The sequence below is a fragment of the Rutidosis leptorrhynchoides genome, unplaced genomic scaffold, assembly GCF_046630445.1.
Source record: "Rutidosis leptorrhynchoides isolate AG116_Rl617_1_P2 unplaced genomic scaffold, CSIRO_AGI_Rlap_v1 contig407, whole genome shotgun sequence".
NCBI classification, from domain to species: Eukaryota; Viridiplantae; Streptophyta; class Magnoliopsida; order Asterales; family Asteraceae; genus Rutidosis; species Rutidosis leptorrhynchoides.
This window is the reverse complement of record NW_027266639.1, coordinates 1-70,587: the sequence shown is the minus strand read 5'-3', so window position 1 is coordinate 70,587 and position 70,587 is coordinate 1. Positions and strand designations below refer to the sequence as shown.

General features: G+C 34.2%; 9 protein-coding genes and 3 pseudogenes across 12 annotated transcripts; 6 read left to right on the top strand and 6 right to left on the bottom strand.

Annotated features, from left to right (window-relative positions):
* Positions 1-4,252: 4,252 nt before the first annotated feature.
* On the top strand, positions 4,253-5,200 carry LOC139883482 (large ribosomal subunit protein eL31z-like). Of its 2 annotated transcripts, XM_071867659.1 has the most exons (3): positions 4,253-4,335; positions 4,921-5,008; positions 5,111-5,200. In XM_071867659.1, the coding sequence occupies exons 1-3, from the start codon at positions 4,253-4,255 to the stop codon at positions 5,198-5,200; spliced, it is 261 nt and encodes an 86-aa protein (XP_071723760.1). The 2 variants fall into 2 exon arrangements, with proteins under 2 accessions (XP_071723760.1, XP_071723759.1); XM_071867658.1 differs by having other exon boundaries at positions 4,921-5,200.
* Positions 5,201-5,935: 735 nt separating this feature from the next.
* On the bottom strand, positions 5,936-7,502 carry LOC139883479 (uncharacterized). Its single transcript, XM_071867654.1, has 7 exons — positions 7,409-7,502; positions 7,265-7,326; positions 7,074-7,157; positions 6,922-6,976; positions 6,329-6,458; positions 6,141-6,191; positions 5,936-6,035 (listed from the first exon to the last, which is right to left on the bottom strand). The coding sequence occupies exons 1-7, from the start codon at positions 7,500-7,502 to the stop codon at positions 5,936-5,938; spliced, it is 576 nt and encodes a 191-aa protein (XP_071723755.1).
* A 474-nt stretch (positions 7,503-7,976) lies between these two features.
* LOC139883477 (small ribosomal subunit protein eS30z/eS30y/eS30x) lies at positions 7,977-8,421 on the top strand. The gene is made up of 3 exons (XM_071867653.1): positions 7,977-7,980; positions 8,076-8,213; positions 8,375-8,421. The coding sequence occupies exons 1-3, from the start codon at positions 7,977-7,979 to the stop codon at positions 8,419-8,421; spliced, it is 189 nt and encodes a 62-aa protein (XP_071723754.1).
* A 1,180-nt stretch (positions 8,422-9,601) lies between these two features.
* On the top strand, positions 9,602-11,020 carry LOC139883480 (vacuolar protein sorting-associated protein 32 homolog 2-like). The gene is made up of 6 exons (XM_071867655.1): positions 9,602-9,673; positions 9,798-9,897; positions 10,009-10,094; positions 10,184-10,275; positions 10,608-10,722; positions 10,832-11,020. Exons 1-6 carry the CDS (start codon positions 9,602-9,604, stop codon positions 11,018-11,020), a joined length of 654 nt encoding a protein of 217 aa, XP_071723756.1.
* A 3,304-nt stretch (positions 11,021-14,324) lies between these two features.
* On the bottom strand, positions 14,325-15,387 carry LOC139883483 (meiotic nuclear division protein 1 homolog). Its single transcript, XM_071867660.1, has 6 exons — positions 15,313-15,387; positions 14,959-15,075; positions 14,807-14,845; positions 14,626-14,733; positions 14,467-14,529; positions 14,325-14,381 (listed from the first exon to the last, which is right to left on the bottom strand). The coding sequence occupies exons 1-6, from the start codon at positions 15,349-15,351 to the stop codon at positions 14,325-14,327; spliced, it is 423 nt and encodes a 140-aa protein (XP_071723761.1). The 5' UTR covers positions 15,352-15,387.
* Positions 15,388-17,314: 1,927 nt separating this feature from the next.
* Positions 17,315-18,208, bottom strand: LOC139883476 (transcription factor MYB36-like). Its single transcript, XM_071867652.1, has 3 exons — positions 18,073-18,208; positions 17,861-17,990; positions 17,315-17,747 (listed from the first exon to the last, which is right to left on the bottom strand). Exons 1-3 carry the CDS (start codon positions 18,206-18,208, stop codon positions 17,315-17,317), a joined length of 699 nt encoding a protein of 232 aa, XP_071723753.1.
* Positions 18,209-23,552: 5,344 nt separating this feature from the next.
* LOC139883481 (zinc finger CCCH domain-containing protein 20-like) lies at positions 23,553-24,755 on the bottom strand. Its single transcript, XM_071867656.1, has one exon. It carries the CDS (start codon positions 24,753-24,755, stop codon positions 23,553-23,555), a length of 1,203 nt encoding a protein of 400 aa, XP_071723757.1.
* Positions 24,756-32,897: 8,142 nt separating this feature from the next.
* LOC139883475 (inositol oxygenase 1-like) lies at positions 32,898-37,011 on the bottom strand (annotated as a pseudogene).
* Positions 37,012-40,986: 3,975 nt separating this feature from the next.
* Positions 40,987-43,232, top strand: LOC139883473 (inositol oxygenase 2-like). Of its 3 annotated transcripts, none has more exons than XM_071867649.1 (11): positions 40,987-41,012; positions 41,091-41,175; positions 41,233-41,258; positions 41,350-41,431; positions 41,544-41,748; positions 42,181-42,293; positions 42,444-42,566; positions 42,685-42,754; positions 42,871-42,949; positions 43,048-43,129; positions 43,206-43,232. In XM_071867649.1, exons 1-11 carry the CDS (start codon positions 40,987-40,989, stop codon positions 43,230-43,232), a joined length of 918 nt encoding a protein of 305 aa, XP_071723750.1. The 3 variants fall into 3 exon arrangements, with proteins under 3 accessions (XP_071723750.1, XP_071723751.1, XP_071723749.1); XM_071867650.1 differs by having other exon boundaries at positions 40,987-41,017; positions 41,099-41,124; positions 41,194-41,258; XM_071867648.1 differs by having other exon boundaries at positions 40,987-41,017; positions 41,099-41,258.
* A 4,603-nt stretch (positions 43,233-47,835) lies between these two features.
* Positions 47,836-55,264, top strand: LOC139883474 (uncharacterized; annotated as a pseudogene).
* Positions 55,265-65,494: 10,230 nt separating this feature from the next.
* On the top strand, positions 65,495-68,274 carry LOC139883471 (glutathione hydrolase 3-like). The gene is given in 7 exon segments (XM_071867647.1): positions 65,495-65,600; positions 66,220-67,067; positions 67,137-67,372; positions 67,455-67,719; positions 67,787-67,924; positions 68,013-68,240; positions 68,242-68,274. Coding segments are annotated over 7 exon segments (1,854 nt in total).
* A 462-nt stretch (positions 68,275-68,736) lies between these two features.
* LOC139883484 (AP-4 complex subunit sigma-like) lies at positions 68,737-69,462 on the bottom strand (annotated as a pseudogene).
* Positions 69,463-70,587: the final 1,125 nt, after the last annotated feature.

Sequence of the window (70,587 nt, the reverse complement as noted above, 5' to 3'; positions counted from 1 at the left end):
ACAACAGTTTTAATGACCAATAGAACTTAATTTCTCAATTATCAAAACAGACTGATAGATAGTAAAATTAGCACAAAGCACGGAGAGGGATTTGGTTCTAGAGAGAGATGCTGCGCATTGAGGGGAGAGAGAGATCGAGCAAACGGCGATCACGCCTTTTGCCTATCATAAGTTTAAGCTGTGAATAGTATGATATTGAAGGGTAGTATGAACTTTATTTTTAAATGGACGAGGACAGTTATGTCCATCCATATGCTTTTCAATTAATCCAGCGTCCCAACACAAAAAAACTAGCTTCTCAAAGTAACTTGAAAAACCCACTTTATCCCGATGAACATTTTCGCGAAAGAATGCCAAACGTATGTTTTGCTTTACATAAAAGCAGAAGTACCAATCAAAAGTAAAAGCAAACGAGACCTAACTATTAATAAGGCCCAAACGGTACGAAACTACTACTGTAGCTATTAAGAAAGCCCAACTACAGTTGTTAGAGGAGCGCGTGACTTCTAAATACTCCATGTGTGTATCTAATCTTCGGTCAACTTAACAGTCTGCTAACTAAACTTTCAAACATTGCATGTGGGTACCTAAATTTTGTAATCGTAACGCCTAGGTTAGGTACCTACCTGATGTTAAAAAAATAGTATAACATGGATCGGCGCGTATGAGATGGGGATTTACTAGCCAAGTTAGGATTTAAACTTGAAAGTCAAGTTAGGATTGAACCAACGATTTTCAATGTTCACATTCCCTATTGCCGCAAAGTTTGAACATTTTGGGGAAAACTGCCAAGTTGTTCAAAGTTCAGGTACTTTATCCTATACAAATCAGAAAAAAGGGAGAAAATCGTCTCGACAGAGTGGTCGGGTTCGTTTTCTTTGTAACTGCGAATGAATTCGATGATCGGACAGTAAAACTTTCACCGATCTTCTTGAAACTTACATCGGATTACTCTTCACTAGTAGTTCTTGAATGTGAACGGTGGAGATCTAATTTCAACGTACGGTTGGTCGAGGAAGCTATATTTTAGATGGTGGTGATCGTCATTGGAAGCTCCTAAAGTGATCAGCAACACAACATCTTCTTTAGATCAAAACTCAGGTGACCATCTTAGTACCCTATATTAGTTTACTATGGAGGATTTCGTGTATCCCATTACTAGCTGTATTGGAAGTTTGATCAGACTCTGGGTTGCTTTAGCTTACTTGTAAGTGTATTGCTGATTTCCTGTTGTTGCATTGTTTAGCTAAATTTTGATTTCTCATTTGTGCTTGCTGTTCAGGCATTGATTAGACTCGATTTATCGCAATTAAGGACATAATTGGATTGTCTTGATTGAAATGGAGGCCAATACAAGCAATATGATAGATCTAGATGGTTCAAACTATCACACCTGGAAAGGGAGAATGATGGATTTTCTGTATGTGAAAGAATGGCATCTGCCTGTTCTAAGTTCGACAAAGCCTAATGAAAAGAGTGATGATGAGTGGATATTACTAAATAGGCAGGTGTGTGCCATAATCCGACAATGGGTAGATGATAACGTCTATAATCACATTAGTGACGAGACTGATGCACATGTCTTGTGGAAAAAGCTAGAGCAGCTATATGCAAGCAAGACTATTGATAACAAAGTGTTACTGATAAAGAAGTTGAAGGATTGCAAACACGAAGACGGCACACGAGTGGAAGATCACCTGAATACTTTTGCGGGAACAACAAATCAGTTGAGTTTTATGGGACTCAAGCTTGATGATGAAGTTCAAAGGCTATTACTTTTGATATCTTTACCAGATTCATGGCAGAGTTTCGTAACGTCTCATTGTGATTCAGCTCCTGATGGAAATGTCACGGTGACTACGTTGAAGGGTGCAATTTTGAATGAAGATTCCATTAGAAGGTCGCTTAAACCTTCTACAAATTCTGATATCGTCGATGGCGGGAGTAATCAGAGCCACTGCCAACGAAAGCGAGATAAGTGCATTGGGAGGTCTCAACGAAAGTTTGCTAATGTCCAATGCTTGGCAACAGGCATATAATGAAACACTGCACTTCTTAGTAGAAACAAAACTAGAAGGTTTGTTTACTGTGTCTTTGTGTGTGATGGTAATTCCATGAACCTGTTTTATGAAGACAATAATTGATCATTTCCTGGTCTATGCTACATTTCGGTATGACTTCTATTGCAGTTCTACATTCTTACACAGTTGTGGAGGTAGTGTAATTGTCGATGATGGTTAGGCTTAAGTAATTGGTGTATGTGATGAATCTTTTGAAATTAGTAATGGTTTGAGACTTGTTTTGAAGGATTGAGACATTCCAAATTTTCTAGCTCATATTGCCTCCGTGTATGAGTATGTTACATGTATGAGTATGTTACCATTGAAAAAGTAAAATAAAAATACATGTATGAGTATGTTACATAGAACTCTTTCTTCCTTTATCTACTCGCTTTCTGGATTTCTATTGCTTTTTGTAAAGTCAAAGGAACTTACTTTCTTTTGTGAAAGGGTTAGCCCGCATAGAAACTCCAACTTAGTAAAGTGATTCCGTAACTATCTCATTTTCTTTTACTCATATCATATAAAGAGATAAGCGTCCATTGTCTCATGGGTCAAGCAACCTTAGTGAAAAAAATGGTTTAAGTACTTATTACTAATGTAAATAAAAAGAGTGCGCTACAACGGAATGGTAAACAGATATAGTGAAATCGAACACACTGTGTCCGGTTTTGGTTTAGAGGTAATTAACTCTCGCTAATTAGGGTCGGACACATAGTGTCCGGTTTTGTGAAGAAAAAAAAAATAAAAATAAAACATAATCGGACACTATGTGTCCGGTGTTTTCATGCTATTATGTTTTTTTTTTTTCACAAAACCGGACACTATGTGTCCGATTATTCTATATTTTTTTCCGTGCACAACCGAACACATAGTGTTCGTTTTTGGTCTTCCACTTAATTAATCATACATGCACACTAATTAATCATTTGACTGTATTCGGTTTTATTTCTATCAACATGCTAATTAATCACTCATGTGCATGTACATGTATATACTAATTAATCATTTGTGTGCATGTATATGTTAATTAATCACTTAGATCATGCATGATATCATGCATTTTAAAGAAAACAAATGCACCAACCATACTCCTCAAGTGATTAATTAGCATACTTGTATGATTAATTAAAGAAACAAGACCAAAAACGAACACGGTGTGTTCGAGTGATTAATTAGCAAACTCCTCAAGTGATTAATTAGCATACTTGTATGATTAATTAAAGAAACAAATGCACCAACCATACTCCTCAAGTGATTAATTAGCATACTTGTAGCATACTTGTATGATTAATTAAAGAAACAAATGCACCAACCATACTCCTCAAGTGATTAATTAGCATACTTGTATGATTAATTAAAGAAACAAGACCACGGTGTGTTCGATTTAGATCGAACATGGTGAATCCGCTTTTCGGATAGTGGAAAAACACTGAATTCGATTAAGTTTTTTGTTAATCATAATCGAATACGTTGTAATCGTTTATGTGTGGATAGGACAAATTTTGCACAAATTTTGTTGCACACAAAATCGAACACTGTGAGTCCGATTTTGCTTCACCACAAAACCGAACACACCATGTCCGACTATGGTCTTTCAAAATTAATGCAATGGTTTAATTAAGCTAATCCCTATTATAGGAAGAAGATCGAACACACCATGTTCGATCTTCTTATTTTTCTCCACCTCCGCCACAAGACCAGGTATTACGATAATTACATATATATGTAATTAACTCTAAATAAAAATAAAAGTAAAAATAAAAACATGTATGAGTATGAGTATGACAATTGACACATTGAAGTGTTGTAGTTACTGACTATACTAGAAGTGAAGAAGACATTGAAAAAATTGAAGTGTCGTTTGTTGTTACTGACTAGAAAAGGAAAAGGTCCGAATCGAGCCCATTACGAAATTGCTTGACCCAAATTGAGCCCATTATCAAATTGCTAGGCCACTGAAGCAACGGTCCAAAGCTTCGCTAAGCATCTAGACGACTAGGGTTTTATTAACTCACGTTTCCTTCTTCCGCACCTCAGTTTCGCAGCTCTCTCCCCGATATCAGAGGTCTGCATTCTCTCTATCTTTTATATAATAGATCGATCAGAAATCTTTTGATGAAACTTTATAGACTTAAGTGAAAAGTTGTTTGATTACAGGTAAGTAGGTGGTGTCGTTGAAGACTGTGAAAATGGTGGAAAAAACTAAAGGAAGGAAGGAAGAGGTTGTTACCAGAGAGTACACCATCAACCTTCACAAGCGTCTTCATGGATGGTAATTTAACATCTATTACTTTTTCTTTTTTTGATTCGTCGTTATACAGCTTCACTCGATCATTTATTGGATCTTATACAGCTTTTAAGCTTTTATTTGATGTAATTTGAGGTCTTTTATCCTGCCCTTCAATAATCTGACCATGTCCCGTGTTGATATTCTACTTCCCTTTACTCTGTTGCAAATGTTGTATTCTTTAGTGTCATAAGCATTGGAATTTGACGTTATCGTGATAAAATATTTATTTTGATGGTTTAACAAGTAGAAGTGATGTGAATTTAGGTGCTCATGAACATGAATAGTTTGTGGTTCTGTGGCTGCTGTATAAGTTGAATGTTTTGAGATTTTGATTCCAAGAGATGTGAATAATTTGTGTTCCTTTGGTACTTTATCTGATTTTCTAGAACACGAAGCTTTGTACGATTTGATTCCAGTTGTATACTTGTATTTTCATTCCAATAGATTGCCATCAGCTAGCAGCCACTGCCCTACACTCTTTCATAATATAGAGTAACTTGCCAGTATTTTTGTGACATTGGACAGTTTGAGTAAACTAAACTGTTCGTTTTGCCTTTGTTTGAACAGTACCTTCAAGAAGAAGGCACCCAATGCTATTAAGGAGATCCGCAAGTTTGCAGTGAAAGCCATGGGAACCAAAGACGTGAGAGTTGACGTGAAACTGAACAAGCACATCTGGAGCAGGGGTATCAGGAGTGTTCCAAGGAGAATCAGGGTCCGCATTGCTCGCAAGAGAAATGACGATGAAGACGCAAAGGAGGAATTCTTCTCCCTTGTTACTGTTGCTGATGTTCCACCAGAGGGATTCAGTGGGCTCGAAACTAAACTCATCGAAGAAGAAGATTAATTAATGAAAACTATTTTTCTGTTCTGTTCTGGCCTCCTCAAGACTTTTTTGTATCAGTTTTAGCAAGTTTTGAATGCAATATGACTTGTTTTATTTGCTCCCAGATGATGATAACACTTGGTTTTTCAGTTGTTTTAAATTTATGAATTTGCTTCTGGTAAATGAAGATCCTTTTTGTGGTTTATTGTTCTGCGACTTGCTGAAAATTCGCTTCGAATACTGAGTTTAAGTGCGTGCATTCATCGCAGTTGGTTATACTTGGCGGCTTGGATCAATTAGGAATTTGTTAAGCCAAATCAAATGCTACGACTCCTGCCGTATTAAAATACATGAAACCTTAAACCTGTCGGAGTGTTTTATTCATAAGGTATGAGTTCGTAATGTCTTAGATCTTATTGTTTCACACATGGTCGATTATGTGACAAAAATAAGACTCATATGAGAGATCAATGCAATGGAAATGCTTTTATATAGAGACCCACGAACCATACAGTACATATATAGACTTGGTCTTCACAAGACTGGTTGAAGAGTAGGAATGGATTAGGCAAAGTAGCAGGGACTGATGAACACAACACAGACATACTTGTCAACTACAAAGACCTAACTGATTTTGATATGCCCTGAACTCACTTCCATATGCATTGGAGATCCATCCTTTCAACCACACGTCCCACCTCACACCGCTTTAACTTTCTCCAGTGAAAAGTAGAAAATGGAGCAAGCTATGGAACTTTAGCTCGCTTTATAAGCATACATGTAGCTCTGGAGTTTTCGAATTTCTTCGGATGACTGGGTAAGCAGGTGCTCAACATAAAGAGATAATCCAGCTCCACTGGATAAATTCAGAGTGTAAATATTCATCGACAAAGGAGCTTGGAATCATAAATGCGGCATTGAATCAAATAAAAAAACACAATGAAAGACAATAAATATATACCTTAGAGGCCCAAAGGGCAGCCAGATAACGTCCCACCTGAACTTTGGCAATCTAAATTTGAGATAAATCCATTAAATTAGTGCAAGCGCGCAAATAATGAAACACATAACAAACATTCATCAGTACAAATAATCATACTTTTACGTAACCAAAGAGCAACAAGAGAAAATCTTATAAACTCAACATACCTCAGCATAAAGTACAACCAGAAAACAGCTAACATTATGCCAACATAGCTTGAGTACCATAGCCATTGCTTCTTTGAACCGTGGAGTAGTCCCATAATGGACATCGTGCATGCTAAGACTGCTATCCAATCTAGCATATCCTCAAATTAATAAGAATAAGCATGCAGAATATTTCAAAGGAATCGAGTATCACTGACGAGGAAAGTAAAAAGTTATCTGCACATAAAGTGCAGAGCAAGCCAAACAATAAATCATGAATTGCTCAAAGACTAATAATCCTCTCAAATATGTCTGCCAAATATTGATCATACTGCTAAAATATTAGTCAAAGCTGATACATCCTGGGTAAAGTCAGAACCAAGGTAGTCAAAACCAAGGGCTTTAATAATTTGTCTGTTTCATCAATGAATTGTACAAAACCAGCAGCCACAATTATCTAGTAGTTCCATACGGCATAAATGCCTAATGAATGCAAGAAGCATGATCAAACTCCCAGATGATGACTGGAAAAAAAATACTGAGTATATATAGTTAACAACCTCAATTTCTGAAATAAGGAATCACAAATGAAAGAACAATGTAGGCATACAAACCTGCTGCTATAACCATCCAGGAGCTAATGTCTTCCATGAAGTAAGCATGATACCGCTGTTCAACACAGGAAAAAGGCTTGTTATCACTCAAAACAGCATTGCCACACGATTATAAATTCACTGCTAAGATAATACAAGGGAAATAGATTTACCAGTTGCCATGGAGAAAAGGCCTGCTGATAGATGGAGTAAGTAAGAAATGCCGCAAAGCAAAATAGAAATGCAGCAAACAAACTCTACAATTGAAAGAAAACAATAAAGAATTAGTTCATTAAGCTCCAGTGATAGAATTCAATCAGCGAGTCACAAATGTTTCGCAGTGTGTTTTTTTAGACATAGATACCCTCCACAGACGACTCTGTTGAGCTTGACTCCTTTCAAATGATCTTATCAACTCCTCTTGCTCTGTATAAACGATTGAAAAATACAAAAAAGGAAATCAAAATCTGCTACAGTTTCGTCTTAACAATTACATGGGGAGAGAAACCTTGAGTGTCTAGCGGACGAGAATCATCGTCGTCGCGCGTCGGTAGAGTCTCGCCGGAGTCACGCCATTTTCGGGTCAGCTTTTGGAGCACCATGACCAAGTCACAATCGGAAGCAAATGGAAATATGAACAAAATGAAACGTTTTGCAATGTAAATTCACCGTGGTTGAACTGGTGGAAGATTGACAGACTCGTCGCAGTTCTAACAGCTTAGAAATGTTTCTTCCAATGTTAATCGTGAAATCCAGGGAGCTGTCAAATGTGTACCCACGGGTCAACCCGACCCGTAGAATAACATGATTTTCTGGTTGAGTGGAGTCGGGTCACAGGTTGAAAATTGGTGGATTGGCGGGTCGAATCCGACGCTCGTCAATTTTTCATTAACTAACTTTTACGATAAAGCCCATGGGCCATCGTCCAACGAGCCCAACTCATAGCCACTATCTGACTCTTCAGGTATAAATTTTCTAGCAAAACCCTTCCAATAGATTGCTGACAGTCAGTTTCCTCGAGCTTCTTCTCCGATAAGCGGCGCCTGCTGCAGCAATCAAGCCTCCAATCATTCACCATGGGTAAATTGATGTTTCTTCATCATATTTTATTTTATTGATTGCGTTATTTTGTATTGTAAGCTGAGTTTTGTGTATATGTTGATTTTGGTTTTCAGGTAAAGTCCACGGATCCTTAGCTCGTGCAGGGAAGGTGAGAGGCCAAACACCGAAAGTTGCTAAACAGGACAAGAAGAAGAAGCCACGTGGCCGTGCTCACAAGAGGTTGCAATACAATCGTCGTTTCGTCACCGCCGGTAACGTCATACTATTCTCCATTCATATGCTGTTTTAGTTCAACCACGTATATGATCGTTAACGGAAAATGGAATGTGTTTAAATTTGAAGTCCTCAATTCGATTTCAATAAAAGTATTTTCTTTTTATGTTGAAGTGGCATTTGTTAATTTTGTATGCAGTTGTTGGATTCGGGAAGAAGAGGGGACCTAACTCATCTGAGAAGTAAACAGCTTCAATAGAGAAGATGAGGAGTTGGGATAGTTATTGAGTGATGATTGTAATGAATGACCTCGTACTAATTTCAAGTCATTTTATTTGTTTTGTTTTGATGCAAGAATTTAATGCTACTATGTGTTTAATTTCGTTATGGAAAGTGATCTATTATGTGTATCTGTGATGTAGATTATTATGTACAAAGCTGATAAGCTCTGTTCTTCACTTCTCTTTTTAGCTTTTGAATTTTTGTTCATGCAAATAAGAACCATGACTCCATCCTATGAACAAGTAGGCGTGCGTGAGCGTGAATAGAAAGATGGATATCTTGATTGGAATTTGTTATTCCGATCTAGATTGATACTACTCCTAATATGCTATCACCATATTCGCTTGATCATAGGTACAATTGTTCATAAACTTCGGAAAAATGTAATAGGAGTAACCTTATTCATCTATGAGTCGGATTGTTTTTCATAACAAGAATTCGGTGTGGATTAAAAGACTACACAATTGTCATTGCACAATTCATTCAATTGTTTGTTTTCTTTTTTTAAGTTAAACCGGCCAGTATATATCACGAGTAGCTACACCAAAAAAGGGAGAGGTAGTCTTTCAATTGTGATAACTTGGTAACTAAACCTAAATTATACTCCGATAAAAAAGAAGAAGAAGATATAAGAGCAATTCCAACTCAATTTACTTGCGTCTAGCTAGCAATAGTCTTTACCAAAGTATCGGAATTCCAAAACCTCAAATGGGCCAGAGCCCAAATCTCTTTTGGGCTATTTTGGATCCGACAGACCATTAGCAAATCAAGTGTTGCCACGTGGGAAAGCGGCAACTTCAACACCCAAAAAAGAAAATTACAAGTAGCTTCATCGGCGACTTTCCCCTCCATTCTATTAATCATCTCTCTGATCTCTCTTTCGGAACACTCGTAAGGGGAAATCAAAATACAAATTAAATTTTCTTTCTTTCTCTCATCCTATCAAATCACGCGGCAATTCAATTTTCTTTTTTTTATTGGTGAGTGCAGATCAATTTTTTCCTTTCTATACGATAGATGATTGACTGTTAGTTATTCTTTACTTATTATTATTGGTGGATCGAAATTGGATTATAATGTTGATCTTATTCGTGAATACAGAGAGGAGACGATCGGTGCTGATTTTGAATTACAGTCGAAGAAGATGTTTACCAGGATTTTTGGAAAACCCAAACAAGAGACTAATGCCTTAACCACCCTTGACAAGTTAAATGAGGTATTATCACATCCGATTTCCCGTCTTGATTTTTATTTCTTTAGGTATTTTATTGATTTGTTCAACATACAAAAACAGTTGATGGATTTATGAAGTAAAGCTTACAAGCTTTTGTTTTGATTAGACTCTTGATATGCTGGAGAAGAAGGAGAAAGTACTCCTCAAAAAGGCTGCTGCTGAAGTAGAGAAGGCTAAGGAGTATGCCAAATCTAGGAACAAGAGGGGTATGTATGGTTCTCGATTCGTTAAAGTTTATGTGTTGGTTGTGGTGATAATTGAGAATATTTCTTCTTTAATAATTTGGTTGGTACTTGTTTGTTTGTATGATGCGGCAGCCGCTATACAATGTTTGAAGAGGAAGAGACTATACGAGCAGCAAGTTGAACAGCTTGGGAATTTCCAATTGCGAATTCATGACCAGGTAAGCTTGACTCTTTATTTGTATTACTTTTGAAATTGGATTAAACGAGTTGTTTCCAGTGGGGTTAAGTTTTAAATTGGATTATGCAGATGATAATGCTGGAAGGTGCAAAAGCCACAACAGAGACTGTAGATGCATTGAGAACTGGTGCAGCTGCTATGAAGGCCATGCAGAAAGCAACGTATATAGCCTTTCTATCACCCTTTTCTTCTTATTGCTTGGAAATTAGAATTTTATCTCAGACCTTAATATTAGGAGTATTCTCTATTTTGCTTTCTTATGACACTTGCTTTAGTACTCAACCACATGGGTTTAGATACACTGTATGACGGCTTGACCATATGACTGACTCGGAAAATAATTAATATACAAGTATGTCAAGCATAAAGTTCTTTGGGATGCTTTCCAAACCATAGAAGATATATTTTCATGGTGATCTTTGATAACATGCGTTCTAGAATGAGTATTATGTTTGCAGTTTTCTGGATTTCTGATAGTGAGATATTTTTTTAGGAATATTGATGATGTTGATAAAACCATGGATGAGATCAATGAGCAGACAGAGAACATGAAACAGATTCAGGAGGCATTGTCAACTCCATTGGGTGCTGCAGCTGATTTTGATGAGGTATTAAATATTGTGGTTTGTATTTAAATTATTTTAATTGTAGTCTCTTTAATTTTATGGATTGGGTGAAGATTCTGTTTAAATGTAACGTTGGTGTGTGTTTTTGCAGGATGAATTAGAAGCAGAGCTTGAAGAACTTGAAGGTGCTGATTTAGAAGAGCAGCTCCTTCAGCCTGCAACTCAGGCTCCAGCTGCTCCTGTCCACGCTGCTCCTAGTCGCCCACAAGCTCAACCTGTCAGGAAACCTACTGAAGAGGATGATGAGCTGGCAGCTCTACAAGCTGAGATGGCACTTTAAATTGATGCTGTTGGTTGTTGGACTACCTGAGAAGAGACAGTCGTTGGAAGACTGCTTGCTTATATGTCTACTATAGGGGTTTCTGGTATTTCTTTTCTTTGGATGAATTCATATTGTTGTGTGCATTGAACAACAAACAATGTGTATAAAGATTGAACTAAATCAAAACCCAAAGTTCCTCTTTAATGTTTATATGTTACTTTCCAGAGAAAAACTATGAAGCCTGCTTAACATTAATTTGGCGTGTACAGTACTTGTATTTTAGTACGTAAGGGTTATATTTTAGTACTCAATGGCTGCAATTTAGTAATTAATGGTTGTGAGGACAACTACCTTACTCTGCCTGTGGAAACATTCAGCTGAAAATCATATCAACTTAATGAGGTTACTAGTTTGATTTTTCGGTTTTGAAATTCTGGTTTGCGAATTGCGGTGGCTTATTTTTTTTTCTGAAGTCTTGTGGATTTCGCATGGTTTGTTTGTGGTATGTATTTCTGGGGTGTATGAAATCTTGTTCTGAACAGTGCAAGAAGACAGCAACCTGAGTTACCGAGTTGTAGGGTAGTTGTAGACTTGATGATCTGACAGAGTTGTAGCGTAGTTTAGAGTTATAGCATTATTCCCGATTTGTAGCCTTGTTTAGAGAATTCTACCTTAGTTGTAGACTTGTTGAGAACATCCCAAGTTGTTGTCTTGTTTAGACTTGATGATCTGACCGAGTTGTAGCTTAGTTTAGAGTTATAGCATTATTCCCGAGTTGTAGCCTTGTTTAGAGAATCCTACCCAGGTTGTAGACTTGTTGAGAACATCCCAAGTTGTAGTCTTGTTTAGAGACTCCTTCCGGAGTTGTAAGTTTTGTTTGAAGCATCCTGAGTTGTAAAGCTTGTTAGAGCTACTGTTTATCAATTTTACTGTATAGTTGGTAGCCAGCCATTGTCTTGGTGAGGCTTATCTGTGATTGCAATGCAACTGAGAGAAACTATAAGCTGGGTGGGGCACATGAATAACTCCCTCCGTATTAAAATAAATGATGTTTTGTTTTTTTAGATTCATCTAAATAGACATGTATCTAGAGAAGAACCTAAAAATGTAAAACATACATGTATTTTGATAAGGGCATATATTTACGTGTTTGGACTATGGAGCTAATATTGAAATAATGTATTGGGTACATTCTAGCTTCTGAATAGCTTTTAAGTTATCTATAAGCCTTGATTATTCAATATCCTAAGTCTAATACGGCATGAATTTAACTTTTAAGTTTGATTCCTCTTTAATGTTTATATATATCATCAAAAAAAAAAATGTTTAATATTTGTTACTGCCCAGAGTATAACTTTGATGTTTCGTTCCATTTTGAGCGATAGGTCGTTATGCTCATCTCATAAAAGAATTTGCTGCAACTAGATTTGAATAAATTACTTGCAACAAATGGTAGCAACAAATAGGCAAGAAGGAAGGTTTCAATACATTTCAAAACGAACACAATTTCTTTACAAAAAGTCAATGGATCATGTAGGTAAGCACTAGTGCAAGCAGCATTAGCACATACGCAATTCCCTGATCAATGGCAACCCCTGCAAAAGGAAAAAAAAAAGTTCCAATGATCAAGAATTAGAATACCATACAATATTTATGTTCTGTTTTTTTTTTTACGGAAAAAAAAATACTTATGTTCATTAAATTATAGTGTCTGTAAACCCCATAGTGTCGGAGATGAAAAATGGAGAGAACGTACCATCACTTGAAGGTGGAGGAGCTGGTGGGAGGCTCTGAGCATTGATGGAAGGAATAAGCAAAGCAGAAATGAGGACTATCAGTATGGAATGGACCGAAACTGCTTCCATTGAACCAAACCGAATCAATGAGAAAAGAAAAGACACCCTCTTGCAAGATTTGAGAGCTTTGTGCTGTCTGGGGGAGGATCTTTACATCACTTACTCTGGCTTTTGCTAATTTTCTGATTAAATAGGGAGGAAACTGAGTTTGACTATATCTTAACCGTTGAATGAGGGTTTTTTTTATACTACTAGCCACATGCATGGATGATTGATTGTGTTTTCGGAGGGAGTATATCAATATTTCGTTATATGTATAATGTGTTGTTATATTTGTTTGGTATTCATAAAGCAGATTCGGCCGTTAGTTGATGACAACAGACATGTTACCTTCACGATAATCCAGCAGAATCTGCTGATACAATGCATGTGCTTCTCTTTCTTCAACTTATTTCATATGTAGTTCATCAGAAGTGCCATGGTCCTATAATTAATTCAATATCAAATTCGAGAGGAGAAAGAATCATAAAAAAATCTCTAAACTATACAAAATTGATCATCATTGAACGTTTCTTAAGGAATCGTAACTGTTCTCATGATTAGGAATGGACAGCTTGCTTTTGTCATACCAACTCACTACCTTCAAGCTGCTATGGTAAAACGGTGACGAAGTAATAGGCAATAACACAGAATTAGTAGCAAATTTAGTAGAAACGAAATTAGGAAAGGTGCATTGGATTAATACATATTAAAGCGTTTTCTTTGGTTCCAAATTACTACGATATATTTGCGAGTTAAAGGTCCCTATAACATGGTTCTGCTCGAGCACAAAATGTAAGACAGGAACAGAAACATAAAGCCTAAGCATTGTCTTCGAGCGCTTGATCCCCAACTGTGCTGAGTGGTACTGGAGATGCTATGCTAACAGCCACAGGAAGTGGTGTTGACTCCAAATAGTCGAAATCATCAGTTATTCCGGCCTGCAATTAGATTTTAAGAGCAAGACATCAGAGAGAAAAAGAAAGAAAGGAACTGCATTTCAATTAGGCAGCTACATTCCAAGCAACTCATGGAATATTTGATTTAGTTCAGGAAATCAGAGTTTCCTGGAGAAGAAAACCCAAGTAAAATGTGGGAATATTAAGGCTAGCATGCTTGTAAAAGAGAAACTAACTGTTACCTCTTTGTACACATGCTCGAGTTGCTCTTTGGCTTGAGGAAAGTTATTTGAACACCACTGTCGCAATGTAAAGATGTTATCTGTGAATTTTTAAAAAATAAATTGTTGTCAGGGTTTGCCACAGTATAAAAAATAGGACTAGAGCAAAAAACTATAAGAAGGGAAACCTGTCCATCGGTTAGCTGCTGCATGAGCAACATCAATTGCATTCTCTGCCAAAATTTAAGTACGTTTTTAGTCCAAAGTTTCAATACGGGAAAAGCATCAAACTGGGATTAAGTTGTTAAAGAAAGATGCGTTATGAAAGTAAAACCTCATTTCAGAATTAAGAGGCGATAACCGATACTTAACTCATTGCTTCAAAAGTAGCTGGATCATTGTCAGCAAATTGTCCCATCTCATCCTGAAAATTTTGACCGGCAACCATAAAAAACTTGAAGGAGCCACGACTTCTTCGTATATTAAAAAAATAACCAGATGAATACTACCTTTAGCTCCTTGTATTTCAGTTCAATGGCTTTTAGCTCCTCTAAGGCCTCTTCTCGTTCATCCTGATACAAGCCACAGTTTCGATTGTAGGAAAGGCTCAAGTCTGCTCTAACAAACATTCAAAAGCAGCTAAATGTGGAGTGGATTGATATTCATACAGACTCCTCTCGCCCCTTCTTTAATGCATTACACTGGTCAGCAAGTTCCGCGAGTCGTTTTTTACTGCTTTTCAGATCAGATTCATGTTTTTGGTGCACAGTCCTCAGCTATAAAAGAGCCATATTAGTCTCAGATGATGCATTAACACTCATGCTATAGAATAAAACATCGATGTTTCACCTGATTTCCAGCAGTACTAGGAAGGCTCCAAAAATACACCTGAAATTTCCAAGCTTAGATACATCAATAATACATCAATATGTCTCAGCAATTGCCAGCATAAACAATATTGAATTAGTAATGCAAGGCACAAGCAGCAAGGATTTACTTACAGAAGTTCCTATTTTATCCTTTAAAACCAGATCATCATCCACTAAAGTCTGAATCACGTCTTTCACAGATTGGGAAATTACACCCTTTTTCGGGCCTGACTTCTCAAGTTCCTTGAGCTGAAACAATTGATCAAGGTACTGCCAGACATTAAACCAAGAGCAATGTGGAATTAAATGTGTTCTAAATTGCTGTCAGGAACTCTGTGAAACACCTAAGCAACCGAACAACATCAACTAAGTAAAACCAGGAAACTTAGGGCACACTGGTGCGTTGATTTGGGAATGTTTTCATGTTATTTATGTAATGCTGCAGACTTGCGCGAAATACGTAAACGACTTAGTTAGTATACTTACAAGGAAGAAATCCTGAGAGTCATAAAATATTTGAAGCATCTTCTCACGCTTCTCTTCCAGGGAAAGGCCTCTTTTCTTCGACTATAAGATTAAACAATACCAGTAGTCTCAGTTTAATACAAATATGAATCAATAACCAAAAAATTGAAAAATAGAAAGAAAATCCAGCTAAAACATGGAGAGACGATGATTTCAATTCATCATTACGCATTGCTTCCACGAACTGTACAGCAATTTGGACAATTCGATTTTATGACTTCCGGTTTTCAAAAGTGTGCGGTTAGTCTAATTCAATCGCAACCATGAAAACAACCGGCGAAGGGAATTAAAACCGATTCAGAGCCCCGAACGGTGAGACCAAACTGGACTAGAGCGAAGTAGGAAAAATTCCGACGAACTTTGGATTTATAACAAAGCAGTGTAGATCTATATCAATGCTTTAAAATTGAAAACACTATCAATAAAAACAGTAGATATATGAGCTTGAAGAAATTTTAACTCACCATTTTCTATCTTCTTCCTGTCGAAAATCTCTCTCTCTCTCTCTCTCTCTCTCTCTGGAATTCGAAGCCGTAGTAATGAATTGTGAGTGTGAGGGAATTAGAAATCCCTAGAAATATCATTTACTTTTGGCGGGAAATGCTTTCCACCCGTAACAAAAGGAAAAATGGCATTTATAGATTTAATAGTCCTCCAACTATCAATGTTCTTACATATTAGGCCTCAAACTAATGTAGTGAATTGTTGGTTGTAGAATTTATGAAGTGAGATGGAAAAGTTGGTTGAAACTTGCAAGCATAGGATTTTATGGTGATTAAATACAATATTAGTAGTTCTTATCCAAAAAAAATAGTATAATTTTATGTCAACAACACCTATTTAATTTAGTAATGAAATCACCGACCGACCAATCCATCATTGTAAAGTATATTCAAAGGAAATATCATATAACTGTTATTACATACTATCAACTAATTGCCAACCAATACGTGGTCCAATGGTTAAAATGTTTGTCTCTTATGGAAGGTCATGAGTTATTAGGAATTTATAAAAATAAACTACTACTAGTATTGAATGGCGACGATAATTACTTAAATTGGAAATGTAGGAAATCTTCATTCATAGTGGCCATTTTATCGGAAAATGGATTATGGTCAGTCCGACGGAGAGGGAGGGAGGGTGATATCAATCTTTGAATTGGCAAAGAAATAATCATGCATACAATTTTCGTGAGTAGCCTTCTCTCTCTATGTGTGTGATGGATACAAGCAAACAAATTTTGCTGACTCTATCAAAATCACGTTCTTTTATCATTTCTTTCCCAAATATGATAAACAAATCGAAACTAACTTCTGATCATTACTTTGGACCACACAAGCAAGCTTACATGTAGGAGGAAAATAAATAAATAAATTACCATAGTAATTTTTCAAGAAGAGAGGACGATCGTTAATAATAATACACCATTAGCTAAACGATTTATGTGTAAAATGCATAGGAAATGTAACAGTTAATCAAGGACGGAGAGAGTATAAAATTGAAGGATTAAGGGTTTTTAGAACTATGGTTCTTCAAGTTTGATACAATTGCTCTCGTTCGTTCGAACCATATGTGTGCGCGCGCCCCGTGAGTAGGCTAAAGAGATGGGAGAAGGAGGAGGATGAAGATGAATTAATTTTCAGATTAAGATTCTATATTTGTAATTGAGCAAGATAAGAAAACAGTACGTACGTAGAACAATGCTCACTAAAAACATACATAAAAAAACCATACTAAATTCCAAACATATATATCCATGATTCAATTCCATACAATTTTTTTGGTAACTTAATATAGCCTTGGATGTAATGTAGCCATTGAGCTTGAGTCATATATATTTGTTTATCAATTCCTTTTTTCTTTTTTTTTTTGTGAAGTAACTAGATTTCATTTCAAGGGGGAGTAAAAAGAGTAAGCACTAGTTAATTATACTGCTAGGCTTCTAATTTGGAGAATTATATTGCTAGAATCCACTTAAGAGCTCAAGATAACTTGAATCGGAACCAAAATCCAGTAGAATCTCTTCCTCACGAATATTGATTCCAGACACATTCATATTGGCGTAGTATGAAGCTTCATTGTTATCTAAAGCTTCCATTGATTCTGGAGATGGGAGTGGCGGAAGCAGAGTAATATCATTGTTTTGCTGATCATAGTGAAGACTACATATGTCGACCAGACAAGGCAATGTCGACGACGATGATGAAGAGTTGTTCGAGACGAAAGCAGGAGGATTATAATTAGTTGCACCATCATAATCATAATTAACGGATGATGAAGTATTGATAATAATATTGTTGGACCTTGCTTGTAATTTTTTCTTTAACTTGGTGTTCCAGTAATTCTTTATGTCATTGTCAGTTCTTCCTGGCATTTGAGATGCTATAACAGACCACCTGAAAACAAGCAATGAACAACAAAAACAAATATGAAAAATGATTATTGGAATTATGATATCAAAATGTAATTGCAATTAAAACTTGATTATGATTATGTATGTATGACTTGCCTACTTCCAATGGTATTGAAGAGTGTGAAAATGATGTTATCTTCCTCTTGAGTGAATCCTCCATGCTTGATGTCTGGCCGGAGATAATTCAGCCACCTTAAACGACAACTCTTCCCACACCTCTTCAATCCTATATTATAAATAAAAATATATAAAACCCAAAATAAGGAAAATATTCAACTTTTATAATGAAATGGAAATTGTAGACAGACCTGCTTTGGATGGTAAGGCAATCCAATTTCCAGCAGTGCCATGTTGAAGCAAGTAGTTTCTGAGGATGGTGTCTTCTTCAGGAGACCATGGCCCTCTTTTCACTTTGGATTTGTCACAACAAGGTGCTCTTCCCATTTCCCTTAACTTTCTTAGCAATAAACTTATTTTCAAATGAAAAATGAAACAGAGAAAGAGACTAAGGAGAGATGTTTTTAAGACAAGTCTGTGTGTGGGGTTTTGTACTGTGCTTTATTAAGGCATAAGAAAGCATGTGTGCAAAACAGAAGATTGTTGACTTAGTCTTGACTGTACATGTAACTTACTAACCAATTTCATTCAGACTGACTGGTCATTTTTTTGGTCAATGTATAGTTATCTATTTTTAATTCGTTTAGACTGCTTAAAGAAGGATAAGTCATAAAGATAGTCATTTCCTAAAACCACATCTGATCTGTTGGGCTCTAAATGAGGCCCACCAAAACCGCAATATGGATAAAGCTCTGTTTTAGTGACAATACAAAATGGATTCAACTCTAGCTAGCTTATGGAAATGGAAGGGCTTTGATTTGATGGAGTTATTATGGACATTCCCTTGAAATCGACCATATTAGGATATCTCATTACATGAATTAGCCCCATCTAAACCCATATTGACAGAATCGAAATTTTATAATAATTAACTAATAGTAGTACTAGTCTATTATGATTTGTGTTGCCCATATTAAGTTTAAACCGTTGAACAAAGTTAAAGTAAAGACAAATTGTTCCATACGTTCATTTAATTAACAAAGTCCACTGTTTTGGGTAACTAAGTTAAATATATTACTAATAAGAAAATGACGTGGACGTGAAGTTTTTGGATTTGACAAAATATCAGCACACGATAATCACTTTTTAGCGGTTCACATTCACCGAATCCAAAGGTGTCGGGTAATCAAGTTACATATCTACCTATTCCATTAAGACGTTTTGTGATATAGAATTAAAGTATAATAACAAAGTTATTCTTTCTTTCTTTTTTTAGCTTTTTTCATTAAATTAATAAGCTCGAACGGACCAGTTCAGCCACAACATGTGGCAGATTATTACAACTAAAAGTTACTAAATCAACAACGGAAATATAATGAGCAAGAACGTGGGCTGGTCTATTACCGTCACGTTTAACAAAATTAAAACTACTTTTAGAGAAAAAAAAATCAGCTTTATGTCTAAGCTCTTTAGTAATATTGCCAATCACCGAGAAACTCTTTGAAGAACTATTCAACTCCTTTATAAGCTCCTGACAATCGCCTTCAAAAATAACAGCACCTAGGTTCATATTCCTAACCAGCTCAATACTTTTGAGAGATGCCACGGCCTCAGCTTGCAAAACCGAACTCTGCCTCCTCAATCTGCCTGACCAAGCTCCAATACAACAGCCATAATGATCACGCACAATAGTACCAAAACGATTTATACTACTACCCATAACAAAACCAGCATCAAAGTTAATCTTAAATATACCATGTTCAGGAGGTTCCCATCGATTTGGCATGCTAACCAGCCTAGTTCTTGGCAATGAGCCAGCCGGAGCCAGTGACGAGAAACTGAGAAGCCATCGTTGAAAACCACACACCGCCAAACTTGGAATAGCACATTTTCCCCGGAATATACAATCGTTCCGGTTACCCCAAATCCACCATGCTGCTGCAATAAACAACTTTAGTTCATGTTTCAAAAGCAGTGAGAACACAAACTGCAACCATTGTCGAGCATCATTGTGATTTGATAGAATAATGCCATTTATGCCTAGACCTGACCAGAAGTGCCTAGTCCAACAATAGTCTCGAAACAGATGTAGAATGGATTCACTAGAATCAAGACATACCTCACAATGGTCTGACACAGACTGTACACCTCGACCAATCAGATTGTCCCTTGTTGACACTATACCTTGACATAATTTCCAAGCAAAAAGTCTCATTTTAGGTAACAAATCTAACTGCCAAATTAAGTTCCAATAACCAAAAGGTGAAGTAGTAAAAGCAGCAATAGGATCAGAATGCAATAACTGTTTAGCAACAAAGTAACCACTCTTGACATTATAAAATCCATTAACACTATGATCCCAAATCCACTGGTCCCGACAAGGCAAGGACGCAATATGAATTGCCTGAATAGCCGCTACTTGAGACTCCGAGAAATTATTAACCAGCAAATCATCTTTCCAATAGCTATTTACATGATCTATCAAGCTAGACACCTTAGCCTGAGGCCACAATAGATGATCAGAGAAAGAGATTTTGGTACCTGGCACGAGAGGAAGCCATTTGTCAGAGAAGATTCGAGCTTCCAAGCCATCCCCAATACGCCAATGACCACCACTTATCAGAATATTCCGAGCTTCAATCAACCCTCTCTAAAGCGAAGACGGATTACTCCCCAGCTCAGCATGAATAAAGGATATCCGCGGGAAATACTTCTGCTTCAAAACCCTTGTCATCATACTTTACGGCTCTGAGAGAAGCCTCCAACCTTGCTTTGCAATCAAGGCAAGATTATACGCTTTAAGCTCCCTAAAACCCAGACCTCCGGATTCTTTCTTCTCACATAGCTTTTTCCACGTTATCCAGTGAATCTTCTTCTCCCATCCTTTGCGCCTCAGAGAAAACGAGCACAGAACATTTCCAAGGCATGACATAGCCCAGCCGACAACTGGAAGAGGCTCATAACATAAGTAGGCAAAGCTTGCAGAACAGATTTTATCAGAACTTCACGTCTCGCCTTTGACAGAAACTTCCCCTTCCAGCCTGCAAGACTCCTTCGCATTCTGTCCCTCAAAAATTTAAAGGAGACATTCTTATTTCTGCCAATCATTATAGGAAGCCCTAAATACTTGTTAGCCTCCAAAGAAGTAAAAACTCCCAAGTATTGTTTAAGCTCCGTTCTGCAATCATCTTTTACATTCTTACTAAAGAGAATGCTGGACTTTGAGAAATTAATCTCTTGCCCAGCTGCTGCCTTATACCACTCTAGGACTTGGAGAAATTGATGACAATCAGCTAAGGTCGACCGGAAGAAAACTAGGTTGTCGTCAGCAAAGAGAAGATGAGAAATTCTAGCTCCTCCCCGGCTGACTGCGGCTCCTTGGAGCAGCCCCCGACTAGTCCTATCATTGATAATGGTCGTGAATGCTTCAGAATATAGAACGAATAGAATTGGGGATAAAGGATCCCCCTGCCTGAGCCCACGTTTAGGAAACAACACATCAGAAGGCTTGCCATTAATCAGAAAGGAATATGATACGGTCCGAACACAATTCATAATAAGACTGACCCATGAAGGCCGAAAACCCAGTTTCATCAAACAAGCTTCCACAAACGACCACTCCAATCTGTCATAAGCCTTCTTCACATCAAGTTTCAAAGCCACAAAGCCCTTCCGACTTGGACCTTTATGTAGCAGAGAGTGCACCACTTCAAAAGCCACCGTAGCATTATCAAATATGGAACGCCCAGTAATAAAACCATATTGGTTATTGGAAATAATTTCAGGTAACCACGATCGCATTCTATTCACTATGCACTTGGAAACCAATTTCATAATGACATTACAAAGGCTTATGGGACGAAAATCAGAAGGTACCTTTGGAGCTTTAACCTTAGGGATTTGAACCAATTGGTATGGTTATAATGATCCGGAATTTGACCCCCATGTAGAATCTGTAACACAGCCTGGGTAACTGAATGACCCACTGTCGGCCACATTTTCTGAAAAACGCCACATTCAAGCCGTCTGGCCCTAGAGATTTAAATGGACCCATCTGCTTGAGAGCCTCGAAAACGTCACTAGCACAGAAAGGTTTACCTAACTCTTCATTAATTTCTGCGGTCACAGTAGGCTAAACCAAAGTAATCACTCGATTAATATCGTCATCCAACGGTCTCTCCGAGTGGTATGCATTCTCAAAATATTTGAAGACAATACGAGCAATATCCTCCCTTTTATTCTGCCATGTCCCATTATCATCAAAGATCCCAGCAATAGTATTGTTTTTCCGCCTATGGACAGCATAGGAATGAAAATACTTCGTATTCCTATCCCCATCAGTAAATCAACTAACCTTAGCTCGTTGATTCCACATGATTGCTTCCTGATCTAGTAAGCGATTCAGCTCCATCCTCGTCGATCGAATCTCAAGCCCATCCTCCGCATAATTGGCTTGCGTCAATAGACTTGTCAGACGTGTCTGAAGCTTAGCGATACTAGCAGGCAGATCACCAAACTCCTTCTGACTCCATCTAGACAGTGCTACTTTTAACTCGACAGAGATTACCATCTAGACTATAATGTTGCTTCCATTATTCTTTTTAAGTTTAACTGTTACAAAGTTATTCATAATCTTTTACCTTTTGTATTACACGCGAGGAAATTTCTCCACATCAACGGCTAACGATCAATGCTCTAATGATCTCACCCAGAATTTAATCTTACAACCCTTTTCTATACGAAACGATGCAGTACAATGCGAGAATCGGATTTAGGGTGTCTTCCATCAGAACCAACGGTGGAGATTGAAGGGTCCCATGAAGTGGAGAGTAGTAATAATCGACAGTCATGATGTTGCGTGATATATGGGTTAGATAAGAACAACAAAGTTATAGTACTACTACTTTCTGTAATATTGTTTAATGAAGTATTACTAGTAATTTATTACTTTACTACTTATATAATAGAAGTGTGAAGTGGAACTAATAAAAAAGTAGGGGGCCCATTAAGTAAATAATTTAAACTTGATTCTCTTTACAAAATCTAAAGACTTGGTCAAACATAATGCGTTCGGGGATTTTTTCTTGGATTACACTTCAAAGTCGATTACTTAATTGGAAAAATAGGACAAGACTTTCAATATTCTTCAATGGCATCATTTTTATGGCAGTCATCGACCTTATCCGATTACACTGATCATATCGACTCTCTCGACAAACAAGCAACCAGAAGATCTAATGGAAGAACATAAAAATATAGAAACAAGTCAACACTGTTACCTGAAGGAAAAAATAACAGAGAAAGAAAACATTGGACATAGAATAATATTTACATTGCATTAAGCATAATAGAAATATTTACAATAATAGTAAGATCAGAAAATTAAGATAGTAATACAGTAATCCTTAGAAATTATTACGATTAATCATACTTAGCAGCAGCAGTAGTAATAATAATAGTAAACAAAAAATCAAAGAGAGAATTTTGATCAGGTAAAGAGGTTTTTACTAGCTTCACATATTCACACAGAATCTTCATTCTTCGAGTCCCAAAATCACGATTCCAATTCCCTCCTTTCAGATTCTATTTACAATAAGGTTTCCCAAGAACTTAAAAATCCATGCTTAATCAAAAGTTGGCAACTTAATTACTTTGCCAAATCCCACAATCATCATTAAAGTAATCACAATTTAAACCCAACCTGAATAGAGTTAATTCTTTAGGAGCTGATTCAGTTAACAAGCTCCGAAATCCAATCAACATCCGGAGTATTTGAAGACTGACCCATACCCGGTTCGACCCGACCCAATGAATTCTCCTCCCTTAGTTTTGCAAACATCTTCACACGCAAATCCCTACCAGATTCAACCCTCTCCATGGCAGGTTCTTCCTCACAAACATTATCCCAGAGTTCAGAATATCGATGAGGACGGGTTGGATTCCAAGTTGGAGTTGTAGGCAAGCTACTGAATCCAGGTCGGAGAATGGAGCCTCTTGGTGAACCGTAACCGGATGAGCAAGATCCATACCCGGTTGGAGATGATGGAGTAACCACCTGCATGTTCCAGGAAGAAGGCAAACTCTTAACCTTACTCAGTTGCATATTCCTTAGAGAAGCGACCATGTCGTTGATGGAGTGAGATCCGAGCGAACGACTCAGAGACTGGACCGTCATCGGCGACATAGGCGGCGAATCTTCTCGGGGACTGTGCGGCGGTGAGATAGAACCCGGAGATGACAGAAACGGAAGCGACTTCGCGCAAGAAGCCTCGAAAGCTTGCCTCATCGGAGATCCGTCGTACGATTCAATCGGAGAGTTGACACTTCTCGCACTCTGTTGAGGTAAAACACGAAGCTGCTCCGCCGTGTGAGCAAAGAAACAGACCGGACGCTTACAAGCCCGCCCGTCTTTACAAGGCTGAGTCCTGTATCGGGCCGGGTGGAGCCAGCACTCAAATACTCCATGAGCGAACTCACAAGCATCTCCTTTTCGACAAGTTCCTTTACGATAGTCGGGACATGCAGTACCCGAATAGTGGTACTTTCTCGGGTCACGCCTCCGGGCCTTCTCGCCGGGATGAGCATACGGACACTCCGTCCAATCATGACTCCGGCCACGAGCACAGCGTCTCACTTTAAACTCGAACATCCTAAAATGGTCACAAGAATAGGCGTCGATAGCAGAATCCGACTCCAGACCCGAGAAGTCCGGGTCGGAATCCATATCGGGTTCGATTGACGGGAGGTAGCGCTGAAACGCCGCCAAAGCCTCTTGAATACAATACTTGTTAGAGCTGTTGAAATCGTTAGCATTGCCGTCAGCGTTGACGGAAGGAGAGTAAAGAGAATAAACATCAGCCGACGGATCTTCGATCATAGACCACGGAGGAACGTGGGACGTTGGATTTGGACTAGGATGTTCACCCACCATCATCTTTTTTTCGTGTTTCTTTCTTTGTGTGTTGTGTTGGCTTGAACACCGGCACGGTTTTATGTCGCTTATAAACTGCTTCATACTGGAGAGTGGGGGATTAACTAGGTATTGGGGTTAAAAACTAACCGTGGTTAAGTTAAATATATATCTTAGAGCTTTAAACTCCCTCATCGCGGTTAAAAAAATGTTGGGAAGGTCAAAGTCACAGCGTTGTATTAAGAAGCCACTAGTTGAGAGAGCCGCGTGTGTTTACAGAGAATTCTAGAGCTTACGTGGCGTGTTTTGTGTCTTGTGGGTGAGGGACGACTTTGTGGTATTGCTGTCACTTTAACAAATCCCTTTGGAGTTTTACACTTGGCTACACCCCTCGTATCGTACTTCTGAGGCGGTGAATTCTGAGTGCGCAGGTTAAGAACGATTAAAAAACTATTATTAATGAAATGAAAAGTCGCTAAGAGCGCAATTGAAAATTATAAATGTGTATTAAAAAATAAAAACGTAAAGTAAAAAAAATAAATATTTGTAATTTTTTGGGAAATATTATTTTCGGAACGAATATTTATTAATTAGGTGTAGATATAATTAATTAGGTGATTTCGGGAATAATATTTTCGAAATGAATTTTTTTTTTTTAATTTCGGGAATGGTATTTTCGAAATAAGCTTTTTTTTTCTAATCCAAAAACCTCATTTTCGAAAAAACTCTTTGATGTTCACCTTTTAGTTTTTGTGTGCATAAAAGTAGCGCACCCCAAGACCCACCGCACCTTTAATTGTGGAGAAATAAATCATTTTTAAGATAGATTTAAACAAACATTAAGGAGAAATAAATTATTTTTGTATGATTTGTCCAGTCTAAAAAAATTAATTCTGAAGGAAAATTCATTTTAAATTCTTAATTAACTTATTCATTTAAAATTCATTTTTTTTATCAAAAAAATCTTAATTAAGTTATTAAAAGTTTTTAAAATCGGTGTTTCAGTTTTGTATAAATTTTGGTAGATGAATACTTTATTATAGGAATTATTATTTTTAAATATTAATCAAATTAATTTGTTATCAATTCAAGAAACAATGAACCAAAATCAAACCGGTGTAGTAGCACAAGGTCTAATCCGATTAAAAAATGATTATTTTTTATCGATTCTACTTGAACTTGTTGCATAAAAATAAAAATAAAAATTACACATTATTTTTATATCGACTCCACTTGATCATAAAAATTGATTCGACGGCCCAACCAGACCACAACTGACTCGGGGACTTCTTCTAATAATACTAGTATTAATTAAGCCCATCTGTTTCACACCCAAGTATAATTAACTACGAAATCGTTAAACAAGCATGGATTTTGAGATTGCACCGTTTGATTGACACGTATTAAAGCATCCTCTCCGTAAAATCCAACTTTGAATGTCAAATTATGTCATATAGGTGACATTAGAAATAAAAGAAATTGAGTTTATATAAATTTTATTTCAATTATTACATTCATGATCCAACTTTAAAGACTCAAATTTGATTGATTTTTTTATAAATTGAAATTGAAAAATAAGTTGATCGATAGATAGATGATTATGGTCCTATATTAATAAAGAGAAAGTAGAATGAAATGGAAGTTGAATATGAAAAGAGAAAATTATTACTTTTTTTATTTTAAAATAGATATAAATTTTTCAATATTATTTATATATAAAAATTTATATTTATTTTAAAATGAAAATAATAAAAGAGAGTGGGTGAGAAAAAAAATTGAGTTTCGACATGCCATATCCTCGTGCCAAATTTTTAACTTCGTTACATGTTTGATCCTAAATTGCACCCCTAAAGTTATTTGGATGGTCGGTGGAGATATTCTTAGCTTACACTAATATGGGTTTCATTATTCAGCGCGAGACATGTTAATTATAAAATGGAACATTTTTAACTTATTATATATGATGAACAAGACTTTTGTTTGACTACAATTAGCTTACGTAATCATGCCTCTAAAAACGGCAATAGCACGTGCAATGCAAGTCAAGTGGAAATAGTACGACTATGACATAAGATTAACACTTATATTATATGTTCTTTCGACATAAACTAAGCTAAGCACTTCTTTTGGATAATGACTAGCTCCCTTTAACGATATGCAATTAATGGGCAGCTTAGCATGGTAAGCCAACTCCATAAACGACAAACACAAGCACGTAATTGGGTGTTAACGTATAGTCTTAAGGAAAAACAAAATGTACTAACACATAAACCTCCTGACATTATATATACGTTTGTTTTGGGTCGGGACATGCAACGTCTATTAATACTCTAATAAATTTTCATTATTTTTGTTAGTGCTTCAAAAGTTGCACATACATTATAATTAACCTTTTTCCATGAAAAAATTATACCAAAGACCGACTGGAAATATAATTAACCTTCTTAATGATAGCATTATAATGATCTTAATCAAATTTGATCTACTTTTTAATGTCGTTTATTAAAAAATTTAATGTCATGTACTGGAAATATCAGCTCAAGATCGATATGGTGCAACGTGTTAACATAAACTGAATACAAATAAGTGCGGTCAACTTGAAGAGTGGCAGTGGCAGCTTGAACTTAAAGGAAAAGCAAAGCCAAAAACCAAAGTACTTTAAAAGAATTTAGTATCACTACTTTGCCTGCCTGCCACTAGCCAGTTCATTTTATTTAGGTACAAAATAAAATTCCCTTTTATCCTTATCTTCTACTATCATCTTCCAAGCCTCCGACAAGTCTTCTCACTTTTGTTTTTTTCTTAGTCCTTTTTTAAAAATGATCACCACAAATCCTTCAAATTTGGCAAAGAATTTCCTCATTAAAAGGGACTAAATTGGCCACAATAAATCTACGTATCCCACGTAATAAATATTTCAAACTTCGACCACTAAAACGACAAAAAAAAGGGCTAAATAAATAAATATTTTACGTATTCATAAATATATTGTTCGAGGATCGATAACGGTTGGAGGAATTAAAATACTAAAAGAGGAAGAAATATAATCCTTAGCTACCAAATCGGTGTTAGCACAAGAATAGCTAATCACAGGAATTATTTAATTATTACTAATACAATAAAGTGCCCCAAAAGTTTTAAATACCCCCAAAAAAACATAATGGAGGTTGGTGTAATCACGTGAAGGGTGTCAACAAAGGCGTCTTTAAAAATGAGAAGAATAGTACACATATTAAGGACACATGGACTTAACTTAAGGACATTTTGGGGTGTCCCACCAATAAAACAAAGAACATGGCTCGACGTACGATGAAAAAAAGAAAAAAAAATCCCATTCATGAATAAGATCTCGTATGAACGGAACAATCCCACTACGTGGCCGATGCTTTTGGATAGCTCTACCGTGTCCTTGTCATTTACTTTTGCAGGCTCACTGACATGACATGCTCTCTATGACTGTCACCGTTCTTGCAATCGACACATGTCACGATCTGCTCGTTTTTCGTTTGTTTGGATCCGAGTGATTTTCATTTCCCCTCGATAGGATTCTTTCTCAATAGTACCGACTCTGTGTACGATGCTATTCATACAAAACTTCATAAACGGCAAAAGTAATCATTTGTTCATATTTTCAACTCTTCAAACATAAATTGAATTAAACATAAATCGAATTAAATGGTCCTTTAAATATTAATTTTTGAATTACTTAATCTCTCGTCCCTAAAGGACATTAAGTTTTACCGAACTGTCACTTTCAGCCAATAAGAACTTGACACGTGAACATTACGTGTAAAAAGTTAACAGCTGGACTTTCTATGTTATCCTTAAAACAAACACAACCTTATTTCCAAACAAACTTTATTACAATTAATTGAACCAAAATTAAAATCAATTACACTTGAACCGAACCATGATATTTCCCAAAATTATATATACTCTCGACAAGATCGCCGTCATCGTCTCTACACCTTCCTCCGCCGCAAATCCAGTACTCCCGACCAAGCCACCATTGCCCACCAACCTTTAAACCCTCAACGTCGCCGTCGAAACACTCAAAAACAGCATACGCTCTGCTGAACCCAATCAAAGCTTTCACGAGGCACTTTGCAATTAACTTAAAATTCTCTTTGCAATCGACGGCTGGTCTGAAAACCTCCATAGCCACCGCCGCCGCCGCCTCGGCACTTCCGTACATCCCGACCACCTGTCTCTCGCCAAATCGAAATCGATGAGCTTTTATTCCTCCAAAAGCCTCCGAAAATCACAATTATAGCCTGTCAATATATAAAACGACCACATAACATTCCCAAATTAAATTAAACTATTCTCCTTAAATTTCCATTGCCAATTACTAGTCTGAAACAAAACCTGATCTAATTACCAAACACATTCAAAGTGGTGCTATGCAGTGTGATCGACTAATCATAAAGAATGTGACTCAACAGCAATATCAATTCAATCACAACAGATGTGATGATCATGATTCCATACGGCAGTGCAATAAGCTCAATGGAAGACCTTTTAGTTTTCTTTTTCAAATACAGAAACTAACATCACCATTTATCGTAATTGAGAAACAAACAAGTTCAAGCTTCCCTGGTGAAATCAGCTAGAAACACTACTAGAGCATAAAATGTTAATCTCTAAATTAACATAAACAGTAAACAATCGTGCAGCCCCATTTTACAAAAGAAATAACTAAAAAGGATAGAGGAAAGGTCTCACCTTTGGAGGTTTACTAGTTACAGAGATATCCACAGAGGTAGAAGAAGATGCCTTAATACAAGTGGGTTTTGAAAAAATTTCTTTGATTTCTCATAACACAATCATCAGGAATAGACTCACTCAAAACCTATAGAGAGAAGAAGATCTGATAACGAAATTTTGCAGATACGAACAAGTGTGAGCTCTGTAAATATGCAGCAAAAACCTACTGTGAATCGGACGACTCCAGTTTGTGCTGGGAGTGCGACGCTAAAGTACACGCCGCCAATTTTCTGGTGGCGAGACACTCCAAGAGTCTTCTGGTAGCACATGGACGGCTTCCGGTGAAAAGTTAGGTCACACGGTGTCGGTTTGCAATAGGTGCGTCGACAGTCGCCGACAACAAGAGCAAAGAGATTTGGAGGATGATGGCGGCGATGATGTGGAGGAGGAAGGAGAGAATCAGGTGGTGCCGCCGTGGGCTTCGACAACTCAGCCGCCACCGGCTGCGAGTTCTTCGAGTACTGACGAGTCGTCTTCTTCTGTCAGTAGCGCGTCTTTGAAACGAACGCGAGATCTGGTGAGTCTCGTTTTGAATTTACCTAAAATCAATTGGATATTCAATGTTCGCTTCCGATTTCTGATTCTGATCAAGCAAATTGTCATTTCTCGTTTCAAGATGATGATTCCGGTTCAATGAATAAAGATCATGATGAAGAAGAAAGACACCGCCATGGTCTGATTCGGAAGTCGATTCGGTTCGATTATAACCAGATATTCTAAACCGGAATAAGAAAGTCTAGCTGTCAATTTTTTAAACGTAATGTCCACGTGTCAAGTTCTTATTGGCTGAAAGTGACAGCTCGGTAAAACTTAACGTCCGTTAGGAACGAGAGACTAAATAGTTCAAAAATTAATATTTAAAAGATCATTTAGTTCGATTTATGTTTGGAGAGACTAACAATTTCAAAAACGTTCAAAACAGAACCTAAATGATTACCTTTGCCCTTCATAAACGTACCGATGGTAACATTAAACGTACCGATGGTAACATGTGCACTATCGCGTCATATTTTATATATCAAATTTTATATTAGTCTAGTAGTAATGTTTTTCTATATTGTTCTGACCCGGTGATATAAAATGGGTAATGACCGGCCCGAATTGAAAACCTTGTCTGATTGGATTTCGAATGGATTGGTCTTGTCCACATTTTGGTCCATACGTTGTCGTTTCGTTAGTATTTACTCTATTTAGGCATGTACACTGTTGGTCCCAATAAAAAAAATTGGATTCAAGTCTTGGTATTTAGTGGTTTATGATGGTGTAATAATTGGAAAATTTTTTCTCTTTTTAAAGATAGTTTTCTTTCTCCAATATCGATCCTTATTCAATTAATAAAAAAATATGATATATTTATAAATCAATAATCATTCTTCATATATATATCTTAATAAAAATTGGGATTTTATTATCGGAATTTTATAATGGAGTAAAATTTTACAAATTTCAAATTTTTTTTCTCTCTTATCATTGATCTGATCGAAATTGAAACTCAAAATTATTAGGATCAATAGCGTGAATGCTGCGTGAATGCTGTTAGTTCTCTTTTACCGGATATACAGTACAAGTATTGTATACCAATTACGTCCATTATTGTACCTGTCATGTGACAGTGACTTGTTTTACGAAATAGGTTTCCGGTTTATCAAGAAATTGATTTGTGATTCTGATTCAATTTAACCGAACCGAATTAAAATGAAAGGAGTTGGAAGATAAAAATTGCACATCAACCATAACACTTGTTAGGAAAGTCGAGTTAATTTTGCCCTTGACCGCTTCCATGTTCATCATAACGTTTCTAACACGATGTAAGAACTAAAGTCTACTTTCTTCACAATAGTCAATTTTAGTTGTCATAAAAAAAGATAACACAAAACTCAAGAGAAGATGATATAAATAATATCGTGTCTTGACTTCGATTTTGTGCATTATAAGTCAACTTTGTACTGTGGGAGGGAAGAAATTAAATCACACCATGAAAGTAACATTTCAAGTTTACATGGCGAGACTTGGTCAAAAAAGATTTTACAGAATCTACACTGTCCAAGCTATCAATATCAACGAACATTGAAAATCTTATCTTTACCTTTGTTGCTTTATTTCTTCTTTTTGTAATCTACTAGTACCATGAGCCGAAATGACAGCTCCATTTCCGGCCCAAAGAAAAAATAATTTGGGCTTGAACCGTGATATTGTTGATCGATCTCAAACTTTTTTACTATTAGATATTGATGTAGATATGAGCAAGAATAGATGTCGTAATCCTAACCTATCTCTAAGAGTAATGATAAGGAATCAATAAATAAACAAATCCATGTGATCCATAATGAGATCCACTTTAAGAGTGACCATGGAAATGAGAAAGCAAAAGTTAGATTAGATTGATAGAATAGAAGAAGAAGGTGTTCTATCAACATCTCCAAGCGAATTATTATAAACCTTTTGGCATAACCAATTGTAGAAAAAACAAATGTCAACTTTTTATTTGCCATAATTTGTATACCATACATATAGTCCATTTCTAGTAGACCAATGTTGTTTTCTTATCAAGTTTAGTGCTCTTTTATTATTATGTTTCTAGTTAAGCATTCGATTATCCCTCTAATTCTAAAGCGTACTAGGTTTCAACTAGCTATAACTCCTTTTAGACTTGCCTATTGTGAGAGGACTCAACAAGAAACCAATCTTGGCTTGGAGCACTTTGACTTTGCCACTTCGAATTCTTATCTACAAAATATTTTGATTCAGAGGAATAGCTATCAGTGGATCAATTAGAATTTATATTTGCTTACTTAAAATATAAGATTGTAAAAAATAGTTTTAATATGGTCCAATATGTTTTTCAATCCACTTACGATTTTTATCTAGTTTAAAGGACAAGGTCTTTCATCCGGCATTCAGGGACTATCGACTAATTTACATGACTGGATTCGGTCATTATAAACCTTAATAATGAATTTATTTTCCTTTAAAAAAAATCACGAAACTTTAGAAATTGTTCCATCTAATTCTACTTGTGGGAGCGCCTTTTTGTTCTCATGCACGTTAGATGATGTATTTTTAAAGAGTTAAGCCCATGTTCTTTTTTTCCGAAGCCCATTAACAGTCTGTTTGAATATCTGAGCCTTATATTGGGCTCTTGTGAGCTTTAAAATGGGACAAAGTATAAACATTTCACTCTCCAGGAGTAATTATGATCTTCAGGAAAGATAAAGGATGTACTATGAAGAAAATCAGAACTGTAGGGAGTTTTATTTATTTTATTCACTTTCATTTTAAGTTTGCTCAGTTACAATTACAACAAACTTATACAGTGCCCTAGACTTTATTTAACTCCAAATCTAGCTGGAGAGCCTTTTTTAGGTGATAAACAGAGGATTTTGGTTTGGACATTTTCCTTTACCACTTGAGCTTGGCTGGGAAGTACTGCAAAATTATTTAAAAAAAGACTTAATATATTAATAATATGAAAAAATAAATTATAAGTGTCATTTATATATATAACCTTCTCAATAAGGGAGAGATAGTAGGGCTTCACTTCTTCTACATTGATCTTCACTTTGCTCTTGCTGTACGGAGCATATTTGCTGCACGGATATAACAAAACAAATGTTTAAACGTCATTACATTAATGTCATGTATATGATCTTATAGACAAATAGATATATGATCTTACTTGAAACATTTGAGCCATTTCAGCATCTCCTTGTCTTCCTCATTCATCAAGAAGGTGTACGTACCGGATCGATGCAGTGCTGTTCGAATTCAGAGAAAATGGAGCACGAGTTCATTTTCAACTTTTATTAATTAGTTTCCCACTAATTTATATACTACTATCTCCGTCTCAAAATACATGATGTTTTGAATTTTGTGGCAAGTATAAATTACACATGCTACAAGAATCAAAACATCATATATTTTGAGACGAAAATAGTAATAAACATGAAGGTACTTACCATAAAAGGAATGGAACCTGATAATGAAGAGTGCAGCTGGAGGAAGACTTGTGTTGTTTCCTTTCGCAACCTATCATCAAATTAATTGACAAATGATTAATCAATGTTATATACATAATTACATAAATATGAAGAAAGTAAAAGTACCGATGAAAATTAGGATCCGTTTGGCATGATTTTTTTATTAAGTAATTTTTTTTTATAAATAAATATGTTTTAATAATAAGATATTGACAAATATAATAAAAATTATTTTTAATTAAATTTATGTTTGATTAAGTTATTTTTCATAATCAATTTTATACAAACTCATTTTTATAATTTAAATAAAAAAAAATTTATATCAAATACAAATATTATTTTAATACAAGAAAAAAAAATTTACACAAAACACACTCTTAATATCTCTTGTTTTGAAGTCGGTGATCTTATGCTTTGATTTAATTCATTGACTTTTCACAGATAATTACATGTGGTCAAAGTTTTTTTTTTCTTCTGCTTTATTCGAGGACAAATGAACGTTTTAGTGCAAGCCTCAAGAATAATTATTCTACTTTCGTTTTTGAGGATCTTCCTCTCCGACACTAGCATCGGACTATATAATGGTATCATCATATATAAAAAATTGAAATAATTTCTTAGTATTTGGAAAGAAAAAAAAACAGCTGAATACTTACGGAGTACATGTATCATCATGGCTAGAGGAGAAGACGACATTATGAAGCCCACAATTTTCAGTATAGACTCCCAACTTTGTGCTGTAAACTGGGTGATCGTAGTCTGGATTTTCCTTTGAAATACTGTGGTAAAAATGCAAAAAAAAAAACCATTAATACAGTAGTTGTGTATGAATAGACATGTTGTATTTTGTGAATTTTGCCTTGTGGTGCACTATCGACTCGTCAAATGCACATCCTAAAGGAAATGTGTCACCTACATAAATAATTGACGGATTTTACATACATAAACCATAAATAAATATAAAATTTATAAATTACCATAAAAAATTACAGTAAATTAAAATTCTGCATTTTTCTTTTTTGTTGTGAAATTACCAACAACACTCCACTGTGGATGCTCCCCAAATGCAGGGTGTAACAAAACTTTTCCCAAGTCTGCAACATAATAAAAAAGAAAAGAAAATTAACAGCTGGAAATAGTAATTTATATAATTTCACATTAGGATTAATCGATTTTTTTTTTTACCATGAATGAGAGCAGTGAGATGGAGCCAATCCTGATCAGGATAATCCCTCCTGATGGCTTCAGCAGATTGAAGGAGATGTTCGATTTGCGGCTCGTCGAGGTCAGGATCACTTTCGTCCACAAATTCATTCAGTAATTCAATACATTCCCATATGCTCATCTCTGCCCTGTCAAATTTCAAGTACTCATCTTTTTTCTTTTTTTGCCTGCATTAATTAATTTATTTAGCAATTTTTTTTTTTAAAAAAAATTGTTAGTACCAGTTCTGTCCTAATTAACTGTCAATTTTTTTTATACTTTGTGTAGAAAATACGATAATTAATTGAGGACGGAAGAGTATTAATTAGATTATAATGTCCAACTTATGATTGAGATGAGATGAGATGAAATTATTTACGAATTCATAAGTTTGGTAAATGTGATTTTTTCTGTAGAAATCCTCCACAATTGCATTCCTTGCGCCATCTTTGTCATAGTCCCTGCAACAACATCATGTATAAATGTTCAAATTAACATTTCAAACCGATAAATTATAAATAAGGAGATGGATTCATCGTACGAAAAATCGATAAATTAAGATATTGATTAGCATGAAAATCAAATTTAAGTACCGGAAGTTACGGCCGAAAGCATTGTTCTGAGGGATAGCAAACTCTTCATCGAGCTTAAATTCACCAACTGATTCTTTGTTGGGATCAACATTTTCGACACCAGCCTCTGTGAAAACATATCAAATAAATGATTGCTAACTAAGAAAAATAAATGTGTGAAGTTCTAATTAGAGCAAGAAATTGACTATTGGGCTAGATTAGCGATGTTACCAAGGACGAAGACAGTCATTTTTGGAGAAAAATATATTCTTCTTTTGTTTTTTTTTTAATTTTTTTTATTTTATGCAAGTAAAAGATAAATGCTCTATCTTATTTATAGGCTTGAAGTGTGACATTTTTTTCCTGGTCATGGACCTGTGGCAGGCCCAATGTTACAATTTGTAGGGGAATCCATATTTATCGCCACAAATCTAGCTACTTGTGTTACTTCTGATTTAGACTGTATTTGTTTTTTTTTTTAAGATTAAAATATTTAAATTTGAATGTATATTTGAACATTAAAATGTTATATGAATATAAATGTATTAAAATTGTTTGATTTTTAAACATCTAAACTACACATTTTATTTTAAAGAGATATTAAAAGAAAAAAATCCGCTGCTCCCATTATGTTGTGTCCACCACTAAAAAAAAGACATGTAGTATTAAAGAAAAAACAATTATAAAAATAGTTAGGTTATGTTTATTTTTTAATTTTTTTCTTTGATATTTGCCATTTATTTTTTTTAAGATTAAGATGTCTGAATTTGAATATATATTTGAATATTAAAATGTTATATCTGAATATGAATATAAATTTATTAAGACTGTTTGATTTTTAAACATCTGAATACATCTGAATTACACATTTTATTTTAAAGAGATATTAAAAGAAAAAAATTCGCTGCTCCTAAAATGTCCACCACTAAAAAAAAGACATGTAATATTAAAAAAAATTATAAAAATAGTTAGACCATGTTTATTTTTGATTAATTTTTTCTTTGATATTTGCTCTTTAGGATTCACAAATCTCCAAATAAAATATAGTATGTGAATCATAAAATATATGTAAAAAGAAAAAAATATATAATCATCATAATAGTGTAAAAGAAAAATATATATATATATATATATATAAACAAACATGATTGAGAAAAAATCTGATCTATACTTATCATTTTATTAATGATTTTGCTGCTCCTAAATAGGAGCAGCCAATTTCTTTTCATATTAAAATTGTTGATCAAACAATAATATAATAAATAAAACATGAATTTAAATACTCAAAATACAAATGTAATATGTAATTTACAAATTTGTTGATATTTTATTTAATGAAATTTCAATATGTAGTATATATTTTATAAAATTTGTGAAAGGTAGATATCTAAAATAATTTTAACCAATATTTTATTATGAAAATTATCATTAGAGTAAATTTATTTTCAGTTTAATTTCAAAAAATAAAATATTTAAAAAGTTTAATGAAGAGAGAATAATATATTAATAAAACTATGAAAAAAATATGGTTTGAAAGAATGTAATATAAACAGTGCAAGGTTCGAATTCCGATGTATCAGAATTAAAGTGGAACAGAAAACAAAAAACAAGAAGAAAAAAACTATGTGGGGAGTCGAACCCACAAACGAAAGTCTATAAAGAAAACTTGCAATGCCATGTCACCTGATTTTCGTCTCGCACATCTGAATGAAATTCAGTTTTCATGCAACCACTTATTCGCTCAGATGTTTTCCGACTCATTGAGTGTTAAATTTTTTTTTAAAAAAAACGCTCTGAATGATCGTAAAATTCGATTAATTAAGATCTATTAAGTTTAAACAAATATTAGTGATAATAGCCAAACTTGTTCGTTTCTTTTCTACTTATCTCTTATCACATTATAGTGTCATCTTATATTATATACAATAGCGATATTTTTCCAATTTTAAATCCGTTCTAATTGTAAATTATAAATTTTATTGTTAAATCAATATTCGACACATGTCGTTTTATTAACGAATAGTAATTTGGCATATATATTTTAGAACTTTAAGTTTAATTAGGTTTCAAGTTACAATTTTAAGTCAATAATATTTCTTTTTCCTATTTTAATTAAAAAATTAAAATATAATAAAAATATAATAATTCCTAATAAAATCCAACCAATTATTTTTTCCTGATATAATAATATTATTTCTAATCAATTTCTTATATATTACTTAAAAAATTATTCCTAATAAAATTATATTTCACTATATTCTTTTTACTAATTTTCTTATTAAATAATTTATTCTAATTAAAATTCATTATATTCTTTTTTTTTTATTCCTAATTAAAATAGACACGTCTTCTTTTTTCCTATTCAAACGGACATATTATTAAAAAATTATTTCTAATCAAATTATAATATATATTATTATTTTTAATTTTTTATTAAACTATTATTCCTAATAAAAATTCGTTATGCTTTTTTTCTTATTCTTAACTAAAACGGGCCTATCTTTTCTTTAAACAATTAATATTTTTTTCTAATTAAATTTTATTATATTCTTTTTTTCTATTCCTAATTAAAAATAACATATTTTATTTTTTCCTATTCAAACGGACATATTATTAAAAAAAATTCTTAATCAAAATATAATATATATTATTTTTTTCTAATTTTTTAATTAAACTACTATTCCTAATAAAAATCCGCTATATTTTTTATTTTTGATTAAAACGGACAAATCATATTTTTCAAGTAATAGGAACAACTAAATTGATTAGATGTAATTATAAATTTTATTATGAAATCAAATCTTGATATGTGACTTTTACTTTTTGCTATGTTTATTATTTTTGAAAATAAAATTTTAATTTTATATAGAATTAAAATAATTATCTTTATATAATATTTGACATAAATTTAATAATGTTTAATACGAATAATTATTATATAATTTTTTATAAAATATATATAATTAAATTATAATTTTTTAAAGATTTTCCGGACGGATCAATGTAGTTAAAGCGAGTACCTTGTTCATTCATTAACAAAGTATGTATTATTAGATCTTCATTTAAATTTAAATTTTGACTAATTAATTTTAAACAGTAGCCAATGGTCATGATGATCTGGTAAATCTGGAACAAGTGAGGGGCAACATGGTACAACTCAATTGAATATTACATGAGATAAAACTGAATTTGTCGTTTTGTTTTTATGAACGAACTGAATTTGTCGATACTAAAAGAAAAAAAATTAGAAGTTTAATGTGAGTAGGTGAGAACGAGCGTCAGCAATTTGTTTGGTTTCTTCCAATGAAATAAATGTGACCAAGTTTTTTCTTCCTTAATTTCGAAAGTCGGAGAGTGTGCTTTATTCTAAAAAGAAAAGAAGAGAGTTGGACTAAAGAGCTTACGCGTCGGTGGTAGAAGATGACGGCTGGTTAAGTTGTCACCGCTAGCTCTATCCCGGTTACGCCTGGCACCGACCTGTCGTTACTTGCTAAATTACAAAATTTTCATGCAATTTGCCATACATATACTTATAATATATCGTAAAAAATATTATTAATATATATATATCTCGTACAATCGATATATATATTTTCAGAATTATTTATGACAATTTTTAATTTAAAACTCTATTGAATGCCGACGACATTAACTTGCAATGCAACTTGAACTAGCAAAACATTATTCTAAGAAATGTACATGTCTATTTTATCTTTTTTGTGTTTTCTCAAATTTTCTTTTACTTGACAACTTTAGAAAAAACAAATTATTCTTTCCACCGATGATATATTACTTTAGTCATGTTATAGTTACATCAGATTTAGAAACAAACGCGATCTAATTGGGATGATTAAGAACATCGTATGACCGGTTTGGACCCATCATCGATATATACAATTTTTATTTTATAGTGTAATGGCTCAATAACATGATTGTTTTTTTGTTTTAATCCATTCACATAATCATTTTAATCGGCCTGTTGATTCAAAGTTCGAATTGATCAGATAATGAATTCAGAACGATCGAAAAGATTTTCGGATTGATAAATACGTTTATTAGAACTAGTGATTGGTTTGGGTCCGATAAAACTTTAGTCAGTTATATATAGAGAGAGAGACGTTGAAAGAATGCTAATATTGTAAGTGTAATTCGTGTTTTCACATTCCTTTGATTCTGATGATCTACAATTAGTTATATTCAAATACTTACTACTTCCATCTCTGATGAAGTGTCGCTAATGGATGGAGTGATAATCTACGCAACATATGTTTTTGTCATTTTCATTCAAACTATAGATTTTGGTTAAGGAATATATCCAAACCTTTTTCAATTGACGAAAAAGGAAAAAAGCTAATTGCAATAGAAAGCGACCAGTACTTCTTTCCTAATCATGTCTAAATAGGTTTAAGACCACAGAGAAACCAAACTAATTGCCCTATAAACCGAATCTCTCAAAACATAATGATATAAAAAGTTGTTCTTCTAAATTCTAAATTTTACCAAAACCTGAAAGAAACGACATTTCATTTTCAACCTCGTAATTCACCAGGCAAATTTGGCGCGCAAATAAAGCAATTACGTCTCGGAAAAATTAAACAACAGTTGGGGACTAAAATACATCGATACATACAAAATATCTCCGCTGGCATCCTCCTCAGGAGAGCAACTTGCATATATACCCTACTAGTTTACTAGTAATACTGTATTTTTATTACTAACAGAAACTAAAATGTTTGACGTTACAATCAATAAAAAAACGTTTTTGTTGATTCTAATGACGTGGAAAAATCTACACCGTTTGTATTTTCTGTACATTGGACGGCTAAGAGGGAATTCATTCCCAAATGAACCATTTGATTTTTAATTTAAACGGCGGAAACTAAAAATCAGCGCTTGTTAATTGTGACTAGATGCTGAGTCAGGTAACCCGAACTTTAGCTGGGATTAGTGTATCCACGTAAAGCTGAGTCATGTACGCAACAGCTTGATATTGGATTAAAGTGCCAACTCCAGGGCTTAATTGAGCGTGCATCCACGTCACTAGCCTAATTTTATTTCAACTATATTAACGTGGAAAAATTTACATATACCTACGTTTTTTTATTTTAAATAGTTGTACGTTTGACCGACAGTATAATTTTTTAAAATAAGAAAACATATGCAGCAGCGTACGTATGGAAGTGTACGTAAGTCCGGTCCACTAACGTGATATATATTAAGAAAATTTCGTTAATGTTTTATAAAAGAAAATTCCCAATTTGTTTAAATTTTGACTTCGATAAGAATTACACCCTGGCTTTAGATATTTGGTTCTTTGAATTCGTTATCTTTTTGGATAAAGAAAAATCCTGAAAAGGCAGTAATTAAAACAAGATTAGTACATTTAATCCGAAATAAAATAAAATTAGGATTAGTACAGCTGTAAGTTGAGTACACGCGACAGGAGGAGCGTGGGTTTCGCTGATGTTTGCGGATAATGAAAACATAGATTTTTCAGTTAAGGACTCGGATTGTTACAAACGAGGACACAAGATCTTCCAAATATCAAGGAAGGACTTCTTATGTCATGACTATAAATACCATCTGGCTAAAGTCACATTCTCACAAACCCCATTGTTTTTTGTTCCCTTGCTTCCTCAATTCCGTGCGTTTATTTCTATTTGAATCCCTTTTCTTTTTTGTTTCTTCCACATACATCCCCCTATTCTATTCAGTTTCCTTTTCTAATCAGGGAAGATGACCATTCTCATTGCACAACCCGAATACGGTACTATACTATGTCTACACATGAATAATTAATGGTTTTTTCTTTGTTACAAATTTATCTAATTGAATTTAATGTTATTAGGATCACAAGTGGAAGATAAGAAATCGGTCGAGGAGACTAATGAATTGGTGTTAGACGGCGGCTTCATCGTACCACATGCCATATCCAAGTCGGAGCCGGAATCGGATTCCGACAATGTGTTCATTGCTCCGGAGATGAACGCATTTGGCAAGGCATTCAGGTTAATATACACATATATTCATCAAGAAATCTCATATGATGTTAGCATCAAAGATTTTATCTTATAGTATTAATGAATTTTTTTCGTGTAGGGATTACAATGCAGAGAGTGCAAGGCAAAAGGGTGTGGAGGAATTCTATCGCAAGCAACACATTAACCAGACTTATGATTTTGTAAGCAAGACGAAATTAAACTATTTATTTATACCCTATATATATGTCGTCTATATATTCAGTTTTAATAATAATAACTAATTTTTTTGTGCATAAATTAAATTAAATTTAGGTTAAGAAGATGAGAGAAGAGTATGGGAAATTGAACAGAGTTGAGATGAGCATATGGGAATGTTGTGAGCTTTTGAATGAAGTTGTTGACGAAAGTGACCCTGATTTGGATGAGCCTCAGATTCAGCACTTGTTGCAATCTGCTGAAGCCATTCGAAAAGACTATCCTGATGAGGATTGGCTCCATTTGACCGCTCTCATTCATGGTATATACTAATCGTTATTCTTCCTAATTTCGGATTTTCTTTTCTTTTAGTCAATCACTTTTAATTAATTAGTCTTTCCTTCTGGAATTAAACTACTTAAACATAAATATTTAGTAGACGTATAGTCACGATATTTGACTTTGTTCAAAGAACGTGTTCCAGTCGAGTCCCAGCTAATTTAGTCTTGTAGTTGAACTTGACTAAATACGGATAAGATAAAAACCTAATTACTATAATCAAGAAAAGGATCTGACGGCCTTATCGGGTTGGTTATGGACCAAATCGAATCGGTCATTTTTCAAAATATATTACTTCCTCCGTACGATGCAAATTTTTCAATACAAATTATATATAAAAATTTGTATCTATTTTTGAGATGGAAGTAATATTTTAATTAATTATTGAAACTTGAATTAATTTATTTATTTGTAGATCTTGGAAAAGTTCTACTTCTTCCTAGTTTCGGAGAGCTTCCTCAATGGGCAGTCGTCGGTGACACATTCCCTCTTGGTTGTGCATTTGACGAACCCAATGTTCATCACAAGGTCTTAATTAATTAGCTTATTATTTGACATTAATTCATAATCACACTTTGTCGATTCGCCACATAATTTCCGGACAATTTATAAATATCTGTAAGTTGTAACAAACAAACAAACCGAGCCTGATGTTTTTGTAATGTAATGTAAATGCAGTATTTTAAGGAGAATCTCGATTTCAACAATCCTGCCTACAATACTAAAAATGGAATCTACGAGGAAGGTTGTGGGCTTGACAATGTCGTCATTTCATGGGGCCACGACGATTACATGTACTTGGTACGTTAAACTATATTACCACTAGTGTTTGTTGAGATCGATCGAGTTCATATATCTAAGTAGACCATATAGTTGATCTTTTAGGGCAATTATACTAATTAAAATATTACTTGTTTAGGTGGCAAAGGAGAATGGAACCACTCTTCCATCTGCTGGATTGTTCGTCATCCGATACCATTCATTTTATCGTAAGCATTGATTCATAATATTTAATAACCTTTTTTCTCTAATTAATGAATATGAACGATATTTATTTAATATAGTATATGAGACTAATTAACGTAAATCCAAATAATTTTTGCAGCTTTGCACACTGGAGGGGCATACAAACACCTGATGAATGAAGAGGATAAGGAGAATCTCAAATGGCTCCATATCTTCAAGTAATTACTTCACCTTTTATTTAATTTAATTAATAAGTAAAAGCTAATTCGTAACTCGTAAAATCTAATTGTTGATTTTTTTTAAAAATACTTTGTAGCAAGTACGATCTTTACAGCAAGAGCAAAACTTTGGTTGATGTGGAGAAAGTGAAGCCTTACTACATTTCACTCATTAACAAGGTAATTAAGCCTACTTGATCTTTGCATTTAAATTAATCTTCCACATATTCATATTGATATTTTCTTTTTCCTCCAGTATTTCCCGTCAAAGCTGAGATGGTGAAATCTTGGAGTTATATATAGAGGAGGAAGAGCACATCACAGAGCTAGGCCATCTGGAGAAATGCCTAGAGTTTTCAATTCAAGTTATTTTATTATACAGGAAAAAACAAAAAAGAATGTGGCATCTGATGTATTTTACTTTGTATTTCCTTCAGAAAAATTTCTTAACATCCTTTTTATGTTAAATAAAATAATATATCTTTTTTTATTTTTTTAAATAATATGAATATTATATCTATTATCTAATATCAAATTTCTTTATAAAATTCGGAAAAAAATTTAGATAAAGAATATTTTGGTCGTAACGTTTTCAATTTTTGTCTTACAGTTTTTATTGAATCCTAGATCAATATCGAAACAAAAAATACTAAAAATATTAAGGTTGAAATTAATTATCAAACTAATAATTACAAAATTAACAATTAATAATTATCGATATTGAAAAAAGTGAACCTGTTAGATATTAAAGTATCTCGCTGATCTTAACTACATTAAAAAAAGAGCATTGTCAAGTCTTGATAGATAAAATTGCTGCTCAGATTAATTTATGATATAAGTAGGTGAATCCGTCCGTATTTTTAAAAATTAATAATTTAAATATATTATATAAAAAATTATATAATAATTATTCGTATTAAATATTGTTAAATCAAATATTATATAAAAAATAATTATTTTAAATTTATATCGATTATAATTAATTTTATTTTATTCCAAAATTTACAATTCTAAAATTAAAAATTTATTTTATTTTCACAAAATAATAAACATAATAAAAAATAAAAATTTTATTGATGAATTAAATTTTTTATTATGAAATTAAATCTTAATATATAATTTTTACATGTTTATTATTTTTGAAAATAAAATAAATTTTAAATTTAATAGAATTTTAGATTTTGAAATCAAATCAAAATAATTATAAATGATATAAAGTTAAAATATTTTTTTAATATAATATTTTATATAGATTTAATAATTTTTAATATAAATAATTATTATATAATTTTTTATATAATATATATTTAAATTATTAAATTTTAAAATACTAATTTTTCGTATAACAGACAGACCCACCGACTTGTCAATACGGTATGTATCCAGAAGTAAACCAATATATTGATGATGTCTTGCCTTATTATCAAAAAAATAAAATAAAAATGATGTCTTGCCTGCCTTCTTGTTGTCCGAGCCCATCATAAAGCTATGGACACTAAACGTAGGCACTATTTGAATCGGGTTTTGAAAAGGGTAGAGGGGTTGTTGTTTGGAAAGATCCATATATGTAAAGAGTCATTATAGGCCATTTGGGTAGTTAGTATTAAATTGAAACGTTATAAAGAGTAATTATGTGCCATTTGGATAGTTAGTACTAAATTGAAACGTTTGGATTTTTTTGGGATTAGAAAACCGCTTGATGCGAGTGAGGGCTTGGAGAAATTTGTTAAATTTAAGGGATGATTTTAAAAGTTTTTATGCATACCGATTAGGGATTGAAAAAATCTTCTCTTTTTGATATGAACTTTGGCTTGGTGGTAAGGCTATAGTCGTTCTATTTCCCAGCATTGAAATTAAAGGAGCAGATGTGAGGAATGATGCTATAGCTTTTGAGATCCTTTGTTGATTGTTGGATATTATTGGGCATTACATGTTTGGAGCGGAAGTGAGCCCACATTCTTGTTTGGTCCAAGCATGTTAGCCTATAAACGAAACGGTAATGGAGATTCCAGCCCATGTTTCGTTCGTAGAAATTGAGTCAATGATGATAGAATTGCAGATTTATGGAATTTGAAAACGCTCGGTCCATTGTAGAGGACTGTGATTGAACCTCAAAAGTCATATTCGATGCGCACAAAATAGCTTTTGAGATCCTTTGTTGGAGATTATTGGGCATTACATGCTTGGAGCGGAAGTGAGCCCACATTCTTGCTTGGTCCAAACATGTTAGCCCGTAAACGAAATTAGTGGAGATTCCAGCGCATGTTGCATTCGTTGAAGTCGAGTGCGTTATCAACTTCAAATTTAAATTAAAAGAAAGACCCATATTTAGTAACTGCCTGTTGTGGGGGACTTTAAGACCCACCCCACACATCGGGAACATACATGAGCTCTGTATCACGATAAGTTGTTAAATTCAACTTCAAAAACTAACTCAAAAAGAGAAGTTTGTATAAATCATTATAAGGAAGATCTAGATTTATACGGGACTTTAAGATTCTATGCATGTTGAATAAAGATTGAGAGAAACAAAGCGTGAGATTGAAGGGAGAGTATTTTTGGCACCAACAAATTTCTTGAGTTTGATGAATGAGATTTGGTAAGTTGTGGGTTTTTGGGATTTTTTATTTTCCAGTTTATTTTTAAGAGATTGAATCTTGATTCTATAGGGCAATTATGTGTATATATGGGTTCATTTTACCTACGGTTAAATGATGTTTTTGCATTTAGCTTTAGGAATCATTTTTTAGTTTCTAGTTGTTTCTAGGATTTTTTATTTTCCACTTTATTTTCAAGAGATTGAATCTTGATTCTAAAGGGCAGTTGTATATATGTGGGTTCATTTTACGTTCGGTTAAATGATGTTTTTGCATTTAGCTTCGGGAATCATTTTTTAGTTTCCAGTTTATTTTAATGTTATCATGTTATCTACTTAAATGATGTTTCTGCATTTAGCGGCCAGGGTCGTGATGGGGAAAATGGGAGTGATGGTAAAATTAGACTGTTTACATATAAAAATGCTCGTCTCGATTCTAATATTCAGGATGAAAGGAGTAAACAATGGCGAGTTCAGACGGTAGTTATATCTGTAGACAGTTTTGAGATTTGAAAGCCTCTTCCTACTCAACGGAGAGGTCTGACGGACGATGAACTGCAAAAAATTTAGTATACAAAGTTGTGTTTTCATCCATATGAGCGGACTTATTGGTGGGAATCAAACTCATGAGAGGATGTTTTTGCTATGACCAAGGCTGCTCTCACAAGCTTTGAGCATTGTATAATGGATTGTACTTGTAGTATTTACTTATTCCGTACTCGATTGTGGCAGAAACTTTAAGAAAAATTAGTCATTGTTTGATTTTCATTTAGTTTAGAAGTCACCGTGTAATTATTAGGGTGTAATTACGCATGAAATAATATTTTTTACGCTGTTTGATTAATACTATGTAATTTCGTTGTACTTCTAAATGTTATGTTTGGATGTACAACTAGTATTTATAATATTAGATTATAAAATATAAATAATATAATAAGAAAAAAATTAAACTGTGTAATTATACCGTGTAATTACATCAATTCTTATGGGAGAGGTCGGAATTGAAACTGTATAATTACAACCCCGAATTACACACAATTACATAAATTCGTGTAATTACACGGTTATCTAAACACGTCAAACCGTGTAATTACTGTATAATTACACGCAATTACACGATTTTTTAATTACGATGTGGCTTTCCAAACACTCCTTTACAATGATGGATTTCAATTTTATTATTCATAAAGAATTACTTGGGAGAAGTTGGATCATCTTTGAACATCATATTAGGACCCGCTTTTGGTCATATTAGAATTTCGATGTCAATAATCTCCAGTTTTTTTTCTTTTTCTTTTTGATGACAAATCTCCAGTTATCTACGTACCTCAAATGAGTGAAATTACAGTTTACCGTTTGAAATATAAGTTTGGTGAAGAAATTTAAAGGTATAAATAAAATAGTGTAGTATTAAAAAAGATACATATACAATATAATCTCGATAAATAATATTCGATAAAATAATATCTTCGTTAAAATAATAAATTTTTTCGGACGAAAGATACATGTACAATATAATTTCGATAAAATAATGCTCGATAAAATAATATCCTCACAAAAATAATCAATTTTCTTATAATTTTAAGGAAAATCATATATCGATAAATTAATACTTCATCAAAATAATAAATTTTTTCGATTTCGACAGTGTTAATTTAAAGAGGTTAAACACTGCACGGAAACTTGAATATCGTCCGGTTTTAAGTAAGTTTTTAACCACGAATCTTTACAGTGGTAAAATCAATAAATGTTGTGTGGCAACTTCACGCTCAGATCCCAAGCCTATTTTAGTAGTAGGTAATTGGGCCACTCAGCAAACATTAATGGTCGTGGGCCTGAGCCCGATTACTACTTGGTCCAAATTCAAATAAGAGAATCTCAAGTAGATGAATCGTATCTCTGAGCCGACATAGTAACTCAGAAAAATAAAATACAAGTCCGTGTGTGTATCTACCTATATGGCTAGACGTGGCTGAAGCAGGTAGATTGGAAAAACGTCTCACAATCACGCACGTGGCATGCACATGACACGACTCATGACTTTCTTCCCTCTTTACTCTATTTACTTCCCTTTCCTTTCTCCAAGACTCGTTTTTTATTTTTTATCCTTCTCTGAAAGCTAAACAGATTCCCGGAGTTGTCACCTATACACAACACAAAACATCTCAACTCAGCTCAGCTCAGCTATGTGCAATCGGGAAATCTAAGTCAACTCACTTGAATTTCTTATTCCTTTCGTATGAATGTTTTGTGTATAATTAAGAGAAATGAACCTTTTAATCTCTTAAAAATGGCTCGAATTTATTCACACTCTCTGGTTATCTGTATTCTTGTTGCGTCAGTATTGTTTACAAATTCTGTTGATTCAAATGGTGATGAATTGTCGGTGGAGGACTCCGATTTTTTAAACTTTCATGGTGATTACTCGCCGCCGTCACCTCCTCCTCCGCCAACACCGCCGCACCCTCCGACGTTGACCTGTGTTGAGGACCTCCGAGGAATTGGCTCACTAAACAGCAGCTGTGAGCTGAGTTCAAGCTTAAACTTCTCCAATGATGTTTATATCGGTGGAAATGGGAGCCTTCATATACACCCCGGCGTCGTTTTGGCTTGTCCAGTACTAGGCTGCTCGATCACCATCAACCTAACGGATCAATTCACTTTGGGTGAAAACGCAAGTATAATTGCCGGGACTTTGTCGGTTAATGCTACCGACGCAACATTCGGGGTTAATTCAATTTTGAACGTTACTGGATTAGCTGGTGAGCCTCCCGCACAAACGAGCGGGAGGCCGTCTGGCGTGCAGGGTTCCGGTGGTGGTCATGGAGGGAGGGGAGCGAGCTGTATGACGGATAATATGGCGCTGCCCGATGACGTTTGGGGAGGAGATGCATACTCGTGGTTGGACTTGGACCATCCGTGGAGCTATGGAAGCAAGGGAGGAACTACCAGTAAGGAGGAGGATTATGGGGGTGAAGGAGGAGGGAGAATTGGTCTATTTATAGATGGCTTGATCGAGTTTAATGGCAGTTTGGTGGCTAATGGCGGTGCTGGTGGCTTTAAAGGCGGTGGAGGCTCTGGTGGGAGCATCCATATCAAGGCTCGTAGAATGTAAGTAATTATCTTCACTCTGTATGTCGTGGTAGTCATCGTCCGGTCTGGCATGGTCGGAAGTAAATTATTTCTTTCACAAATTTGCTGGTATTTATTTCTTATGCTGAATAGTAGGTTCTAATTAGGATTGAATTCCAGCATGTCTTCTTAGATATGCTTGTTTTGGCACAAGAATGTGCAGTGTATCATTCATGTGTGTGAATTGTTTGGAATGCTTTTAGTCAGTTCTGAATCCTGACGTATGGCAACCAAAATTTTCAAAACATGAGTTGATGGCTGGTAAATTTGCTGATCGAGAAGTTCATCTCAGACTATTAAATCTTCTCCTGCTGTTTCTTTCCGAGAGCTAAAAAGAATCTCCTGGTTTCTACCCTGAGTGTGAGAATGGCCTAACGATCTGATAGCTCATAATAAACTTCCGTGTACAACAGGATCGGAAGTGGGAAGATAAGTGCATCCGGGGGTGATGGTTTTGCTGGAGGCGGTGGTGGACGCGTTTCCATAGATGTTTTCAGCAGACATGACGACTCTCAATTTTTTGTCCATGGTATGCCTTCCCTATTGTATAACGTTGACATTTTAGACGTTCTGTTGGGTTAATGAAACAAATCTGTTTTAGGGTTTATCATTTATGTGGTGATAGAATTCTGCTTATCCAAGGTCATCATTTTGTTTGCAGGGGGGGAAAGTTACGGCTGCCCGGAAAATGCAGGTGCTGCAGGGACATACTACGATGCCGTACCACGGAGTCTTACTGTCAGCAATCATAATAGGTCAACAAGCACCGACACACTTCTGTTAGAGTTTCCTAAACAGCCACTTTGGACTAATGTCTACGTTCAGAATCATGCCAAAGCTTCTGTTCCTTTGTTTTGGAGTCGTGTTCAGGTCTTAATTTTTTTTTGGGGGCCTCTTCTATGTTACTTTAACTGTATTCATGTCTTTAAGGTTTTAGTTCTCACATTGCTTGTTAATTTACATCATCAGGTTCGAGGGCAAATTCACTTGTCATGTTCCGCTATTTTGAGTTTCGGGCTTTCACATTATGCGACATCAGAGTTTGAGTTAATGGCAGAAGAGCTTCTAATGAGTGATTCTGTTATCAAGGCAAGTGGCATTCAATTTTCTTCGTTTTTTTCTTTCTAGAGTTGAAGGTTTGCATTAGAATGTTAGGTTTCTAATAAGTGTCAATTTCTATATTAATTTAGATTTATGGGGCTCTTCGAATGTCTGTCAAAATGCACTTGATGTGGAATTCTAAAGTGCTTATTGATGGTGGCAATGATGGTCTAGTGGCGACATCCTTGCTTGAGGCCAGCAATTTAGTAGTTCTCAGGGTATTGTACTCACCTTCTGTTTAGTTCTCTGGTATAAAGTGAGGCTGTTCTACTTAAATGATATTTTTGCATTTGCCTTCAGGAGTCATCTGTCATACATTCTAATGCAAATTTAGGGGTCCATGGACAAGGATATTTAAATTTGTCTGGACCAGGGGATGTGATTGAGGCACAACGACTAGTTCTGTCACTATTTGTTGCCGTCAATGTAAGATAACGAGAGTATCTTATTTTAGCCGGCTTATTTAACTCTTTAGCAAATTTAATTTTTTACATGGTGGTTCATCTATTTTTATCCTTGTGGCTTGCTTGGACTGTTTCATTGTTGCTGATTACTTTTTTGTTAAACCATCACATTTCATGTCCGATAACTTCGTACTTTGAAATATATACTATTTGGGTACAATTAGAACTTCATATCGGCATAACTGATGTTTTAAATGTTGTCTTCTAACATGAAGCTTGGTCAAGGATCAGTTCTGCGAGGTCCCTTGACGGATGGCAGCGATAATGATACGTAAGTACTTGAATTTGTTACACATACTATGATCATTATTTTTCCAGTTGAATATTTACCTCTGAGTACTGCTAGGACTCCACGGCTATATTGTGAACTCCAGGATTGCCCCGTGGAACTACTTCATCCGCCTGAAGATTGTAATGTTAACTCCTCGTTGTCCTTCACTCTTCAGGTGATTCATCCCATTTGCAAGATTGAGCATCTGTACTTACTTGGTTAAATTAGGGTATGTTTCATTAAGGGTTCTGGTTTTCAGTTTCTTAGAAAGTTACAAAATAGTCAGCTTTATTTGGACATGCAGATCTGTCGAGTTGAAGACCTTAATGCAGAGGGTACAATAACCGGATCTGTGGTTCACTTTCATATGGTTAGAACTGTAGCTGTGCACTCTTCTGCAGTAATAAGTGCTTCTGGGCTTGGTAAGTTTTATTCTCCTTTTTATCCTAGTAATAATCAACAACTTAATTAAAATTCATTTACTTTGGATGCAAGATCGTCTTATATGGATTGTACGTTGCTCTTTACTGTTGAAATGTTGATTGCATGCAGGCTGTGCTGGAGGTGTGGGTCGAGGGAAAGTTGCCGAGAGTGGTGTTGGTGGTGGTGGCGGGCATGGTGGCAAAGGCGGGGATGGTTATTTTAATGGGAGTATGATTGAAGGTGGAATTGTGTATGGAGATGCTAATTTGCCTTGTGAATTAGGTAGCGGTAGTGGAGATAACAGTCTAGCCGGTTCAACTGCTGGGGGCGGAACTATAGGTGTGTATGTGTTGGCAGACACCTCCATAAAATTTCCGAATCAGTATTGTTATTATTTATTAATTACTCCGTATTTATTATTATTATTTATCTTTACCTACAGCTTTGATCATGACATTAATTTCTGCCCTTGAACAGTGATGGGTTCACTTGAGCACTCACTGTCAAGCTTGTTGGTTTATGGATCATTGAGAGCTGACGGAGAGAGCTTTGGAGAGGATATTAAAAAGCAAGATGGTAAAACCATTTCAAATATTGGGCCTGGGGGTGGCTCTGGTGGAACCATTCTTTTGTTTGTTCGTACTTTGACACTTGGCCTTTCTTCCACTATCTCAACTGTTGGAGGACATGGCAGTCCCTATGGTGGAGGTGGCGGAGGTGGTGGAAGAGTTCACTTTCATTGGTCAAATATACCTACTGGTGATGAGTATTTTCCCCTGTCAAGCGTGAACGGGAGCATCAACACGAGGTATTTGCATAGATTGAAGTACTTATTTAAAGTTACTAGTTTTTGCTACTTCTGTACGAACATGATTGATAGCCCGCTGTAAGCCCACCACATCCTTTTTTATGTCATTAAAGGATACTTTGTATGTTTCTCTGAGCCCTCACAAAATGCATCCTGTGGTTTCTTCCCATGGGGACAAAGATAAAGTATTTTTCAATAACAATTGGCTATCTGACATCATCTTCCATTTGACAGGGGGGGTTTAGGCAGCGGCCAGGGTCGTGCTGGGGAAAATGGGACTGTTACTGGAAAGCCCTGCCCAAAGGGGCTTTATGGTACATTTTGCGAGGTACCTATGCTTTTTATTGTTTCATGTTATGTCTAAAAGATTGAGACTTCAGATAAAAGAAACTGAAGTTTTAGTTGAATTGTGCTCTGCTTTTTTTTTTTGATAAAGATGTCTGTAGTAGCTATTCACGTGAATTGTAAACTTCTCTGCAGGAATGTCCACTTGGGACTTTCAAGAATGTCAGTGGATCTGATAAAGCCCTTTGTCATAAATGCCCGTCGAGTGAGCTTCCACGCCGTGCTTTATATATTGCTGTCCGAGGTATTTATTTAGTGTTATTTGACACTTTAAAATTTGACTTATGTTTATTTGGTTGTAGGCTGTAAAGGGTTTGTTTTCTTATCGTATGACTCATGTAAAGATTTTATTTTGATATATGTAATATTTTCTCACATTCAATGCAGGTGGTGTTGGTGAAAGTCCTTGCCCATACAAGTGCATTTCTGATAGATTTCACATGCCTAATTGTTATACAGCTTTTGAAGAATTAGTATATACATTTGGGGGACCATGGTTATTTGGTCTTATCCTCCTGGTTCTCCTTATATTGCTAGCTCTGGTTCTTAGTGTTGCACGAACGAAATATGTTGGTGGGGATGAAATGCCGACTCTTGTGCCTACTCGTCGGGGTGCTAGGATGGACCATTCCTTTCCGTTCTTGGAGTCATTGAATGAGGTAAGATTTTTTTTTTTGGTGCACTATTTTTTTAGAGAAAAATTGTGCACTCTTTAGATGATCTCTTTTGCCACAGTGACGTTCGAATATTCTACATTTGTAACGTGTGAAGCAATCGAGCACTCTGCACTTTTATAATTCAATTCATTTCTTTTTTTGGGCACATCATATAACTCAATTCTATCGGTGATTAAAATTGGTTTTTCAGGTGTTAGAAACAAATAGAAACGAGGAATCTCAAACACATGTGCACAGAATGTATTTTATGGGACCAAATACTTTCAGTGAACCTTGGCATTTACCTCACTCTCCTCCAGAACAAGTGTTGGAAATTGTGTAAGCCTGTTCCTTTGTTCATTGGTGTGAGATGAATGATGATGCCTTAGTTTTTATTTGCAAAGTTCTTAAAGCTTTGCCCTTTGCATAACAGGTATGAGGATGCATTCAATAGATTTGTTGATGAGATTAACAGCTTAGCTGCTTATCAGTGGTGGGAGGGATCGATTTATAGTAGTCTTACTATACTTGCATATCCACTTGCATGGTCCTGGTTACAACACCGTCGAAAGAAGAAGTTGCAACTGCTTCGCGAATTCGTTCGGTCAGAATATGATCATTCTTGCATGCGTTCTTGCCGTTCACGAGCTCTTTATGAAGGGATTAAGGTTTGTTTCTTCCACAAATATTGTTGTTCTACTATCCAGTTTGGCTGGACTTTCTTGGCTTTTGCAACATTAGCGTTTTAATTTTGCATTAAAACTCAGTAATGTTCATTCCTACTGTTAATGACAACTTTCTGACCTTATCGTTCACTCATGCGACAGGTAGCTGCAACTCCCGACCTAATGCTTGCATATGTAGATTTTTTCCTTGGAGGAGATGAAAAGAGAGACGATCTTCCTCCTCCGCTTCTTCAAAGGTTTCCGATGTCTATAGTCTTCGGAGGGGATGGGAGTTATACTGCTCCTTTCACTCTTCACAGTGATAATATTCTAACTAGCCTCATGAGTCAGGTTAGCTATTTCTATCAGTTCTAAAGTACTTAAAAGTACTCTATGTTGGTGATTTTGATCAGATTTGTGTTTCTCCAGGCTGTTCCCCCAACCATATGGTATCGGCTAATAGCTGGTCTAAATGCTCAACTGCGCTTAGTTCGCCGTGGACACTTAAAAAATACTTTCAGTCTTATTATCAATTGGCTTGAAACACATGCACACCCTACTTTATGTACGTACGGTGTACACGTTGAACTAGCTTGGTTTCAGCCTACGTCTTCTTCATATTGCCAGTTCGGGCTGGTGGTGTATGCCGTTGATAGGAAAGATGGTTTGCCACCAATAAATGAAGATGAAGATGGATCTTTGGAACCTGAGTATCGGCCATGGTAAATTCTTGTCCTTGGGGTACCATCGATATATTTTCCTATATTGCTTTCATAAATTAGTACAATTTTTTTGATAAATTCCTATTGAATAATAATAATAATAATAAAAAAAGAAAAAAGAACCTTTGCTCCCCCAAAACAAAAATCCCTGGTTTCGCCACTGATTGTTGTGGTTCTATTTAGATACAAGTTTGCTAATCCTCTGTTGGAATTTTTGTAGTTTGAACGATCATCATAGAAGAAATGCATTAAATTATCCAGGAAGCACTCACAAAAGAATGTCTGTTGGGATTCTGGACGCTGAGAGCTTACAGACGTTTAAAAATAAGCGATCGATATGTTACCCCTTCTCTTTCCTTCTCAATAACACTAAACCTGTTGGTCATCAGGTAAGCGTAATACTTGTATCTCATTTGTTGAATGTTTCCTCTCTGGACTTCTACTGTAGTCTATTTACATTCCATTTCTTCGGCACATTGCAGGATCTTGTTGGTTTGGTCATCTCTGTATTACTTCTCGGAGATGTTAGCTTAGTCTTGCTTACTTTGCTACAGCTATACTCTATTTCAACCCTGGACTTCATTTTAGTTTCATTTATCCTTCCTTTTGGTTTACTATTTCCGTTTCCTGCCGGAATCACTGCTTTGTTTAGCCATGGACCGCGACAGTCGGCTGGTCCATCACGTGTTTATGCTCTTTGGAATATCACATCGTTGATCAATGTTGTAAGTGCTTTTCAACCCATATATTAATGTTTTAACAAATACTAATAATCTGATATTGCCAATGTACTCATCGATCATCTCTTTTGCAGGGGGTCGCCCTCATTTGCGGGTTTATAAACTATAAGACACATTCAAGTAAAAAACATCCGAACTTTCAATCCTGGAATTTTAGCATGTAAGCTTTCGCACATTGACCACTATAGCTACTAATTCTCATTAAGATCTTATAATTTATGCTTTTGTTTGTGATCTGATCCAGGGATGAAAAGGAATGGTGGATTCTTCCTTCTGCACTTGTTTTGTGTAAAGTTGTCCAAGCTCGTCTAATCGACTACCACGTTGCTAACCAGGAAATCCAGGATCCCTCGGTTTATAGCAAGGATCCTGATGTGTTTTGGCAGTCGTGAAAGGTGTGCCCCACACCACCAATTAGGTAGATTATAGGGTATAAAATTTGTAATTTCATAACCTAGTTATGCTTTTGTTCTCTGTTTTGATATACTATAAAATAGTCAGAAGAGGTGCACAGGATAGAGTTAGTGGGAGACGTGATAATGTAAACAACTCTTATTTGTAGCTTCGATAAAATGAATACACTTTACGTAGAATATATACATGTATACGTTGTATTTGGATTGTTGTACAAATTTTAATCAGTATTTTCAAGATTGGAAATCATTATAAAACCCAGCTAGAGGTTGAACAATCCACTTCCACAAGTAACTTCATATATAGCTCATCATACGTCCTCTTGGATTTGTAACTTATAAGTAGCGTTGGCAATTTAGATTCGATCCGTGGATATCCGATCCGTTATGGATCGGATTTGGATTAAAAAGTCCGCGGATCGGAGACGGATATAGAAAATTATTATTCGAAAGATTTGATCCATATAATAGTATTAATATTATTATTTTAACAATAAATACCAAGCATACTATACATAATTCATTAAATAAAATCTATTTTTTAGTGAATTAAGTAGGGTTGACAATTTAGATTCGATCCGTGGATATCCGATCCGTTACGGATCGGATTCGGATCGAAAAGTCCGCGGATCGGATCGAATACGGATATAGAAAATTATTATTCGAAAGATTCGATCTGATATATTATTATATAAATATAAATATAATAACATTAATATTATTATTTTAACAATAAATATCAAGCATAATACATATAACTCATTAAATAAAGTCTATTTTTTAGTGAATTTAATTAATAGTAAAGTAAAAAATAATTAAAAAAATCTTAAAAACAAAAAATATTTCTGTATATTTGAATTTTATAATGATTTTTTTTGAAATTCGGATCGGATCGAATTTTTATTTTTATGTGCGGATCGAATTCAGATACTAGTTGTGAATATCCGCGGATCGGATATGTTTCGAGAGATTCTTTTATAAGTCTAGTCTTTGGTGAATCCAAGAGACACTTCAAGATCATATATTTTGCCACGTGTGATGATGATGTTAATGCACTTGGCATTTCGATATTTTCGTTTGAAACTTTGGAGTGCTACGAAGAGAGAAGAAAGTCTAGCCATAGCCGGAGAGTTTAGGGTAAGCATGTGTACACGGATCCCTCAAAAAAAGGTCTCATTCTGCTCAGATGGGAAACTGTACATCCTAGGTCCAGGTGATCCGTGGACGACAAGTCAAGGTTATTTGATGGTTTATGACACTGAAGAATTCTGTCGACAAGGTGGTTGAGTTGAACCATACAATCGGATTGGCATTCGCATGGCGGTCAGAAGGAAAAGTTTGGGGCTGCTTTCACAATGGAGAAAAGTTGGAGATCCGTGTTCTCCAAGAAGAGGCTAGGATTTGGAAGGTAATCAAAAAAATAGGCCATTCCGAATTGCGTGAAGCTATCGGAAAAATACCCAAGTACTGGACCTTTCGAGATTTTAAGCTAATGCCCGTTGGCTTTAATGAAGATTTGCAGACGTCGTATATTAAGCTCTATTGTATGGTATTGTCTTATAGTATAGTCTGGATTGATCCTGCTCGGATTAAACACTTCCAAAGACTGGATAGGTATTTCCCACACCATACGGGATGGAGGAAGGATTATGGTCACGTATCCTGTAACATGAATGCAAGGACCAAACTGCCAGACCTATCAAACTTCAAGAGTGTTAACGCTAATTGAAGAAAGTTGTTTGAAACTTGATCAACTCGGCTGCAGCTACCAAACCGTTCGTTTTAATTACTAGTCCTTTTAACTAGTAGTCCTTTTTAGTTAGTAGTCTTTTAATTATTAGACTTTTATTTTTATTTTATTTTATTTCTTGTTCACTAAGTATTAGGATCGTAAGTCTGTATAAAGATTTTTTTAGTATTGTATTAGGGGTCGAATAATTTTATGAACTTTATTTTGAAAGGTTTTTTCAATGTTTTTGAATTTCAGAAAAACTTGATCTATTCGTGCTTGTTTCTAATCATGAAACTTACATATACGCTTCCTACGCTACATCAATACGGTACGATCTCGACAACAGGGGAAACAACTGGACATCTTCCCCTTTTTGTTTAAACTAGTTGACATGTCTCACCTTGAAGCAGAAAAATAATCATCTGATCCCATCTGCACTTGATTAATTTAGCATATTTATGATCATATAATTAAGTAATATTCAGGGTTGGATAGTGAAAAAAATAACGATAATTAAATGTAGTATTTTAAAGTTAGGATAATTAAGAGGACATTTAAGATTAAGCGGGGTAGAATTAATTGGGTTGCGTAGATTTAAATTGAAATTGTAAAAAATTATTGTCGCATTGTGAATTCTTTTTATTGTACACAGTTTAAATTTATGAAAACTCATCAAAATTTACATGATAAATATATTAATTAAGTATCTTAGACAAATATTTTTTAATAAAAATAGATTCTTATTTTAAAGAGACTTAATAATATATTAAGGTTTGTATATATTGTTAATCGTATACATTTTGAATCAGGCTAAATGATTAAGGTGAAACTAAATGGTAAAAAAATTTATATTATCTTATATTTTATTAAATTTGATTAAAGTTTGAAAAATTTATTATAATATGTAGATATTGTTTTAGTTTTAGGCTCTTACTCTTCAATTTATTTTATAAATCTTAATCTATACATACATATATATATATATTTAATTTCTGATTTTTCCAAAAAAAATGGATTGGGCATGGGCCCTACACAAATAAGGCCGTGTCCGGCAATATCTTTTATCCCATATATACAACAAGTCAGTGATCCCGTCCGTTAGACGGAAAATCCGTACCATAAAAAATTAATAATTTAAATATATGAAATAAAATATTATATAATAATTATATTTATTAAACATTATTAAATTTATGTCAACTATTATATAAAATGTATTTATTTTAACTCTATATCAATTATAATTATTTTAATTTTATTTCAAAATCTACAATCCTAAAATTAAAAATTTATTTTATTTTCAAAAATAAAAAAGATAGAAAAAAAATAAAAATTACATATCAAGATTTAATTTCATAATAAAATTTATAATTGCATCTAATCAATTTAATTATTCTTATTGTTTTAAAAAATAAGATATGCTCATTTTAATTAAGAATATGAAAAAAAAATATAGCAGATTTTTATTAGGAATAATAGTTTAATAAAAAAATTAGAAAAAAAATATATTATACTTTGATTAGGAATAATTTTTTTCATAATATGCCCGTTTGAATACAAAAAAGAAGATATATCCGTTTTAATTAGGAATAGGAAAAAATATATAATAAATTTTAATTAGAAAAAATTATTAATTATTTGAAAAATAAGATATGGCCAATTTAGTTAAGAACATGAAAAAAAATGTAGCGGATTTTTATTAGAGTTTAAGAAAAAAAATAGAAAAAAATAATATATATTATAATTTTATTAGGAATAACTTTTTTTTATAATATGTACGTTTGAATATGAAAAAAGAAGACATGCCCACTTTTATTAGGAATAGAAAAAAGAGTGTAATAATGAATTTTAATCAAGAAAAATTATTCAATAAGGAAATTAAAAATGTATAGTGTATTATAATTTTATTAGGAATAACTTTTTAAATAATAGATAGGAATAAAATTATTATATTAGAAAAAAGTAATTGATTTTCTAATTAGAATAGGAAAAAAATAACATCATCGACTTAAAATTATAACTTGAAATCTAATTAAACTCAAAGTTCTAGAATACATGAGTCAATTTATTATTCATCAATAAAACGCCACGTGTCGAATTTTGATTTGACAATAAAATTTACAATTGAATTTTCAATTTGTCTCAAAATTCTAGAATACATGTGTCAAATTATTATTCATCAATAAAACATCATGTGTCGAATTTTGATTTGACAATAAAATTTGCAGTTGAATTTGCAATTTGAACAAATTGAAAAAGTCTCGCTATTGTCTATACAAGTCAGTGGGTCCGTCCGTTGGACGAGAAGTTCGTACTTTTAAAAATTAATAATTTACGTACTTATATACTAATTATTCGTATTAAACATTATTAAATCTAATGTCAAATGTTATATAAAAGGTAATTATTTTAAATCTATATTAATTATAATTATTTATTTTATTTCAAAATCTAAAAATTTATTTTGTTTTTGAAAAATAATAAAACATAGAAAAAAAATAAAAGTTACATATCAAGTTTTGATTTAAAAATAAAATTTATAATTGTATCTAATCAATTTAATTGTTCCTATTGCCTAAAAAATAAGATATGCCCATTTTAATTAGGAATTGAAAAAAAATATACAGTGAATTTTTATTAGGAATAATAGTTTAATAAAAAAATTAAAAAATAATATATATTATATTTTGATTAGGAATAATATTTTTAATAATATGTCCGTTTGAATAGGAAAAAAAGAATATATACCTTTTTTAATTAAGAATAGAAAAAATGAATAAAATAAATTTTAATTAAAAAAATTATTAATTGTTTGAAAAATAAATATTACCTATTTTAATTAAGAATAAAAAAAGGAAATAATGGTTTTTTATTAAAAAATATAGTTTAATAAAAATTAGAAAAAATAATATATATTATAATTTAATTAGGAATAATTTTCTTTATAATACACCAATTTTAATAAGAAAAAAGAAGACATGCTCGTTTAATTTTGAATAGAAAAAAATAATATAATGAATTTTAATTAAAAAAATTATTTAATAAAAGATTAAAAAGAATTAGTGTATTATAATTTTATTAGGAATATTTTTTAAATAATAGATAGGAAATTAATTAGGAATAAAATTATTATATTAGAAAAAAGTAATTAGTAGAATTTTATTAGGAATCACTATGTTATTATTGTGTTTTGATTTCCTAATTAGAATGAAAAGAAAAAATATCATTGACTCAAAATTGTAACTTGAAATCTAATTAAACTCAAAATTCTAAAATATATGTGTCATATTACTTTCGTTAATAAAAAGTTATGTGTCGGATGTTGATTTGACAATAAAATTTTCCATTCAATTTGCAATTGGAACAGATTTAAAATTAAAAATCTCGCTATTGTCTAATTTATACTCCCTCCGTATATAAATAGAAGACGTTTTGACTTTTTAGATTCATTGTAAATTTGATGTATCTAGTCATCATTGATGACTAGATACATCAAATTTACAATGAATCTAAAAAGTCAAAACGTCTTCTATTTATATACGGAGGGAGTAATTGCTAATAATCAATTTAGTTGGTCCTATTGTTTGAAAAAAAATAAGATATGCCCATTTTAATTGAGAATAGGAAAGCAAATATAGTTTATTTTTATTAAAAATAATAGTTTAATAAAAAAAATGAGAAAAATATATATTATACTTTGATTAGAATTTTTTTTTAATAATATGCACGTTTGAATAAGAAAAAAAGAAGATATGTCCGTTTTAATTAGGAATGGGAAAAATAACATAATGAATTTTAATTAAAATTAATTATTAATTGTTTGAAAAATAAGATACTCCTATTTTGTTAAGAATAAGAAATAAATATAACAAATTTTTATTAGAAATAATAGTTTAATAAAAAAATTAAGAAAAATAATATATATTCTAATTTGATTAGGAATTTTTTTTTAATAATATGCACATTTAAATAAGGAAAAAGAAGACATTCCATTTTAATTAGGAATAGAAAAAAAAATATAATGAATTTTAATTAGGAAAAGTTATTTAATAAGAAAATTAAAAATATATATAGTGTATTATAATTTTACTAAGAATAATTTTTTTAATAATAGATATGAAATTGATTAGGGATAAAATTATTATGTTAGAAAAAAGTAAATGGTAGAATTTTATTAGAGATCATTATGTTTTATTATGTTTTGATTTCTTAATTAGAATAGGAAAAAAATATCATTGATTTCAAATTGTAATTTGAAACCTTATTAAACTCAAAATTCTAAAATACATGTGTCAAATTATTATTCCTCAATAAAACGCCATATGTCAAATTTTGATTTGACAATAAAATGTACAATTGAATTTTTAATCGAACAAATTTAAAATTAAAAAAGTCTTGCTATTGTCTATACAAGTCAGCGGGTCCATCCGTTGAACTGAATGTCTGTACCTTTAAAAATTAATAATTTAAATATATCATAGAAAAAATTATATAATAGTTATTCATATTAAACATTATTAAACATATGTCAAATATTATATAAAATGTAATTTTTTTAAATCTATACCAATTATAATTATTTTGATTTTATTTCAAAATCTACAATCCTAGAATTAAAAATTTATTTTGTTTTCAAAAATAATAAAGATAACAAAAATAAAAAATTATATATCAAGATTTGATGTCATAATAAAATTTATAATTATATCTAATCAATTTAGTTGTTTTTATTGCTTGAAAAATAAGCTATGCCTATTTTAATTAAGAATAGAAAAAAAATATAGAGGATTTTTATAGGAATAATAGTTTAATAAAAATAATTAAAAATAATAATATAAATTATACTTTAATTAGAAATAATATTTTTAATAATATGCCATTTAGAATAGGAAAAAAGAAGATATATCTCTTTTAATTAAGAATAGGAAAAAAGAAGAAAATGAAATTTAATTTGAAAAAAATTATTAGTTGTTTGAAAAATAAGATATGCCCGTTTTAATTAAGAATAAGAAAAAAATATAGCGAATTATTTAATTAGGAATAGGAAAAAATAATATAATAAATTTTAATTAGAAAAAATTGTTTAATAAGAAAATTAAAAATATTTATATTGTGTATTATAATTTTATTAATTTTTAAAATAATTGATAGAAAATCGAATAGGAATAAAATTATTATATTAGGAAAAATTAATTGGTAGAATTTTATTATGACTCATTATGTTTTTATTGTGTTTTGATTTCCTAATTAGAATAGGAAAAAAATAATATCATCGACTTAAAATTGTAACTTGAAACCTAATTAAATTCAAAATTCTAAAATACATGTGTGAAATTACTATTCGTTAATAAAGCGCCATGTGTCGGATGTTGATTTGACAATAAAATTTGCAATTGAATTTACAATTGGAACATATTTAAAATTAAAAGTGTCGCTATTATATAAGATAAGATTTGATGTTTAACCTAGCTTATCCCCTTCTTCTTTTTTCCTATCCTCTTACAAGTAGGGTTGGCATCGGAGCGGGACAGATTAGATATTTTCTTAATTTTTTCGATCCGATCCGAAAAAAAAATCCGGACGCTATTATCCGATTGTGGACAAGAAAACATCAGGCCATGCTTCGTTAAAGGGTTATACTCAGAGAATCCGTCATAGGCCAACCGAATTATGCCACCCTGCCGTAAAGAAGCAAGCCGTTGCTCGAAGCAATCAATAATTGGCCAGGAATCTCGAAGCTGCCGCAGCCTGATATTATTCCCTCTTTCCCATGATCTTGGACTCTCAGGAAAATCACCTTACCGCCGACAATATCTGTATTAGCTGGTGGAACTAATTCGTCATCAACAAAATTTATAATGCCCGTGTCTCTGTGATGCGATAACTAAGCCATATTGTGTGCTCTCTAGATTACATCTTCGGATTCCGGTTACCATATCGCACCAATTTGTCGATACAAGTTTCAATCTTGTTTGACACTTCAAGGGGATTAAGGATAAGATGCGTCGAGTGATATCTGGAATCAACCTCTCCTGCTCCATTGTTTGGGGAACACGCTAGCTGCTGATCACAAGCAAGCTATATATGGAAAAAATTAGGAGACAGTCGATCGATTGAGAATTTCTTGGCTGCGTGCAAAGGTATGGTGTTGGTTTATAGTTTAGGAAATTTAAATCCTAATCCGATTCCTGATTGGACTCTGTTAATTAATAGTACTATTCATTAAAATCTTCAATGATTTCTAACTATTTCTTCTAGTTCTACATAATTTACTAATAACAAAAATAATAAAATAAAATTTAATATGCACATATATAACTAAAGAAAAAGGAAAGAAAGAAAGAAAAAATGAGCCTGGTGTATTTGTTCTGTGTCGTGCTACATTCGATTATCTCCATGTGATTTGGTGACAAGTGTGGGGCCCATCCTAGCAATTTGACTACTACTAATTTGTAAAAGTATTACTAGTAACTGATTCGTGCTAAAAGCGTACAAATTTTGGAGCACACTAACGCACGCAATCGTGGTGTTATGTTTTTTTTTTTTTTGATGAAAGTAGTATATATAAGATTAATCGGAATCAGCGATTACAAGTAAAGAAGGTGGTAATCGGCCTATCCCATTCGATTTGAGATTCGCTAAGGAATGGGCTAGCCGATTATTGCTTCTAGGAGTATAAACAAAGGCACATGATATGAAGTTTTGAGCTAATTGTTTAATATTACAAATAATATCATGGCAACTCAAAAAGCTTGAATCGGTCTCCTCTCCGTTAATCGCTTTGATGACCAAGAGTGCGTCTGATTCAACTATTATGTTAACGATCCCTGCTGAGTGAGCTAGAGAGATTCCTTTCATGATAGCAAGAGACTCGGCCAGGTTAACATCTGGAAATCCATCTTGGTAGCTGAATAGACAGCCCAGAATTGATGCTCTGTGGTCTCTAATGACTGATCCCGAGCCCCATTTCCCCAAATTGTTGAAGACCGCAGCATCACAGTTGACCTTGAGTGTACCTTCTGGGGGACGAATCCAATGTCGAGGTTCGTTGGATCTGTGACGGCCCTGTTCTGTCCGAATTGAGCCATGACTCATTTCAGTGATACTTTCTCTGGCAATGATTACAGCCGAAGCAGGCATAATACATGTCTGTTCTTTCCAAGCTTTGTTCCTGTTCTTCCAAATTTGCCAAAGAATAGCATTAAAGACTGGCCATTTCTCTTTCCCCAATACCCTGTTCATACTGAAATACCAATAGAAAAAGTCCACATTCGACCATGCCTGAACATTCAGATTAGGGATGAAGATTTGCCAAACTAATTGGGACCAGGGACAGTCTATAAATAGGTGGGCTTGGTTTTCAGGAGCCAAGGCACAGACAGGGCAAACAGAAACCGTATTAACACCTCTTCTACGTAGATTATCACGGGTTGCAAGACTTTGGTGTCCCACCCTCCAAAGAAAAAGTCTAATTTTGGGTGGAACCTTCACTTTCCAAATCAGTTTCCAGTAGTTAGGAAGAGGGTTACTTACAGTGTCAATTTGAAGCACTTCAAGCGCCACATAGTAGGCACTTCGAACGGTGAAGTCATTGTTTTTTGTTCCCCTCCATGCAAATATATCATCTCCTTCTCTTCTGATTGGAACAGAGGAGATACACTGGGCCGACTGATCTCCCAGAATCGTCTTTAATAGTGGTAAATTCCAAACTCTCCCCTCACTGAAGAGTTGTGAAACTCTAGAGATACCTCTTTCCCGGAATCTATCGCAATGTTGAGTAGAGAAACTGAAGGAATGATGCCAGGTGTCCTCAATTACATGGACGGAATCCCCACTAGCAATGCGCCAGATTCCTCCCTTGAGAAGTGTTTTCTCTACCTTTAAGGATACTTCTCCACGCTAAGGACGGATCGTGGTGTTATGTTATCGTAACGTAATCGTTTAAAACATATTATGCATCAAAATTGATATGAATTTAATTTCATCCATAATAACTTGTAAACAGCTAGACATACAATACAGTATGCCCCAAATATTTATTTATTTATTTACCCCGTCCTTGAGAAATTGGCATGAGTTCACATGTTTAATTTCTTTCCAGTAAAGTTATGTCCTACATATAGTATTATTTATGGCATCACTATCTTCTTAATTTATTCTAGCCTAGTCATCAATTTTGAAAATTGATTACAATTTAACTCGAATTGGATTGATTCTAACGTAACAACAATTCTTTTACTCCAACTCACTGACCAAGTTGCTAACCACTAATAAGATGAAGAATTTTATTTTATTTTGTTTCCGTTCCGTCAATGACCAATCGTGAAACACATTGACGTAAGTAAAGTAAAAACCTCAAATACTAAAAAAGACAAAGCTCCTGTCATGTCAACCCCAACCAACAAAATTGAAGCAAATCAGCAACAACCACACCCTTACCTGAATCTCTCTCTCTCTGCAATTTTAGCAGCTGAGAAATGGAATCTCCACTTTTGGCCAAAACAGTTTATGAGAAGAAGAAGAAAAACAAGACTTTGCGGAACATAGCTCTCTCTTCTATCTTTTTATTTATAACCATTTCCGGTCAGTACTTTCTCTACTGTCTATTTCCACTTCTGGCAATGTTTTTGGATTCTCTGTTTTTGACTTTATAACGAGAAATCCGTACAAATTAGCTCCTCTGTAGATCGGAGTTTACCAGAAACTGAGCTGATCGTTCTTTTTTCTTTTCTTTTCTTTTTTTTCCAAATTCATGTCATGAGTATTGACCGGATTATTCATATACTACTAGTACAACTTTACTTTAATTTGTTCTTGGAATCATCGGATATACAATCTTATTACGAAGCCATGGTTTCTGAGCTAACACAATTAACTTTGTTCCTTCTGAATTCAGATATATACAATTACAGACTCATAAACGGATTTTGTTGTAACGATCAATTCCCTCTGAATTGCCTTCTCTTTCTTTCAGTTTTCTAATTTTATTTCCTTAAAAATGAATTAATTGCCCGTAAGTAATCGATTTTGTAACCTCCGACTTAAATTAGTTTTGGGACTCTAATAAAAGTAAAAAATTAAATGACTTCTTGTAAAAAATTATAATTAAATGTTATTGATTCATTTTCTATTGTTCGCAGATCCTCTGTTTTTGTTGAGTTTTAGTACTTGCTAAAATTTGAGGTTAACTTTTTAGTTGTAGGCCTTGTAACATTCAAAGGTGAAATATCTTGCTGGCTACTAAACTCATACGACAATGAGAAGATCAAGGTCAATGATTCTGACTTTATCGAGTCAGAAAAAGGAGTCGTCGCCGCCGACGACGGCCGATGCTCGGAAATTGGAGCATCCATGCTGAGAGCAGGAGGCCACGCCATTGATGCAACAGTGGCAACTGCATTGTGCCTTGGAGTTGTCAATCCAATGGCTAGTGGAATTGGAGGAGGAGCTTTCATGATTGTCGGAAACTCGAAAACTCGTGAAGCTCAAGCTTTTGATATGAGAGAATCAGCTCCGTCTTCTGCTACACAGGATATGTACAAAGACAATCTACAAGCTAAGTATAGAGGTGCCCTTTCGATTGGAGTTCCTGGCGAGATAGCTGGGCTCCACGCAGCATGGAGGCAACACGGTCGCTTGCCTTGGAAGACACTCTTCCTACCCGCAGTAAAACTTGCGAAACATGGTTTCGTCATAGCTCCTTATCTCGGGAATTATATAATTAAATACGCTGATATGATCATCAACGACCCTGGCCTCCGGCAAGTTTTTGCGCCGGCTGGTGAATTTTTACGAACTGGTGATACGTGCTATAACCTAAAATTGGCTGAGAGTCTCAAGGAAGTGGCTGAGAAAGGGCCGGAGGCGTTTTACGATGGACTTGTCGGGGAGAAGATGGTGGAGGATGTGAAACGAGCTGGCGGAATTTTGAGCATGGATGATTTGAGGAATTATAAAGTTCATGTAATGGAAGCCATGGCGGCTAATGTAATGGGTTATACTATTTATGGAATGCCGCCTCCTTCAAGTGGAACACTAGGTCTATCTATGGTAATATATTTTCAATATTCTACATCTAAAACATATAAAATTGCATTTTCACCATTTTGGAATTTGCAGGTTTTAAATATTTTTGACAGCTATGGGAACTCGAATTCTGCAAATGGAAACCTTGGTATTCATCGCCTGATTGAAGCATTGAAGCATATGTTCGCAGTTCGGATGAACTTAGGCGACCCAAATTTTGTAGATGTTACAAATTTCACATCGGAGATGCTTTCTCCATCTTATGCTAAGCTAATTCAACACAAGATACTTGACAACACCACTTTTCCTCCAGAGTATTATAATTACAGGTACGGTAAATAGTTAACATCGACAAAATTAACTACTTTTTTGGTTGCCTTGACAATGAAGCAAGCTTGGTTTATCCGGCAGGTGGAGTCAGCTTGAGGATCATGGTACTAGCCATTTCTGCATAGTGGATGGTGATCGAAATGCCGTGTCCATGACAACCACGGTAAATTACCCTTTTGGGTCCGGCTTGCTCTCTCCGTCCACCGGAATTGTGGTCAACAATGAAATGGGCGACTTCTCGGTTCCGACGGAGGTATCCCCTGACATGCTTCCTCCAGCACCTGCAAATTTTATAGAACCGAACAAGAGACCTTTATCTTCAATGACCCCCATCATCATTACAAAGGTACCTAGTAATAGTTTCATAATATTACTTCTTCCAAAGAATAACATCATTCTGTTACCAATCTCAGGATGGCCATTTTGCTGGAGCCATTGGTGGGAGCGGCGGAATGAACATCATTCCGGCAGTAACCCAAGTTTTTCTTAACCATTTTGTTATAGGGATGGAACCTTTAGCCGCTGTTCAGAATCCAAGAATCTACCACAAGGTTGGTTATTCAAATTAATCACAGCTAGACATGAAACTAATCACACACTATTAGTAAATATTCTAAGAGGATTCATTTTTATGTACAGCTGATTCCAAATGTGGTTTCTTACGAGAACTGGACTGTGATTGATGGTGACCACATTGAGCTTTTGGAGGAAAGTAAAATGTTCCTAAAGGCAAGAGGCCATGAACTAAATCCTCTAGCAGGAGGAGCAATTACTCAGCTTGTTGTTCAGTCCCTTGACAATTTTGGCCGGAAAATGGGTCGAAACAACGTCCGGCCATTCTATGGAACACTCATTGCAGTATCTGACCCCTCGGAAGGACGGCAAGCCAGCTGCTGTCTGATCCTTGGCATACAATGGCTTGAAACAACTCATTGCTTGTTATGAAGAATTTTGTAAAAATGGGACCTAGAACTATTGATTGCTGCATTATTATCCTACACTAGAAAAATCCAACAAACAATCACAGTATTCCTAGATAATAAAACTTCCTGACCAGGAAACCTTGCAAGGACTATATTAAATGTAATATAGAAAATTTTATGAACATTAATGAAAGCTTCATAGCTCGCATGCTTGCTCTTTATTTGTGTGTTCACTATCAGCAAACTCAACTAAGCCAAAACCTACAGTAACATTCTAGTAAGAATGCAGGCGCAAAAAAAAGTGAAGCTACCATGAAAATTAGAACGTTATAAAAAATGAATATTTGACTGACATTGTTATCATGGTTTATAGTACAACAGGAGAGAAAAACGTAAATGGCAACACAGGGTCCTATAGTAGTTTCTAAATTGGGATAATTTCAAGAAGCTTTGTCCATAAGCTGTATCGGAGACAGCCTTGCTCGTCTCTACAACACATCCATTCATTACCATTTCCTCCAACATGAAATGAGCCTTCTCTAAATGGAACATGATGTCTAGTTCACACTACCAAACAAACAATGGAAAAGAAAGAAGATAAAGCTAACATGATAGAAAATGCAATCAGGTAATAGATCCTAAAAGAAGCCAGCTTAGAAAGTAGACTTACCACATTCCCAAAATGGCGGTCCATTGTTTCAACCAGCAGGTGTATAAATTCCAAGATTGCAAGCTCATTCTGCCGAATTGAAGAACAAAGCAAACCAATTAAAAGCAAACAGAACATTATTCAAATTGATTAACTTGGGAAGAAGAAGAAGACTTACTTCACCATTGTCAACACCAATTAAGAAGAAGAGAGACGCATAACGCCTATACACAATCTTGTAATTTCGATGCTCCACGAATGAACACTGAAAAAATTGGAACAATTATGAACATACACACTCACTAGACAACAACAATTGGGCGGTTGTGTAATGGTTGCTTCCTAATCTGAGATCGGAAAAGATCTAAATTTTAACCTGTTGTTCGGTGCGAGCTAGGCATTTACGGACGATTTCTCCTTCGAGTGCTCGGCGTTCATCGAGGGTGAGCCATTCGTAGTATTGGGCGAGACGGGTCTGTCCTTGTTTGTTCACCATCAATACGAATCTGATCCCCATCCAGATTCTCTCTCTGTCTCTCTCGCTCTCTCTCTCTCTCTCTCTCTCACACAGTCTCTCTCCTTAACGAGATTTTGATCGGACGGCCAATTACGAGTGGAGCATCCCGGGAGGTGGTGATCCGAGTCCGATCCGCTTTCTATTCTTATTAATAGTACTTTTCTTCTTACGACCCGACCCGAAACTGACGGAGCTAAACTTCCTTAAATTAGAAATACTTCCGGAAACAGAGGAGTTAAAGAACCTGGAAGATAAATCCTTCAGAGAAGAACAAGAAGAAGATCTCGAGATGGGTATTGTGATTGAATCCATACAATTAATGAAGGGCGAAAGGTGGCTGGTGAAGAATAAGAAGAAGAAGAAGATGAGAAAGAAACCATGTTTATAGGGAGATCAGAGGAAGACCATTCGTTGACCAAAATGTGAAAAATTAATTAAAAACGTTAACTAAATTTGAAACTCTGAAAGTTTTGTTTGGTTATAGCTTTTATAATGTCATTAGCCATAGAAAGGAAAAAAAGAAAAAAACAGGTGGCTGGCTTTGATCAATACGTGATTCGGCTTTTAGTTTTGCTTATCAATGGTTTTCAGATGTTGACGAACCTGAGAAAGAGAAACTTATATTAATATGAATATAAATTAAAATTATATAAAATATTTATAAAGTGTGGATAATAAAAAAAAAATGAAGCTCGCAGTCCACATAGGACCAGCATAACCATTTTCTTGACAAGTTCTAGAATATGCTTGTTGCTAATTTAGATTCACTTCTTGACAAATACGCATGGAATATTATTTTTTTGTTGACTTTTCTTTCTTTCTTTCTTTCTATTTTAATTCTTAGTTTGATCTTCTCTTAGCTTTTATAATTTAGCATTCTGCGTGTGGTGCTAGAATATTTTAAGGAAACTGAGTAAAACTCGAGATTCAGATTCTACTCTCACATTATGAGTTGCTGACAATTTTGGTTCTAACTTTATTTTTATTCACATTTCTCGTCTGAATTTTTTCCAACTCATTGTAATTCATATTTCTTATAAACTTAAGAAAGAAAAAATGGTTGAAAATTGTTTCAACTTTTTAATAGAGGCGTTCTGATCAAATATACATACTCACGTGCAGATC

Excerpts from the sequence above, each read along its gene's own strand:
- LOC139883482 (XM_071867658.1), top strand. The coding sequence starts at position 4,253 with ATGGTGGAAAAAACTAAAGGAAGGAAGGAAGAGGTTGTTACCAGAGAG. Across the intron at positions 4,336-4,920 it reads CACAAGCGTCTTCATGGATG|TACCTTCAAGAAGAAGGCAC; the intron begins GTAATTTAACAT and ends TTGTTTGAACAG.
- LOC139883479 (XM_071867654.1), bottom strand. The coding sequence starts at position 7,502 with ATGGTGCTCCAAAAGCTGACCCGAAAATGGCGTGACTCCGGCGAGACT. Across the intron at positions 7,327-7,408 it reads TCGTCCGCTAGACACTCAAG|AGCAAGAGGAGTTGATAAGA; the intron begins GTTTCTCTCCCC and ends TCGTTTATACAG. Across the intron at positions 6,036-6,140 it reads CTGCCCTTTGGGCCTCTAAG|TGGAGCTGGATTATCTCTTT; the intron begins GTATATATTTAT and ends GAATTTATCCAG.
- LOC139883477 (XM_071867653.1), top strand. Across the intron at positions 8,214-8,374 it reads TCGTCGTTTCGTCACCGCCG|TTGTTGGATTCGGGAAGAAG; the intron begins GTAACGTCATAC and ends TTTTGTATGCAG.
- LOC139883480 (XM_071867655.1), top strand. The coding sequence starts at position 9,602 with ATGTTTACCAGGATTTTTGGAAAACCCAAACAAGAGACTAATGCCTTA. Across the intron at positions 10,095-10,183 it reads AATTGCGAATTCATGACCAG|ATGATAATGCTGGAAGGTGC; the intron begins GTAAGCTTGACT and ends TGGATTATGCAG. Across the intron at positions 10,276-10,607 it reads AAGGCCATGCAGAAAGCAAC|GAATATTGATGATGTTGATA; the intron begins GTATATAGCCTT and ends ATATTTTTTTAG.
- LOC139883483 (XM_071867660.1), bottom strand. The coding sequence starts at position 15,351 with ATGCTTCAAATATTTTATGACTCTCAGGATTTCTTCCTT. Across the intron at positions 14,530-14,625 it reads AGAAGGGGCGAGAGGAGTCT|GATGAACGAGAAGAGGCCTT; the intron begins GTATGAATATCA and ends GGCTTGTATCAG. Across the intron at positions 14,382-14,466 it reads TGAAATACAAGGAGCTAAAG|GATGAGATGGGACAATTTGC; the intron begins GTAGTATTCATC and ends CAAAATTTTCAG.
- LOC139883476 (XM_071867652.1), bottom strand. The coding sequence starts at position 18,208 with ATGGGAAGAGCACCTTGTTGTGACAAATCCAAAGTGAAAAGAGGGCCA. Across the intron at positions 17,991-18,072 it reads TGCCTTACCATCCAAAGCAG|GATTGAAGAGGTGTGGGAAG; the intron begins GTCTGTCTACAA and ends TTTATAATATAG. Across the intron at positions 17,748-17,860 it reads TTCAATACCATTGGAAGTAG|GTGGTCTGTTATAGCATCTC; the intron begins GCAAGTCATACA and ends GCTTGTTTTCAG.
- LOC139883481 (XM_071867656.1), bottom strand. The coding sequence starts at position 24,755 with ATGATGGTGGGTGAACATCCTAGTCCAAATCCAACGTCCCACGTTCCT.
- LOC139883473 (XM_071867648.1), top strand. The coding sequence starts at position 40,987 with ATGACCATTCTCATTGCACAACCCGAATACG. Across the intron at positions 41,259-41,349 it reads GCATTTGGCAAGGCATTCAG|GGATTACAATGCAGAGAGTG; the intron begins GTTAATATACAC and ends TTTTTCGTGTAG. Across the intron at positions 42,294-42,443 it reads AACCCAATGTTCATCACAAG|TATTTTAAGGAGAATCTCGA; the intron begins GTCTTAATTAAT and ends ATGTAAATGCAG.